This window comes from Sturnira hondurensis, unplaced genomic scaffold, assembly GCF_014824575.4.
Source record: "Sturnira hondurensis isolate 20B ecotype Veracruz unplaced genomic scaffold, ASM1482457v3 Scaffold0024805, whole genome shotgun sequence".
In the NCBI taxonomy this organism is placed as follows: Eukaryota; Metazoa; Chordata; class Mammalia; order Chiroptera; family Phyllostomidae; genus Sturnira; species Sturnira hondurensis.
The window spans coordinates 2,949,793-3,021,881 of NW_028097436.1; positions in this window are offsets into that span (position 1 = coordinate 2,949,793).

A 72,089-nucleotide genomic window follows, 5' to 3' on the forward strand; every position below is an offset into this window, starting at 1 on the left:
ATGTAGCTAGGTGCTCTTGCACTAGTAAGAGTCCCTTTGTCCATATGTATTTTATATGCTCCCTTATTTCAAAAGGGATCTAAGCTTAGAGCAATACACAAAACAACACACAATTGCATCAATTAGCTTGATTGTGATAATAATTTCACAATGTATACATATATCAAAAATCACATTTTACACATTACATATATACAAATTTTTATTTGTCAATCAAATTTTTATTTGTCAATCAGGCAGGAAAAAGATTAGCATAAGTTATAAAATAAGGACCAAAAAGGGAAAACAGAAATGTGGACACAGCCAAGAGCAAGGCTACAATCTGTACAACATAATTACCTACTAATATGCCACATACTTAGCTTCAATTTTGCTAGTAGCAAATGAGTAAACATAACATAGATAACACATTACCAGTAACAACGATAAAGACCATGGTGTGTCAAATGCTTATTATGTGACATGAACTATACTTTCTTTGCATGAATAAAATGCTCACTCCTCCCAATAATACTGAGATATGTATTATTTTATAGTTGTGTTTCACATAACAAAATGGAGTAGGCAAGAGATTGACTTACTTGCCCAAAGACATATCTGGACATCAGCACAGCTGGGATGTGTACCCACCTCTGACTCCACTGAACACAATGGCAATTTTTACAATGAACAGAAAAAAAAGTAAAAAAAAATGGTTTTTGAGTCAGACAAATTTAACTTAGAATCTCAGTTGTGTCATTTATTAATAATTGACATGAAAAATTATTGACTCTTCTCATTCTTAGTTTCTTCAAATATAAATATTTACTTATCACTTCCTATGACAGAGTACAAGAAAAGGGAAACATTCAGCATAATAGATGCCATATAAGGGTGTCTACAAATCCCAAAATATGAACTAGTTCGTATGCCCTCCAAAGATCCCTATGAAGTATATAGGGGAAGTGTTTCTAGTCAAGTTCATGGACACAGTCGGGTGATAGGTCAAGTGACTTGTAGAGCTGCCATAACCTAAGGTAGTGCAGGCCTTTGTTTAAATCTCAATTCTTTTGGTTTCCAATCCAGTAATCTATCTGGTCTGCCTATGCTTATCAGACACAGTAAGTTCCTGTACCTGCAAGTTCAATGGAAGTGTTTTGAAAAAAAAGTTGTATTTGTTCACCTTGGAAGAATCTTACAATATATAATTTTATATTCAAGAATTTACTTTTATCTTTTTGATGCACTCATGGTGACACTGTACTGTGGTTACTCACCCACAAAGTGGCTTGGCACTTACAGATCTCCATCTCATCAAAAGTTAGTCACACCCTGGATGCATTTCTTGAAACCCTATAGTGAGACCACCCTCTTGGGAGTCAGACAGTCATTCATCAATGTCAGGAACAAAATTCCATGTGGATTCTTGTCTTCAAAACACTGAATTCCCATCTGGCAATTTTCTAATGAACAAAGGAAAGTTTTATGTTTAATGAAGCAATTCCCCTTGATACATGTTTCTTGACAGCTGTACATTGGGGCCATTGTAGTTGTAGCTGCATTACTACTCTTTCAAAAAGGACAAAACTCTAAAGCAAATATGTATTCAAATGCTCAAATGTATAAAACAGAAATGCTCTTTTTTCTCTTGCTGATTCCACAGAATGGGAGTGACTTTCAATCTAATATAATAGTTAAAGTGAAGCATAGTTATCGAATTTGTTTTTATGCTTTGCGTTTTTATAAGCTACTGCACTCATGCTGAAAACAAAGCTAAATCAATGAAAGCCAAATGTATCTTTCATTAGGAAAAGCGCCACAAAAAAAGACAATTCAGAATCTGTTGAGGTAATGCTATAAAAATTCTGAATATGCGCAATTATTTCTTTCCAGATAATTTGTGTATGTCTAATTCACATCACAAAAAAATAAGAGTTAACATGTGATGTAAGAAAACAGTAGAACAAAATCTTTGGACACATCCAAGGATAGGAAAAAAAACATTACATATTTAGCTTCTGTAATCATCGGGAAGAAAGTAGAATGCTTCCTCAAGCTACTCACAAAAGCATGGAAAAGAGACAGACAAAGACATTTTTTAAGCAAGATTTAATCACTGTCCAAAGATATGTATCCTTTTATTTTATTTTTTCCAATTATATCAGTTAAGAATGACATTGGCGGCAAATAACAGAAAAGCTTAATCAGGCTCAAAGAAATACATCCCATAAAAAAACCAGCGGAGGTTTTCCAGGAAGCATTCAACAGTGTCATCAGGGACAACCTTTTCGTTTTATTATTCTTATTCATCATGACAAAATGCATTGTTTTTTTCTTTTCCTTTTTTATTTTACCCGAAGGACCTACAAGTTGAGTCTGAATCTATCTCTCCCTTTTAAAAAGATGTCCTTGATTCCTACTCTTCCAATCAATCTTTTTAAAAATTTTTGTGCAAGTATACTTGTCTCCATTTTCCTGCCACCATTTTCCCTTGCCCCATCCTCTATCCTTCCTCCCTTTGGCTTTGTTCATGGGTCCTTTATACATGTTCCTTGATGACTCTTTCCCTTCTTCCCCTGTTATCCTCCTCCCACCTCCCCTGAACAATTTATAACAGCCAAACGCTGGAAGCAACCTAAGTGCCCATCAGTAAATGAGTACATAAAAAAACTGTGGTACATTTACACAATGGAATACTTACATGGCAAACAGAAAGAAGGAACTCCTACCATTCAATCTTATAACAGTGTATTTTCTCTCAGAGGACCTGAAAGAAAGACATACATGAAGGTAGTTTATTCAGGAATGTGACGCCAGGAAACAGGTGTAAAGAATGAGGTGAGTGAGCAGGAAAGGAGGAAAGTGATAAATATCCATCCTTCAACTGGTTGTCACCATAGGTGACTTACAAAAGAACTTCTAAGGAGCCTTCTAAATGCCTCTCAAAATTGCACACCTGGCAAAAAAAAGAGGAAGCTTCCACCCATTGATGCCCATCACCAGTTGGTCACAGGTAGCTCTATGATTGTTAACATCTGCCATGTCAGGTTTGGACCTCCCACATTGCAGGATCTGAGTAGTCTCACAGCAGGAAATAAAAGCTGTGTGGCCCTGTGACCCTGGATGGCAGCACAAGCTGTTAGGTTGTGCCTACATGGTCAATAGCTGTGCAGCATCAGGGGCCACAAAGTAGCTGGGATAAAAGAAAGAGCTGAGGGGAGATGGAACGGTACTCATGACTGGGTGCCACACAGGCCTCACTGGCCAGAACCTTCAAGCTTCTGTTGTAGTAGGACATGAAGGAACATGAGCATTTGGGATCAGAGCCACTGTGTCCCTAAAGGGTGCTGTTGGAAAGAGAAAGGAAGAATTGATATTGGGTAAGCCACCAGCAAAATAAACGTTACTTCCTTACTGATTGTAAGGAGGCTTTCTGAAAAATTAGTGTCACTTAAAGGCAAAATGTGCCATACTGAATACGTTTTGTCTTAAACTGGTATCCTTCAAGTAAATGAGCTAGAAGATTGTTCATTACTACTACTACTGGCACAATTATTCTTTAAGCAATAGAATGCTGAGAATGAGGTGAGAGTGGCCACCACTTCTCTTAAAATGGATTGCTCTTGATGTAACAGCCAGAAGGAAGCAAAACATGCTGGCAATGAATGGAAGCCTAAGTGGTGCCGGAAAAGGAAGCAAGGCCTGGGATTGCCCCAAGTAAGCATCAGCATTCCAGCAAGAGCAGTGTGCCCATCTGGGAACCAGGGACAGAAACTGGAGGGAACACGGGGATTGCAGGATCTAAGTAGTCTCACAGGACTACTATTGCTCCCAGGACTTTCATTTTTAGCCCTGGACTCAGCAGGAAGGCCTTCCCTCCACTTGGTGAGTGACAAGAGCCAAGGAACACCAACATAACTAGCCACGTAGGAAGTTAGATGAAGGAGGTATTAGTGATCTGGAATTCAATGACACACTTTCAATGACACACTTTCAGCATTAGATTGTTACTATTTTTCTTTTCAGAAAACATGGCAGCTACACACAGGGCAACCAAGAAATACCTACCATAGCTAAAACTTAATAGTGTGCTGGTACTGTTATATAGTGCCCTAACAGGAACACTTTTCATTTGTTTACCAGTCATATTGGCTTCAGCTATATTTTTAATAAAGTTCTTTTGAAAAATAATTTGTAATATGCCTTTTCATGTGCTATAAAAATCAAAGATGGGCATGTCTTCTTGAGGTATCTCGTTTTATAATTTTCATTGTGCAAACTCATCCTGAAAACCCAGGAACTAGAGATTTTCACATTTTCATACTTACATTTGGAAGTTCTTATATTGATTATCTGCATGAGCTCCTCCATTGATTTTATATCTTTAAAAGCTAGATTCACAATTCTCCAGGGTCCTGAACCTTTGTGTTAGAATGCTCATACATTAAAGATAAGCTTCATCTGAGCTTAGGAAAAAATTTATAAGGAAGCAATTTGTTCTTAAAAACCACTTTTGCGTGTTTCTGCACTAATTTTTTAAAAACTGTGTTTAACACCCAGTAGTTTTTGTTGAATTTTAAAAATGTCTTTATGAATTTGAAATTTTAACTCATTTCTATTTTTCTAAACTTGCTGTCAACTGTTAATTATAAAATAGACATAATTGATAAGTTAGGTTTATTTGGCATAATCATGACATTATTTGTATAACTTACATGTAAAGTAAACGTGCTTTCTGAAAACTTAAGCATAGTATTTTATTTCTTATTAAAAGAAATTTAGAAGAAAAGTGCAATCTTGCTATTTTATAAATATTTTGGGAATTTTATGAGCAGAATATTAGATGAACTCTCACCTGAATAATCTCTAAATTCAAGTGAAACTTAGCCATCAAGTATCAAAAATTGAGTGCGTTCTTTTATTTACCAGCTCATTATTTTGGGGAAATAATTAGGACTAAACCTCAAACATCACCCTTGTAACTGAATAAGGTGCTTATTAAAACAGCATGGTATTTGTTACGGTGCTTCTTCCTCTTGCTATCAACTCCCCACTGGCCCTAAGTAGTTTTATCTTAAGGGTCCCACCTGGTGAACATGCAGATAAGAAAAAGTGTTCAATATTGCCAAATACAAAAAGACTCAGGTACAAACTCACACACAAGGGCAAGTCTCAGCTTCCACCCAAACCTTGATCCAGCACAGCCCTAGGACGCCTATTTGCTAAAGGAAGTTTCTAGTGATGACAGGCTAAGAAAACCAAGGCTGATAACTTAGAGGTCACAATGCCAGAAAAAACTCCAGCACAGCCCCCTGACTGAGCCAATGTTCACTGGGCAGAAAAAACCCTGAGACAAAAACCTCCAGCACATGGTCCAGCTTTAATCCATAGACTATGTTCAAATGGCATGCATATGCTTCAGAATTACAGTCTAACAAGGTTTAGCTAGCTCTGAAAATGAGCACAGACCACAATAACTAACACAACCCTTTCTAATAAAAAATTCATTTCTATAGCTGTAATATTACAATTTATAACAAAATGTGTGTTGATATTTGTTCTGTACCATCACATAGCTCCTAAAACTCTTGGGATTTTTTAAGCCATAGGAGAATCTTTTGTTATAATATTTGGTCTTTGTCCTCAAATAATTCCAGGTCCTGAAATAGCTCCAGACTGATAAAAGTGAAAGAAATGTCTTATTATTCATAACAAAAACCTTTCAGCCTTGCCTGAGTTTATATTAATGAGATAACTTGTGTAAAGCCCCTAACAATGGGGTTTGGTTGCCATGGGAACAACCATGGAATTAGAGGATTGAAACTTTAAGCCCCTATCCCTGATCTTCAAACCTTTGGGTAAGGGAGAGAAGCTGGATATCGAACTAATTACCAATGGCCAATGATTTAATCAATCATGTGTACATAATTAAGATTCCATAAAAACTCAGAAGGAGAAGGTTTAAAGGGCTTCTGAGTTGGAGAACACAGAGTTGCTGGGAGGATGACATGCCCGCAGAGGGCATGAAAGCTCCCTGCATAACTGAGTGAAATGCTGAGTCTCTCTGACTCCACCTTGTTCAAGCCTTCATTCCTATGGACTTCAGGCTAATAGCTTTCTGCTTAGTCTTTCATATAGACATGCTAATCATCAGAGGAATTCTGCTTGTGGCTTGATGAGGTAAAGGAAGTAAGTGTGTGTTATTGATGAGGCACAATCTTCCTCAAACCCCTGCCAGCAACCAGATGTCTGTAGTGGCCAATTAGCTCTTTCCCCTCCCATTTCACCTTCTCTTGACATAAAATAAGCCTAAAATCTGTACTTTCTTAAAATGAATTTGAGGTAACACTAGGGCTCCCATCTTCTGGGTTGGTACCTTCTCGAACAATAAACCTTTTCTTACTCCAAACTCTGAAAGTTTGAGTTTTGGCATTTCTAAGCATTGGGTGCACAGACTTCAGACCATGTGCATCTCTTCCATTGGCCTGCTCCTGAGTTATACCCTTTTATAATAACCTGGAAAGATGGCTTGAGTGGAGCCACATTAAAATAGAACCAGAGAACTGTTTCTGAGGAACTGCTCTGCATATTTTGTTTTCTTTATCTTCCAGATTGAACCAAGCTATAGACATTCCAAAAAGTCAGTAAGAAAGAGAATACGTTGTTTGTGAGTACTGATGAAATTAGACTTTTCCAGTGAAGAATTACTTACTAACCAGTCTATGAAGTACAAATCTAACCTTTCCTCATCTAGCACCAATGAATATTTCTTTAATACAATTTATCTCATATTCCTCCCTTTCTCCCATAAAAATGCTGAACCCCTCTATTATGTGCTGGAACATGACATGAGCTGCTGCCTGAATTTGTATTTTCCAAATTACAATTTTTTATAACAAATAAACACTTTTTTATTTGATCATTGCCTTCTAGATTTTTAGGTTGACGCTAGTAAGTATACTCTTTTCCTGAGTTTTGTGACATGCTCTAGAAAATTAATCAGAGAAAAGGGTCATGCAGATCTCTGCTTTATGGTATTAAAAAATGATAGAAAGAAACAACAGGCCCAAAGTGGAATCCCTTGTACAAACCAAGAGTTAATTACAGTTGCTTGTCCCAGGAATGTGACCTCAGTCAATCTGTAATTACCTGATCAGCATCAGTGAGGTAATTGGCCTGACAGACACCTGCTCTTCTCCAAAGGAAGGTGATCATGCCTGAAACACCCCACTCTTTGCAAGGAAACTTCCATTTTTATGCCCTTTTCTACCTATAAAAGCCTTCCCTTTTGTATAACTCCTCAGAGATCCTGTCTAATTTCTCAGTGAGCTGCTGCCTATTTCATAGATCACTGAATAAAGCTAATTGTATTTTTCAAATTTACGCAGATGAATATTTTTTAAAAAAATAGCCAGTCAGTCAGAAGTAAGTGTAACAGCTGGGCTTTGGATGGGCATCTAAGCATGGGGGGTGGGGCAGTCCTATGGAAGTCCTAGAGGATCCCCTAACCCTGTGGGATCTGATGATACATGTGCCCAGGTAGATCGTGTCACAACTGAGTTGAATTGTAGGAAGCCCAGGTGGTGTTGCAGAATATCATAGTGGGGGGGGGGGGAGGCGCGGTGGGGTGGGGGACGCACATATTCGGTAACCAGAATTATCAGAAATGAAATATGTAGAGTACAGAGAGAGTAGAAGAGAAACACGAAAGATTTTCCTTTAAAATAGCAAATGACAAAAAAATAAAATAAAGTTATTCAAAGTCCGCAAGCAAAACATCTTGAAAAAATCTATGAAGGACAATTATTCTTCCTTTTGAATGGTGTTCAAAAAAAAATTCTCACCTTCTTGATTAGTGTAAGACTAAGGAAGACAAAGGAATGTGTTAGAAAGAACAAAATTGAAAAGTCAAATTGACTTGAATTCAAACCAGATTATTTAATTTATTATTCCTAATTCATCTATACCTTGCAGATAGCAGTGAGAAAAGTAAACCTAAATAAATAAATCACAAAACAGAGTCAGATGCTATCTTCACAGAACTTATGACCTAGCAAGTAAAGCCAACAATTATACAAGCAAATCTGCCAAAATGAGCTCAGCATCAGAACCACTCAGGATAGCAGAAGCAACCCCTGAAGCAACAAATGTAGCCCAGAATGCCAGCAAAGGTTTTCTAGTGGCCTAAAATGGAGGGGAAGTCCGTCAATAAGAGTAATATTATGCACAGTGTCTCAGTTACAGAAAAACCAATAGAGCTCTCTAATAGTATGGCTCGTGCGTGAAACTGGGCAACAGTAGCATCCAGTCAATAAAAGCTGCATAAACCATAGAAATTTGAGACTTCCGCCAAGATGGAGGCATAGGTGGAAACACTGTGCCTTCTCCCACAACCAAGTTTGAATAAAACAAAGGTTTGGAGAAACAAAGACACAACCAAAGGACAGAAAATTGAATTATACGAAGTCCGACTACATCTAACCATTCAACGGGGACGGTAAGAGGGGCGGAGCCAGCAGCGAGCAGGGTCGGGCAGGACAGGGCCCCCGACCCAGGCGCGTAGGCAGACAAGAACCAGTTGGGGTGCGGGGCAGACCGAGGGCGCATATTCGCGCACAGTGAGACAGACCACGCAGGCCCCAGGGGGCGAGGGCTGACGGCAGTGGCACACTTGCGAGCAGCGGGACGAAACGCGTGGGCCAGGTGACGGCAGCAACTGCGACACCTGTGAAGGCCCTGGCGGCAGGTGGCGGACAGGACGCCATAGTCCCTCTTTGACCCCGCCCCCACATACAGCGTCACAACCCAGTGACTTAGTTGCCCTGTTCTAGTGAACATTTTAGGGCTCTGATCCTGCTATGGAACAGGCACGAACAACCCGAAAGATGGCACAAGAAGAACTCAAAGTCCAAGAGCCAATAACTCTCAGCGACCAAGAAACTGCCAGCCTCTCAGAAGCACAATTCAGGACACTATTTATCAGGATGCTCACAGAACTGGTAGATTATAGTCACAAATTAGAGGAACAAAGTCACAAATTAGAGGAATATATGAAGGCTAAACTAATTGAAATGAAGGGAGATGTCCAGGAAACCAATAGTGATGGAAAGGAAACTGGGACTCAAATCAATGGAATGGACCAGAAGGAAGAACAAAACATCCCACCAGAAAGGAATGAAGAAATGAGAATTCAAAAAAATGAGGAGAGGCTTAGGAACCTCCAGGACATCTTTAAACGTTCCAACATCCGGATTATAGGGGTACCAGAAGGGGGAAAGAAACAGCCACGAGTGGAAAACTTATTTGAACAAATAATAAAGGAGAACTTCCCCAGTCTGGCAAAGGAAATAGACTTCCAGGAAATCCAGGAAGCTCAGAGAGTGCCAAAGAAGTTGGACCCAAGAAGGAACACACCAAGGCACATCATAATTACATTAGCCAAGACTAAAATGAAGGAGAGAATCCTAGAAGCAGCAAGGGATAAGGGGACAGTCACCTACAAAGGAGTACCCATCAGACTGTCAGCGGATTTCTCAAAAGAGACCTTACAGGCAAGAAGGGGCTGGAAAGAAGTATTCCAAGTCATGAAATCCAAAGACCTACAGCCAAGATTGCTTTATCCAGCAAAGCTTTCATTTAGAATGGAAGGACAGATAAAGTGCTTCTCAGATAAGGTCAAGTTCAAGGAGTTCATCATCACCAAGCCCTTATTATATGAAATGCTAAAGGGACTTATATAAGAAAAAGAAGATGAAAAATATGAACAGTGAAAGGACAGCAAACACACAGCTATTAACAACCACACCTAAAACAAAAGCAAACCAAGAGGACAGCTAGATCAGGAGTGGAACCATAGAAATGAAGAACACATGGAGGGTTAGAAACAGGGGGGTGGGAGGGGGAGAAGGGGGGAGAAGGCACAGAAAATAGCATAGACGGTAGGTAGAAAATAGATAGGGGGAGGGCGAGAATAGTGGGGGAAATATAGAATCCAAAGAACTTGAGACACGTGGTTATAAACTAAGGGGGGCAGAATGGTGGGGGAGGGAGGGTGTGGGTGGAAGGGATTGAAGGGGGGGAATAGAACAACTATAATGGTATAATCAATAAAATATATTTTTTAAAAAAAGCTGCATAAACCATGTCTGGACATCTTCAAAATGGCAACAGGAAGTCACTAAAAACATTATACAATGAAGTGGCATAATCCCATGTATTTTTACAGAAAGTTTACTTTTGATAACAAGTAGAGGAATAGATTTTTTTTTTTAAATCTGGCAGCAGGAGTCAGGTAGCTTTTCTCACCCAGGATCCAGAATTCTCTATTACGGGCTCGACCTATGCTCTTCAGACACACAAAATAAACTCTGTTTATTATTTATTTCTGGGTATTTTGTGTCTTTCTTATTCCAACATCTAATAAGGTCCTGAAGACAAAGACTTTTAATAGTTTTCCTACACTCATGATGCTTATATCAACGCCTTGAAAATATCAAGCTTTTCATAAATACGTGTTGGCTAATTCACAGTACTGTCCCCATTCTAACCAGTAGCGGGCAAAATAAGACATTTTCCACATCAGGCAAGTCAACATGTTTACCTTTCTCACCAGCAAGAAATACTGGAGTTAGAAATAAAAGCTATCTTGTTCTTAGTAATAGTTAAAGGGAAAACAAGTAGATTAATTAAAGATCCTAATTATTTCTGTAAATGTGTTTCTAACACTACTTTTTGCTATTCTTTGATAAATCTTGTCACAAGAAACAGTAATATTTCTGGAGTATGAGGCTTTCAGAATACATTCAAGGGCAAAGTGTTTTTTCCTCTTCCTTGGAAGCACTGTGCTGGATCCCATCACTAGAGGAGGTGAACACTCTACCTCAGGCTCCTGCAGTGCCCAGCCCCATTACCTGCCGAGCTGTCATAATATCAGTATTACCAAACATTCTTGGGCATGAATTATAATCCTAGGAGAGAAGAGGCAACTGAAGAACATTCTGAGAATGGACAGAGTATAGTTTTCTTTGATAATACACTTTATAACTTTTTGCTTTTTACAAGTGTATTTAGTAAACACTCAAACATAATTAAACAATGAACAAGCATACATTCAAGTATAGGTAAAACATAGATCATCTTATAAGTGTAAGCTGATTTCATTGACTTTTTAAAAATGTGCTTCATTGGATTTAAATGGACCACTGACCACTTAAACAGTATCAGTAAAGATAGCTCAGACAGTAATTAATGATGTGGTCTTAATTAAATCACTTCAACCTCTGAATCTAAGATTCCTTTAGTCTACAGTAAGGATCCTCTAAAATTATCTTGAATCTCTTGAAATTCTAACACTGATTCGGTGACTTAAAAAATGAAATGCAGGATTCTGACACCCTGTGTATATCTCAATTATAACTGTAACTCCATTGTGATCAAATGGGTACTTTCATAGCTCATTTCTTCCACTAAAAGGAGCTCCAGAATTAGCAATACTGAGTTCCATCATCCCTGCAGCCCAAGGTAGCATGCTCAGCTCTCAGTGTCTATGAACCAGTGCCTTATTGAGCAGAGTACCTGTGCTACTCCACCCTACTTACATCTCAGCTCATCCCAGGTTGAACCCCAGAAAAATAAAATTCATTGAATGCCTGAACATCTTCTCTCACCTTCCATTTATACATCTCTCTGTTCTCGGGGAAACTACCTAGAACCAGAAAAAGGAAAGTGTGACTTTGCAAAGAGAAATGGTGGATGAGGAAGACTGTCTTCACACCTGCCCACAGTTTTTTTGTTAATCATTGTTCTTTGTTCTTCGCCTGAGACACTTTTTAACTCACATTCTAAATTATAAGATAACATATTCATAGAACATTAAACAATACTTAAACCAGCATAAGGCTTCACCTAAGATAAAGCTTAAAATAATTTAAAAAGCTTATGAGTCTGCTGTAAATTCTTCTAACAGCCATTAAAGGAAACCAGTATTTGAAAAACAGTAGATCTTATTGAAAAGTTTTATTGCATCTGTCACCCTTTGGGGATATTCTACTTGAAATAAGTTACAAAGTAATACTAGATTTTTAGTACAATACTCCATAGTTTTAACAAAGATTTTCAGCTGTTTTCTCAAGTTCAAGCAAGACTCCACATCTCAGAAATAAGAGTATACCATGAACTTTGCCTGGCCTTCCTCCATGTTCAAGAATATTAATTACATCTTGAGTAAGAGTTTAACTAGTACATTCATACTTCTATTACGATGTCAATGTGATGATTTCAACTAATTAGAAGAAATAATTTTCACCCAGAAAGAAATTTTTCCTGAAATGCTAGAAAACAAGTACATATAATTAGTGCAGACTAGGAATGAGACAGTTTGCCTGAAAATTCCAAATGTTCACCCCTTATAGTGTTGCTTTTACTAAAAAGCCACTGCCTTATAGTGTTGCTTTACTAAAAAATGTGACATTTTGTTTTGTTTGTATTTAATTCATGGATCACTTTACTAATGAACACACTAATGCTGAACTTAATGCAAGCACATAAAAACTAATCCTTAGTAGTGGTCTATAAGAATATGTACCCACTGTAACAATAAATTGATAAATATTAAATATTCTCAATAATGCCAATATAAAAGTTTCTCTTTGTGGTGGTGATAGTACTTAAAATTGTCTGCTTTTGCAGGATCTTTTAAAAGGATACAAAATCAAAGGATTTATTTTGGATCTTTTTAAAATACATTTTATTGATTATACCATTATAGTTGTTTTATTCCCCCCCTTCAATCCCTTCCACCCGCACACTCCCTCCCCCCCATTCTGCCCCCCTTAGTTTATAACCACGTGTCACAAGTTCTTTAGATTCTATATTTCCCCCACTATTCTCGCCCTCCCCCTATTTTCTACCTACCATCTATGCTATTTTCTGTGCCTTCTCCTCCCTTCTCCTCCTCCCACCCCCCTGTTGCTAACCCTCCATGTGTTCTTTATTTCTATGGTTCCACTCCTGATCTAGCTGTCCTCTTGGTTTGCTTTTGTTTTAGGTGTGGTTGTTAATAACTGTGAGTTTGCTGTCCTTTCATTGTTAATATTTTTCATCTTCTTTTTCTTATATAAGTCCCTTTAGCATTTCATATAATAAGGGCTTGGTGATGATGAACTCCTTGAACTTGACCTTATCTGAGAAGCACTTTATCTGTCCTTCCATTCTAAATGAAAGTTTTGCTGGATAAAGCAATCTTGGCTGTAGGTCTTTGGATTTCATGACTTGGAATACTTCTTTCCAGCCCCTTCTTGCCTGTAAGGTCTCTTTTGAGAAATCCGCTGACAGTCTGATGGGTACTCCTTTGTAGGTGACTGTCCCCTTATCCCTTGCTGCTTCTAGGATTCTCTCCTTCATTTTAGTCTTGGCTAATGTAATTATGATGTGCCTTGGTGTGTTCCTTCTTGGGTCCAACTTCTTTGGCACTCTCTGAGCTTCCTGGATTTCCTGGAAGTCTATTTCCTTTGCCAGACTGGGGAAGTTCTCCTTTATTATTTGTTCAAATAAGTTTTCCACTCGTGGCTGTTTCTTTCCCCCTTCTGGTACCCCTATAATTCGGATGTTGGAACGTTTCAAGTTGTCCTGGAGGTTCCTAAGCCTCTCCTCATTTTTTTGAATTCTCATTTCTTCATTCCTCTCTGGTTGGATGTTTTGTTCTTCCTTCTTGTCTATTCCATTGATTTGAGTCTCAGTTTCCTTTCCATCACTATTGGTTTCCTGTGCATCTCCCTTCATTTCAATTAGTTTAGCCTTCATATGTTCCTCTAATTTGTGACTATAATCAACCAGTTCTGTGACCATCCTGATAAACAGTGTCTTGAACTGTGCTTCTGAGAGGCTGGCAATTTCTCGGTCACTTAGAGTTATCAGCTCTGGGACTTTTGAGTTCTTCTTGTGCCATCTTTTGGGCTGTTCGTGCCTGTTACATATCAGGATCGGAGCCCTAGGTGTTCACCAGAGCTGGGCAACTCAGTTGCTGGGTTGTGACATTGTATGTGGGGGCGGGGTCAAAGAGGAACAATGGTGTCCCATCTGCCACCTCCTGCCACCTCAGCCACAGGTGCCACAGCTGCCACCATCACCGGGCCCACGTGTTTCGGCCCACTGCACTTGAGTGTGCCACCGCTGTCAGCCCTCGCCCCCTGGGGCCTGCGTGGTCCGTCTCACTGTGTGCGAATGTGGGACCGAGGTCTGTCTGCCCCACACCCTGACTGGGTCCGGGCCACTTGCACACCTAGATCGGGGGATCTGTCCTGCCCAACCCTGCCCCACTGCTGGCTTCACCCCTCTTAACATCCCCGTTGAATGGTTCCTCATTGTCGGACTTCCATATAATTCAATTTTCTGGTCTTTGGCTGTGTCTTTGTTCTCCAAACCTTTGTTGTATTCAAACTTGGTTGTAGGAGAAGGCACAGTGTTTCCACCTATGCCTCCATCTTGGCGGAAGTCTCTCCAAAGGATTTATTTTGAAATTATAGAGAAAAGAAAGAAGAGAGAAAAGAAGATAAAAGTAAAATTTTGTTCTCTTAACTTTTGTACATTTGTTCTATTTCCTAAATTTTTAAAAAATATTTTTGAACACTAAATGCCTCTGACAGATTCACTATTAGCAACAAATTCCAAATAGTCATTTAGCAAAAATTAAATACTGTTTTATTATACTTTCAAATCAGATCACTTACAATGCATATCTTCACACATACTTTCCAAGATTGCTCAATTTGAAGCATAAGCCTCCATGATCACTGATAGTTTATTTTCCTCTAAAGTTGGTATATGTGGTAGAATTAATTTTATGAACAACAAACAACTGGATAAGAGACAGGAGAAGAACAGTACTAACTTCCAAATATTACTTTGTCTTTTTTTATCCCCACCTATTTTCTGCAAAGTTTGTATCTCTCCTAAGCATTTACAAAGTAAATATAGATTGTAAACAAAACTAACTTCTAAATTTAAAACCAGCTTATTATTTTGTTTTTCTTAAATAAATTTGTGGCCAAAATCAAGTCTAGTAAAACTGGTAATCATATCATAGATCTATTGCATCTTATAGAAGATCAGTAAGTACTTATAATCATATCATAGATCTATTGCATCTTATAGAAGATCAGTAAGTACTCTCTATTTTACTGCATTACTACGTACCTGGTTTTCCTACCCATCACTCATCTATTTGTATAAAACCATAATTTAGTCAAAATGACACTTAAAGTTTTACTGGCACAAATGCTTGGCAAGTGATTTTAGTCATTTGCTAAGTTGCTGCTATTTGAATAGCTATTTTCTCATGTGAGTTTATCATATGCTTAATTAGAATAATGTTTCCTTATTAGATTCTATATGTGAGTGAGATCTTATGGTATTTGTCTTTCTCTGATTGGCTTATTTCTCTTAGCATAATATTCTCTGGGGGTGGGGGAGGAGACTGGAAGAGATTAACCAAAGAACATACCGTATTTTTCAGACCATAAAAGGCACCTAGGTTTCAAAGGAGGAAAATAGGGAAAAATTTTTTTGAAGCAAAAAATGTGATAAAATATTTAATAACATAAATAGCATAGTATTTCACCAATGTAAATGTAAGCAGAACTCAACTGTAGCATTAACAACCATTATTCCTCCCAAATCTGGGGTGGGGAAAGTGTGTTTTACAGTAAAAAAAAAAAAAATGCAGTATTTGCCTGTATGCAAAGCTCTTAGAAATGCAGTGAAGGCCAGCAGGAGGAGGGGGTTTGATGGACAGGGTGGGGGGTGGGGCATCTGTAATAGTGTCAACAATTTAAAAAAATTAAAGAATAATGTTTTACAGGTTAGAAAAAGAGTTAAGAAAATCTGACAAATCACTATTTAAGTCTCAGGAAAACTTGTAATCATGCAGAAATTTTACCTCTTTAGTATGATTATTTCTCCTTTATTACCTTTTGGTTTAAAATGGCCTCATCCAGCACCCTGACTCATCCTCCTCCTTCTCCCTTGCACAACCACTCCCTTAACCATTAGGCTCTCAGGACAATGAGGTTCTCATAGGTATCAAATAATCTTAGAAACAAAGCCTCCAGTCTGTTGACCACAAAGACAGAGTTTCCATCAAATAGAGAACATCTAGGTCTCAGTTGTATTTCAGCTGCTCGTCCAGAAAAGTGGTAAAGCCAGATGGAATGACACTATCTCTGACGTCAGAACGAGATGAACTAATCAGCTATCCCCTACCCTAGCTCAGATCAGTCGATAGAGACCATAAAACCCTGATCACAACCCTGTTAATAACTCTAACTCCTAGTCATCATGATTAATGATTTTCCCCTATGTCACCCATCCTCTGAAAGTCACAGGGGAGCCATCTTTTTTAGCATTAATTAGCTCACCTGTCTCCAGGCATTGGCCTCTTCCTAAATATAAACCGTTACGTCCTTTGCTGCGAGCTCCTGTTGGTGTCTTGTTGGGCTTTGATGCACACAGGAAAACAAACCCCTTTAGTTTTACAACAATTTTCTCCCTGAAAGTGGGGCTTCCCTTTTGCCTGTGGATTTGTGGACCCCTAGAGCAGAGCTTGCCACAAGGCCCCCATATGACGGAGCACTCCCGACCTGCAGTGCTTATTTACAGTGTAAGAAAGAAGGAATTGAAAAGACCTAGATTTAGAATTGCTATAGTTTTAGAAACTGAAGATGTATCATGGCAAGATCTAATAGGGCTTAGAGGAAACTGAACAGAAATAGGGAGGGGTTCTTGAAAAACCTTAGGGTTTTTTTGTTTACATAATCTATTCTCTTTCCTGGATTCAGGGAAGCTTGGCAGGAACCAAGAGACAATCTTGTTTGTCAATTTTGTTTGTCTAGTTTCCTTTCCTCAGACTCGGGTAAACTAAGTGGAAGCAAAGGGGGAGAATTCTTGAAGTTTGGGTGACCCGACTCAAACTACTTTCTTGTCTGTTGTGTCTGACTTATTGATGGTTGAACTTTAAAAAGATATAAGAATTGCTCATTTGTCAAATATTGAAACTGTTTGTTTCCTGTTCTTTTTTATTTTTTGGAAACTGTCTAATACTAGGACTTATTTAACATTATCGAAGCTGCTTACTTTTGGTATAGGCCTTATTAATGTGATTAATTCCTCCTTTGTATCCTTATGTAACTCCCTGGGTGTATGTTATAGAATTGGGAAACATCTAGCTATGGAACCATGAAAAGAAAATAATGAATTTTCCTGTTCAGAGAGGCTTGATCGTGATACAATGTATGCCTTAGACTCCGAGGAACACTAGCCAGAGGACAGATCTCTATGTTACATTACCATCTTAGAACTTGCACTATTTTGTAAAAGAGAAGAGAAATGCAAAGAGATCCCCTATGTACAGGCCTTCGCATCACTGTATCGGAATCGACTTCTTCATAGTGAATGTAAAATTCCTTTACAAAGACGAGGAAACCATCTTAGCCTATTTGGTCAGGAACCCTCTTAGAGGAAACAAATGATGATTATGTGATGCAGCTAAATTCAGCAGCAGCTCCTGCTGTTTGTCTGCTGCCCCACCGCCATATAAGAATGGCAAAGCAGCTGTGCAGGCTCCAGTTTCTTCTGTAGGGGATCCAAAAACTATCAGTATAGGAATGGCCTCCCTGTCTCATACTCAAAGGGGTACTCAATTTGGTCAGGGAACTGCCCCAATCCAGGCAAGGCAATACCTTTAAGACAGATGTCACTGGGATGACTAGACTGCAACAGCCAACCAGCAGGAATGGTATGTATATATACCTTCTCCACCTCAGACCTCATTAACTGGAGAAATACTGTGCTGGCATGTCAAAGGACCCCATGAGCATAGAAAGCCTCTTTGGCTCCATCTTTATGTCTCATAGACTAGCCTGGATAGACTTTTAACAAATGCTAAATACTTTCCCTGCTGCTGAAGAACAGCAGGTTGTTTTTAGAAAAAGCTAGAGAAGAGACTAATTGCCTTCGCAATGAAAACCCTCAAAATCAGATTAAGGCTGAAGCCTTTGTAGCTTCCCATATTGACCCTGCTGGAATGTTAATCACCGGATTTACCAAAACTTGAACATGATAGAGGATGTATTCTGGTTGGGTTAAGGAAGGGAGTACTTTAGCAAACAAACAAACAAACAAAAAATCAGTAAAGTTTAGATGCTCAAACAATGAGCTGAGGAAAATCCTTCAAAATCCTTGGAGTGGATTTTGTGAGACTTGCCTCAGTACACTCATCTAGATCCCCGCACTCCCAAAATCTTGAGGTTGTTAACATGAGCTTTAGCACTCAGAGTGTATCACACATTCAGAATAAACTCCAGAAGGCTGAAGGAGCTTATGAGATGTCATCTTCAAAACTATTGAAATTGCTTTCAAGGTCTTTGATTTTTAAGACCAGGCTTTCAAGAAGAAGAAGAAAAAAAGAAGATATAAAGCTGCATGCTCAGATGCTGGCTACACTTCTGAAACCAGGAGACAAATAAGGTAAGACCCTCTCCCCCAACCTAAAAGTTCCAACTTTTAGGAGAGTGCCCAAAACTGGGCCCCAATCAATGCACCTATTTCAAACAGGAAGGAGAAAAAGAACTGGAAAAAGAACTGCCCAATTCTGAGTCAGAGGCCAAGAGACTTGGAATCCAAACAAAATGTGCTGTAAATGCCCCAGACTATAGACAGGGCCCAGAAATGACGAGACCCAGGGGTTTCATTACAAATCAGTGGTTTCTTCAGCACCATCAGTATGGAACCCTGAGTCACCCTAGCACTAGGAAATCAGTTAATTGACTTTTTAACTGACAAAGGAGCCACTTACTCTATAGTTAATACCAGGTTGACAAAATTGTCACAGGAAAGGGTGATAATAACAGTAGTCTCACAAAAGTCCTAACAAAAGCCATTCTTCCAACCTTTGAAATGCGTAATGGAAAAACCTACTTGAGACATAGCTTCCTGTATGTGCCTTAGTACCCCACTCTGCTCCAGGGACAAGATTTACTGACCACATTAAATCCAAAGATAGTTTTTTGTCCCAGGCCAAATAGATACTAAAGTTCCTTTAGAAAAGGCCTATGTCCTACAGACAGCTCTATTAAGCTCTGGGAAGGAGACCATCCCTATGAAAATCCAAGATATCATCATTTTTTATTGTATTTTTGAATTACCACTTAATTCCCTTATACCCTCCTCTCTCCCTTGCAATCATCGTGTTGTCCATGTCCATGAGTCCTTTTTCTTTTTTGCTCAATCCCCCTACCCCGTAACAAGCCCCTCCAGAGCTGTCAACCTGCTCTCCATCTATGAGTCTGTCCCCATTTTGCTTGTTGGTTCAGTTTGTTCATCAGATTCCACATGAGTGAAAGCATATGGTATATATCTTTTCTGACTAGTTTATTTTACTTAGCAAAAAAGAAGAAATTTTACCCTTTGTGACAACATGGATGGACCTAGAAAACCATATACGAATTATCATTAAGTCAATAACTTCAGAAGAATGAGTCCAAGGCAGGTCATCACAAGCCAAGACATTTGTGAATCTGTCTATGAAAGAAGACCATTATCCCTCATTTAAAACAATACAGAAAGAAACACAAAAATTTCAGCCCTTAATAATAGCATTCCTAGAATACCAGTTCATTTTTCCCTTCCACTCTCCATACAATACTTCATTCTTCTCGTATATAAGCCAGGCACTAATGAGTACCTATTTGTTTAGGACTTGTGGGCCATAAACCAAATAGCAGGAGACATACATTTTATGGTCCTCAATCCTACAGTCTGCTAATCACTTTATCTGGGGAATTTTGCTGGTTGACTGCATTGGACTTAAAAATGATTTCTGCTGTATCATGGTACAGGCTGTACCATGTATCCTTGGGTCCTGAATCACAGGAACATTTTGCCTTTAAATGGTAGGACCCAACTTTCAGTATTAAACAACAGTTTGCTGGGTGGTACTTCTTCAGGGGTTTAACCATCCTTCCCACTATATCTGGGGAAATTTTAGCCAGGGACTTAAGAGAGCTCCAACTGGCCTGAGGAAAATTATTCCAGTATGTTTATGATATTTGTATTGCCAGCCAAAATGAAGAGGCCTCTGACAAGAACGCCATATTACCTTTGAACTTTCTACCTGAGATGTCATATAAAGTCCCCCCCCCCTGCCAAATAAGGCTCAAATATCCTGGCGCAATATAAAGTACATGGAATTTGAGATCTTGAGAAGCCTACCACCAGAGAAGCCTACTACAGACAGGAGTGAAGCTATCCTTTGGGTAGCTAAAGCCACCAATGGAGGCAGTGAAGGGAGTCCCTAGGAATGGCTGTTTTGGGGGGATATGGATCCCCAACTTTGGACTAATTGCAAAACCACTTTATGAAGCCTTAAAGGGAATAGACCAAGAGCCTCTAGAATGGAATGGACACTGCCAGAAGACCTTCTTAGCTGTTAAAGGAAAGCTCATGACTGCTCCTGCTCTGGATCTCCCCACTCTAAGAAAGCCACTTGACTTATTTGTACATAAAGGATGAGGTATGGGACTGGGAGTCCTAACACAAGATCTAGGAAGTGTCAAAATACTGGTGGCTTATATCTCTCTTCTTTTAAAAGATTTTATTTATTTACTTTTAGAGAGAGGAAGGGAGGGAGAGAGGGAGAGAAACATCGATGTATGGTTGCCTCTCCCATTCCCCCTATTTGGGACCTGACCTGCAACCCAGACATGTGCCCTAGACTGAGAGTAGAACTGGTGACACTTTAGGTCACAAGCAGACACTCAATCCACTGTGCCACAGCAGGGAGGGCAATAGGAGCACATAACTATGTAAAGCAAATTTTCATAAACAAAAACGGGCAGATTGCCAGTAACATTGTCATAGTAGAAGATTTTTAACACCTCATTGACATCAACGGATAGATCTTTCAGAGAGAAAATCAACAAAAAAATCAGCAGCCTTAAGCAACACAATAGAGCAGATGGATTTAATTGGTATCTCCATAGCAATTCATCCCAATGCAGAAGTATACATATTCTTTTCAAGTGTGCATGGAACATTTTCAAAGATAGACCACATGTGAAGATACAAAACAAGTCCCAATAAATTTAAGATAATATTAATAATATCAACCAACTTTTCTGACAATCATGGTATAAAACTAGAAATTGGTCACAAGAAAATGACTGAAAAACACACAAAAATATGAAGGTTAAATAACGTGTTACTAAATAACGAATGGGCTAACAATGATACCAAGGAAGACATCAAAAGATACCTTGAAACAAATGAAAATGAGAACACAACAACCCAAAGATTATGGGGCACAATAAAAGCATTTCTAAAGGGAAGATTCATAGCATTACAGGCCTGTCTCAAGAAACAAGAAAAATCTCAAATAAACAACCACAGCTTTACACTTAAATGAATGTGAAAACGAAAAACAAACAAACCACAAATGACTAGAAGGAAGAAAATAATAAAGACCAGAACAGAAGTAAATGAAATAGAGTCTAAAAAAATACAAAAATCAATTAAACCATGTGCTTGTTCTTAAAAGATAAAAATGACTGACAAATTTTTAACCACACTCATCAAGAAAAAAGAGAAAGGAACCAAATAAACAAAATTTAAAATAAAAGAAGAAAAGTAGCAACTGACACCAAAAAATACAAAGAATTATTTTAAAATATTATTAATAACCATATGCCAACCTAGACAAAATGGATACATTTCTAGAAACATACAATCTTCCAAAATTGAATCAGAAAGAATCATAGAATTGGAATAGACAAATGACAACTAGTGAAATTAAAGTAGTAATTTAAAAAAAAACCCAACCAACAAAAGCCCTGGACTGGATGGCTTCACAGGTGAATTTTACCAAACACTTTGAGAAATAACACCTATTCTTCTCAAACTATTCTGAAGAATTCAAGAGGAGGGAAGACTCCCATGCTCATTATCTTACAACCAAAACCAGATAAGCACATGACAAAGAAAGGAAATTATAGGTAAATATTCCTGATGAATACACATTCTAAAATTCTCGACAAAATATTATCAAACCAGATGCAGCAATACATTAAAAAGATCATACATATAATCAAGTAGAATTTATTTTAGTAATGCAAGGTTGTTAATGTATTAGCAAATCAATAAATGTAATACATCACATAAACAAAATGAGGGATAAACACTGCATGATTATATCAATAGATGCAGAAAAAGCATTTGATAAAATCCCACACACATTTATGATAAAAAGTTTTAGCAAATGGGGAATAGAGGGAACATACCTCACCATAATAAAGGCCATATATGACAAACCTACAAGTCAATGTCACAGGCAAAGGGCAAAAACTACAAATGTTTCTCTAAGGCTGGGAACAAGACAGGTATGTTTACTTCCATCACTCTTATTCAACATACTACCAGAAGTCCTAGCCACAGCAATCAGGAAAGAGAAAAAATAAAATACATCTAAATTAGAAAGAGAGAATTAAAGCTCTCATTATCTGCAGATGACATGAGACTGTATATAGAGAATCCTAAAGATTCTACCAAAAAAACACTAGACCTGATAAATGAATTCCTTAAAGTAGCAGGGTACAAAATAAACATCCAGAAACCAGCTGCATTTTTATACACCAATAACAAACTATGAGAAAGGGAAACTTAGAAAAAATCTCAGTCACAATTGCTTTCAAAAGAATAAAATAGCTAGGAAGAAATGTATTTTTATATTTTATTTATATAATACATGTATTTACACATAAGAAATTTAACAAAATTATCTTGTTTCCATTTTAGGAGACTTTTGTATAAATCATCAACTGACTGCTTGGGTCAGTGTGTTCAAAGAGAAAGATTTATGAGTCTCTGTAAAAGCTTTTAACCATCTTGGCTGAGAATGATAAAGTTAGGTCTTTCTTCCTTTCCTTTGTGCTTTTTGTTTGTTTTCTTTGCTCTTAAATTACTTTTATTATTTGTTTATTGTTGTTCAATTATAGTTGTCTCAATTCTTCCTTCCTTGCTCATCCCTGCCTCAGCCACCTCCAACCATCTCAGTCAATCTACAACCTGTTGTCCATTACCATATGCCCTTTATACATGTTCCTTGACTAGACACTTCCCCTTCTTTTTCCCATTCTCCTTCTCCCCCTTATTCTCTGTTCACTGCCAGTTTGTTCCTTATTTCCATGTCTCTGGTTGTATTTTGCTAGCCTGTTTGGTTGGTTGATTAGGTTCCATTTATAGGTGAGGTCATGTGGTATTTCTCTTTCACTGCCTGGCTTATTTCGCTTAGCATAATACTCTCCAGTTCCATCCATGCTCTCAGAAAAGATAGCAGCTCCTTCTTTCTTTCTGATGAATAGTATTCCGATGTGTTGATATACCACAGTTTTTTAACTCAGTCATCTACTGATGGGCGCTTAGGCTGTTTCCAGCACTTAGCTATTGTAAATAATGCTGCTATAAACATTAGGGTGCCTAGATTCTTTTGAATTGGTGTTTCAGGATTCTTAGGGTGTAATTTTACCAATTGATCACAGGGTAAAAAGGCAGCTCTATTTTTAATTTTTTGAGGAAATGCCATACTGTTTTCCACAGTGGCTATACCAGTCTGCATTTCCACCAACAGGACACCAAGGTTCCCTTTCCCCCATCCCTGCCAGCACTTGTTTGCTGATTTATTAATAACAACCATTCTCACCAGTGTGAAGTGGAATCTCATTATGGTTTTAATTTGCATCTCTCTGGTAGCTAGTGCTGTTGAGCATCCTTTCATATGCCTATGTGCCTTTTGTATGTCCTCCTTGGAGAAGTGTCTGTTCAGGTCCTTTGCCCATGTTTTGATTGGATTGTTTGTCTCCCTGATGTTGAGTTATATAAGTTCTTTATATACTTTGGAGATCAAACCCTTGTCTGAAGTATCATTGGCAAATACGTTTTCACACACAGTTGGTTCTCCTTTTATTTTTCTAATGCTTTCTTTGGCTTTGCAGAAGCTTTTTAATTTGATGCAGCTCCATTTGTTTATTCCTTTCTTTATATCCCTTGTCCTAGTAGATGTATTGGCAAATACATAGCTAGGTGGAATATCTGACATTTTACTCTAAGATTTTTATGGTGTCACACTTATATTTAAGTCTTTCTTCCTTCTTGAGTTTGTTTTAGTGTATGATGTAAGTTGGTGGTCCAGTTTCATTCTTTTGTATATACCTGTTCAGATCTACCAGGACCATTTGTTGAAGAGGCTATTTTTACTCCATTTTATACTCCTGCCTCCTTTGGAAAATATTAATTGACCATAGAGACATGGGTTTATTTCGAGGATCTCTATTCCATTAATCCATGTGTCTGTACTTATGCCGATACCAAACTTTTTTTGATTACAGCGGCCTTGTAATATAATTTGACATCAGGTATTGTGATCCTTTCTACTTTGCTCTTCTTTCTCAAGATTACTGAGGCCATTCTGGGTCTTTTTTTTTTAATTTATTTATTTATCTTTAGAGGAGAGAGGGAGAGAAACATCAATGTATGGTTGCCTTTTGTGCATCTCCTGCTGGTAGTTAGCCTGCAAGGAACCAGCCTGCAACCCAGGCATGTGCCCTGAGTGGGAATCGAGCCATGATCGTCTGGTTCGCAGGACCATGCTCAATCCACTGAGCTACACCAGCCAGGGCCCATTCTGGGTCTTTTATGATTCATATAAATTTTAAAAATATTTGTCCTGTATCTTTGAAATATGTTGTTGGTATTTGATAGGGACTACATTGAATTTATAGGTTGCTTTGGGTAATATGGGCATTTTAATGGAATTAATTCTTCCAATCCATTAACACAGTATATGCTTCCATTTATTTGTGTATTCCTGAATTTCTTTCTTCAGTGTTCTGTGGTTTTCTGAGTAGAAATATTTTACTTTCTTGGTTTATTCCTAAATACTTTATTTTTCTTAAAGATTTTATTTATTTATTTTTAGAGAGGTGGGGAAGGGAGGAAGAAAGAGAGAGAGTGAAACATCAATGTGTATGGTTGCCTCTAGAACAAGCCATAATGGGGATACAGCCTGAAACCCAGGCATGTCCCTGACTGGGAATCAAACCACTGATGCTTTGGTTTGCAGGTCTGTGCTCAATCCACTGAGCTACACCAGCCAGGACCAGATACTTTATTTTTCTCATTGCTATAGTAAATGTTTTTTTTCTAGTTTCAATTTTTGATATTTCATTGTTCGTATACAAACATGCCTTTGATTTCTGAATATTGACTTTGTATCCTGCTCTTCTGCCAAATTCATGTATTAGGTTAAGTAGTTTTTTTATTTAACCTATGGGGTTTTCTATGTACATTATCATGTCATCTGTGAACAATGACAGTTTTACTTCCTCCTTTCCAATTTGGATATCTTTTATTTCTTTTTCTTGTCTGATCACTGTGGCTAGAACTTCCAATACTATGTTAAATAGAAATGGTGAAAGTGGACACCTTTGTTTTGTTCCTTGTCTTAAGGGGAAAGCTTTTAGTTTTTGCCCATTGAGTATAATGTTAGCTGTAGGTTTCTCACATGTGGCCTTTATTATGTTGAGGTATGCTCCCTCTACTCCTACTTTGTCAAGTATTTTTATAGTAAATAGGTGATGTACTTTATCAGATGTTTTTTCAGCACCTATTGATATGATCATGTGATTTTTGTCTTTTATTTTGTTTATGTGGTGCATTAGGTTTATTGATTTGTTGATATTGTGTTGGGAACCACTCTGCCTGATTTCAGGAATTGTAACTGCCCCCCATGGTTAAGGCCGAGTGAGCGACCTTCAGACTTCGAGCCACTAAGGAAACAAAGCCTATCTGGCAGCAGCAATGGTTCTGCTTCATCCCCTGCCCCCAATGTTTGGTCAGCTAGTCAGAGACAAGTAAGATCCCTCAGAGGGGGGGCAACCTAAGCCAGACACAATCACTTGGGAGGCCCTCTAGGAAGGACTCAGGGACTGCAGCAAAGGAGTGGTGGACCCTGGCCTGCCCCCGGCTACTCTGTCATAGCCTGAGTTCCCATATCCTCTGGGAGAAGTGCTTCCTGGCTCTAATCCACTTAAGCCTAAAAACTTACGACTGGAGAGGTGACACAGCCCTTTGCCAGCTAGAGAGGGTTCCAGGGTAATCAGGCATAAGAAAAAATTCCTGAAGTCCTGTGTAGCCTGCCTTGCTAAGAATGCTTTCATTCATATGATAAGGGTCCATTCATACGAGCAGGAAATGAGTATGTCTCCCAAAATTTTTGCAACCCCCTTACCTGACAGACACTGACTCAGATTAAGCCCTCAGATTTCTTTGAAATGTTATCGATCTTTTGATCCTTGCCACCTGACATTGATTGATGAGCTTTACCTGTATTCCTGCGTATTACAACCTAATAAAAGCCATTGAAGAAAAGGTTCTTGGTCCTTCTCCTCTGAGAGATTGACCACCTGTCCTCCTGAAGTAGATCATGTCTTGGTAGTTTCATTTTCATCCGTGGCAGACAAGGGGACTTGCTGGCAAAGTTGTCCCCACAATATTATACCATCCTTGCATTCCTGGGATACAAAAGACCTATACTCAGATAATTATAAGAAACTAAAGAAAGAAATTGAAGAAAATACAAATAACTGAAAACATATCTATTCACAGATATGAAGAATTAACATCATTAAAATATCCATTCTATCCAAAGCAATCTACACATTCAATACAATTCATAGTAAGATACCAATAGTTTATTTCCCAGAACTAGAAAAAATATTCAAATCATTTATATAGAAACACAAAACATTTTTGAGCAGCAACAGTAATCTTGAGAAAGAAGAACAAAGTTGGAGGTATCACCCTGCCTGGTATCAAACTATACTACAAAGCCATAGTAATCAAAACTGCGTGGTACTTGCATTAAAGCAGACATATAGATCAATGGAACAAAATAGAGAGCCCAGAAATGAACCCACATCTTTGTAGTCAATTAACATTTGACAAAGGTGACAAAAATATACAGTGGGATATGACAATCTATTTAACAAATGGTGTTGGAATTATTGGATGGAAACATGCAAAAAATGAAATTAGACCACATTCTTAACCATACAAAGAATAAACTAAAAATGAATTAAAAATTTAAATATTAAAGTCAAAACCATAAAATTCCTAGAGGAAAATATAAGCAGAAACTTTTTGTAGCAATATTTATTCTGATATATCTCCTTAGTCAAGGGAAACAAACAAACAAATAAAAACAAATGGGACTACATCAAACTAACAAGATTTTGCACAGCAAAGGAAACCATCAACAAAATGAAAACACAACCACTGAATAGAACATATTTTCCAATATATCTTATATGAGTTAATATCCAACATTTATATACAATTTATAAAACTCAACACCCCCCAAAAAATCCAGTTAAAAAGTAGACCAAAGACCTGAATAGATACTTCTCCAGAGAGGACATACAGATGATCCGTAGACATATAAATAAGTACTCAAGGTCACTAATCATGAGAAAAATGCAAATTAAAACCACAATGAGATATCACTTTACACCTGTCAGAATGACTATCATCAATAAATCAACAAACAACAAGTATTAGCTAGGAAGTGGAGAAAAGGGAAGCTTTATGCACTATTGTGGGAATGCAGGCAGGTCAGCCACTGTGGAAAGCAGTATGGAGTTACCTAAAAAAATTAAAATCTGAACATCCCTATGACACAGTGATCCCACTTCTGGGACTATATCCAAAGAAACTTGAAACACTAATTCAAAAGAATATATGTGCCCCCATATTTATTGCAGTGTTATTTACAATAGCCAAGATTTGGAAGCAGTACAATTGTCCATTGATTGATGAGTGGATAAAAGATCTGTGGTACATTACACAATGGAATACTATGCAGCTGTAAAAAAGAAGGAAACCTTACCCTTTGTGATAGCTTGGCTGGACATAGAGAACATTATGCCAAGTGAATTAAGCCAGTCAGAGAAGGATAAATACCACATGATTATACTCATACATGGAATCTAATGAACAAAATGAACTAACAAGCAAAATAGGGGCAGATTCACAAATAGAAAGCCAGCTGATAACTGTTGAGATGGGGGTGCTGGTAGGGTTGGAGACATTGAGCAAAAATAAAAGAGAGAAAAAACTCATGGACGCATACAACAGTTTGATGATTTGGGGGACAGGGGTGGTGGGAGTGTTGGGTGAGGTAGAGGAAGGTATAGGGGATAAATAATGACAACCGGATATTTGACTTGGGGTGGTGAACATGCAAATACAATGTACAAATGACCTGTTGTAGAATTGTACACCTGAAACCTGTATAATTTTGTTAACCAGTGTAACTACAATAAATTCAGTAAAAAGGAAGAAAAAGTCAACACAATCACAGATCACATGAAATCTGAATTGAAAAAACAACTCCAGGAGCTAATAAGCAATTACAACAAGGATGTAGTATACAAAGTTAATATACAAAAGTCATTAACTTTTCCATATACGAACAATAAAAAAGTAGAATATAAAATTTAAAACATAGTATCAATTATGACCAAAATTAAATTTTTAGGTGTATGTATAACAAATATATGTAAGATCTATATAGAAAAAATCTACCAGATTTTGATAAAGTAAATCAAAGAAATAAACAAAGAGATATGCCATGCTGATGAATAAGAAGACTCAAAATTGTCAGATATCAGTTGTTTTCATAGTGTCAACATAGTGTCTATTAAAATCTCAGAGTTCTTTTGGGCATATCGACAAATTGGTTCTAAAGTTTATATAGAGAGGCAGTAAATCCAGAATAACTAACCCAATATTAAAAAAGAAAATTAAAGTTTAGACTACTGACACTACCAACTTCGAAACTTACTATAAAGTTACAGTAGTAAAGAAAGTGTGGCAAGAAACAGACAAAGAAAACCACTGCACACAGTAGAGAGCTCAGAAACAGACCCACGAATTTATAGTCAACTGATCTTCGACAATGGAGTAAAGCCAATATAATAGAGAAAATATAGTCTGTTCAACAAATGGTATGGAACAACTGGATATCCACATTAAAAAATATAGCTACAAAACTTATACACTTTACAAATATCAACTCCAAATGGATCATAGATTTAGATGTAAAATATAAAACTATAAAACTGTTAAAATGTAACAGAAGAAAATCTAGATGTCTTTGAATGTGGTGATAACTTTCTGATAAACATAAAAGCATGATCCATGAAAAAAATTAATAATCTAGGTTTCTTAAAATTAAAACCTTCTGCTCTACAAAACATAATGTCAGAAGAATGTGAAGGCTGATCATAGACTGGGAGAAAATATTCACAAAAGCTGTATCTGATAGAGGATTCTTATCTGAAATATATAAAGAACATTTCAAATTCAACAATAAGAAAAGAAACAATCCAATTAAAAACTGACTTGAACAAACACCCCACTAGAGAAGATATAAAGATGGCAAATAAGCATAATAAAAGATGCTCAACATCTTATGTCATTTGGAAATAACAGATTAAAACAATAAGATAACATTCACACCTATTAGAATGGCTCAAGTCCATAATAAAATACCATATTCTGGGGAAGATATGGAACAACAGAACATTCATTACTACTGAGAATGTAAAAAAATTATAGCCACTTTAGAATGTAATTTGGCAGTTTCTTATAAAAATAAACATATTACTGATCCAGTAATTGGGCTCCTCAGTATTTAATAAAATGAGTTGAAAATTTATTCTATGCTGTAACCTACAACTACATATTTATAAAAACTTTATTCATAATAAGCAAAGCTTGGAAGCAACCAAAATGTCCTAAAACAGATGAATCAATAAATAAACTGGTATATCCAGACAATGAAATATTTTAAAAGGAATGTGATATTAAGCCATGAAAACACATGGAAGAAACTTACATGCACACAATGAGGTGAATGAGGTCAATCTACAATAGCTACATACAGAATGATGCAGAATGATTCCAACTATACAATTCTGGAAAAGGCAAAATGATGGGTGCAGTAAAAGGATCAGTAGTTAGAAGAAGGGAAGGATGAAAAGGTGCAACACAGAGGCTTCTTAGGGCAGTAAAAGAACTGATGTCAGATACATGCCACTACAGATTTCCTAAAAGCTATAGAAATGCACAAAACCAAGAGTGAACCTAATGTAAACTGTGGATGGTGGGTGATAATGATGTGCCAATGTAGTCCATCAATTGTATCAAATATACCACTTTGGTATATTTGATACAATTGGAGGATATTGATAATAGGAAGGTTGATAGTGGGGGAAGTTACTGATTGTCTACTATGTAACATTGCTTGTCTATGTGCTTCAGATACAAAGATGACTAAGATAAAATCTCTGACCCTGAAACTAATGGTCTAATAAAAGAAGACAGTAAACAATCGTGATAGTTTATGTATAAATAAATACTGACACGAGATGCCAGTGTGTTTCAATAATTGATTGTTCTCTGTTTACTACACTGATATATGTTGTAGCTCTTTTAGGTCTGTTTGTTTTCTAATAGCTCTAATGAGAGTCTAAGTTTTGTTTGTATGTTTTGTTTGGGGAATGGTGCCTGTCATATAATAGGTGCTCAGTAATTATCTCCGGCATGAGCACTCCCTGGGAAAATTGCTTTATAATTGATTGTGAGGGTAAATCTAAGGACAAGCTGAAAAGGAAACTCCTGTATTGGCCTGCCTGGCACTGTAAAACATACTTCATTAGTATTCTAGCTGATACAGATAAGTAACTTTTTTCTTCCTGTTCCTTTTTTACCATCCCCAAAGGAACCCTATAGAGCAAACTAAGACTGTCATTCCACCTTATGCCCAAGGGGCTGGCCTGGAATTGATAAAACTTATCAATTGTAACTCAAAAAACTTATTAAAATGTAACTCAAGTGCACTCAACTCGGTAGACTTCATTTTTTAAAAAAATAGAACAAGAGTAAAAGATTTGCACATTATATTTTTTATAAAAATCAAGTTTACTGGTGATTTATTTTCAGAAAAAGAGCAGATGTAAAAAAGGAAGGAAAAATGTGGGTAGATTATATTGACCCCATGAAGAATATACTTGCCATCTTGGTTAATTGAACACACATTCATAATCAGAGTTTGTATTAGCAGCTATTGTTTATAGAGGCCTTCCATACAAGTTGAATTTCAGTGAAAATGCTAAGGCTCCTGCACTGTGGGATGCTAAGGCTCCTGCACTAGGCTCCTGCCATCTGAGTTGAGCCTTACGAGAGAGCTCCTAGGATGAAAATTTGACCAATAGGACTGAGGATTTCCCAGTTTTCCCTTTTGAGTTTTGTATTATTGTGATGTCTCTATGTTTAAGTATGGCCATAAATATATGTTATATTTATGACAAACTTCTACTACTGAGTGGTATTTCCAAAAATGGATTTGTAACTTCAAAATAATTTAATAAGAAATCCTATTCACTTGCCTTAAACACACTAGAGAAATAAAAGCAATTAACTCAATTGCTTATCAAGTGATCTATAATTAATTTTTTCGTGAATAGAAGCCAGCTTAAGGAGGCTGGTTAAATTAAAGCAAGCATGTCTTCAGAGATCAGGGCTAATAGTTTTGAGGCCTTGTGAAACCTTCATGGAGTGATCTAAAGTCAATCTAAAAATAAAGGGATAACAAGAGAATAAATGGAATAAACATTTCTAGGCAAACTTTTCAGTAAATAGTTTTTCAAACACTTTGGTTACTCAAAAACTTAAAGTCTACTAAATTAAGTAATGAATTAGATCAAATTTTAAAGAAGAGCTGACACTGAAAAAGCACATGTGGTTGTCAACTGCTCTGCTAGCTTTAAAAAGTGGCAGACAAGATGAGAAAAGAAAGCAGGGCAGGAAGTTTTCAGATGTTAGTGTGTCATTTGCAAGTGGAGAAGAGCACAGAGGCCTCAGATTAAGGTGCACACACTTGTGCTGAAGCCTTCTTAGAACGTTATGACAAAAATGATTGTGTGTGGAAAATAGGAGATGTGTGCTTGTTAGAGAAAGAATAAGAAATGGAAATACATTATGTTGAAGGAAAAGGGAATAATTTTTTCCTAGAGTAAAATGATTGTTCCAGAATATAAAAGAATAAACAATAAAAGCTGAAAGGTTTGTGAAAGTTGTATAAGGTTTGTTTATGTTACAGAAGGTTCATGGAGAAGGAATATTGAGAAATAAAGTTTATGTGTGGTCAAACTAACCAAGATTGAAACAAACTTATTTAAGAATATATTAAAACCGAATTGGAATTAAGGCTTCTTTGTTAAATAGACAGAAGTTTCCCCATACTACTGGTGTGTCCTTGGTTAGAAAAGAAATTATAAAGGCAAAGTAAAAATTTGATGTTTTTAAAAATTACTAACTATGCTCTGTATCAGCAAGTCTTTGAGTAAACCAAACCTTCCTAGCAATAAGCTAAATTTTTCTTCTAAATATTTAAATTTCTCTTTATGAAGTATTTGTTACCATGATTAAATGAATAACTAAAATAGAGGAATCTATATATGCAAAATGGGTAAATAAAACTACTTAGGCCTATTTGGACTTGTGGAGAGTGAATTTTAATCCAACTGCCATTTTATCAAAGATAAAAATATACTAGTAACAGTTTCTATTCTCATTAGGATTAGATAGAAGCATTCTCATACCAAAGAACTACATCCACAGCAGTTACTAAAATACTTCTAGAAACGAGTTTTCTGCTTGGAAAATAAATGAAGAGCTTTGCAGTAATATGGGGACCCATTTTACAAGACAAATTCTACACCAGGTATGCAAAATTTGGCAGATATTGCAGCACCTCTCCTGCACTTATCATCCCTGGTCCTCTGGTTTGATAGAGCACACCGACGAGGTAATCAAAATTCAATTGGCAAAATGTGTTCAATTTTTTTAAATCTACTTTAGCCTAAAGCCCTCCCCTTGGTATTGCTTAACCTAAGATTCACTTCCTTTTGTAAACTATAATTAATTTTTTATTATATTGTAAACATCAATTGTTCCTTTTTAAAATTGTTACTGAAAGACTTGTGAAGCTAGATCAGGGAATGTACATAACTGCTTTATTCAGGAGACCTTCTGACTTGAGGCAAAGAACTTATAAGAGCTCTTGAAGTCACTTTAAAACTCATAGTGATTTCTACGGCAAGTTACCAGAGCAAACAATATCCTAGATGAAAAGCAGATGTCAGTTGAAGTAGACAGTCTTTTCCAATGTTTAGGACTATACCAATAAAGTCAACCTCCATTATGCATACATAATCTTTATACTTATAACTGTCACAGTAATAATTTTATTCCTTCTGTATTAGTGATCTTAATTCTTTTGCAACTATTCAATCATATTTTAGATTGTATGTTTCACTTATTCCATATTATTAACCTTTGCCTACACAGTATTTCCTGATTTTTGCTATCTTAATCCTTGTAAATCATAAACCTTGGCATAGGGATGTCAAATACAATGTTTTCAAACTTTAGCCTCCTCACAGAACCTGTCCGTAGTGCCGGACTTTCTATCTGATGCCTGCCTCTACCTTCAGTAAAACCGATGATTACATAGTTACTGCTGTTAGCAGTTTCTCAACCATCCTAACTTTACTGTTGATTTTTATAAAATTCCCCTCTGTGAAGTCACTAGAGCAGGAAACAATCTTATTCATTACATTCATCCCCCTCTAGCACTGAAGTTGACTCCAATAATGTGAACCTCCACCTAGGGGAAAATAGTTATTAAGGAAAGGTTGTAGTCTCACATTCCCCTTGCATTGTACAAGAAGCTGTTTTGGACCTGTGCTTTTTCTTGTTTGTGACCAGTCAATGAAGCCACATGTATATATCTTGGTAGAATAAACTGCTGCTACTTTTATGAAAATTATATCAGTTTAAATGTGAATAATTCTTTTTATTGTCTTAGAGAAATGTTAATATTAATATTTTATCAGGGATTCAAGTGGAAAGAGACCTGAATTTTAATTGAGGTGACATAGAAAAAGTGGTAAGATAAAACTGATGGTTAAAAACTGTTACATATGATCTTTAAATATTTTAGAATGTATATTGTCCTTTTCTCAAATAACTTAAGCTATATCTTTTCACTTCACTGAAAATGTATTGAATAAAGGGCTAAAGGTATTGAATAAAGTTCAGTATTTTGAAGATTACTTCCTTTTGTGAAAAAAATTATCTTCCACATCATGCCAATGTTTAAAAAAATTGAAATTCATTTTAAATTATGTTAGAAAGAATAGTCTAACTTTTTAAATACCTACTAGTGTAGATGACTATTGGGAACCGCTCTGCCTGGTTTCAGGAGTTGTAACTACCCCCCATGGCTAAGGCTGAGTGAGCAACCTCCAGAATGCCAGCCACAGGAGACAAAGCTTGTCTTTGGTAGCAAATGCTGCCTCTGCTTCCTCCCCCTGCCCCCAATTCATGGTCGCATAGTCCATGACAGGTACAACTCCTCAGAGGAGGGGCAACCTAAGCCAGACATGATCACTTGGGAGGCCATCATGGAAGGACTCGGGGGGCTGCAACAAAGAGGGAGTGATGGACCCTCATCCTCCCGGCTATTTTAACATAGCCAGAGTCCCCATGTCCTCTGGGAGAAGTGCTTCCTGGCTCTAATCCACTTAAGCCTGAAAACCTAGGAGGGGAAGGTGGTGCAGCTCCTTGCCTTGCTAGAGCAGTATCCGGGGTAATCAGGCATAAGAAAGAATTCCTAAAAGTCCTGTGAAACCTGCTTTGCTAAGAGTGCTTTCATTCATATGTTAAGGGTCCGAGCAGGAAATGAGTATGTCTCCCAAAGTTTCTGCAACCCACTTTTCTGACAGACACTGACTCAGACTAAGCCCTCAGATTTCTTTGAAATGTTATCTACTATTTGATCCTTACCACCTGTATTCCTGTGTATTACAACCCAATAAAAGCCATTGAGGAAAGGGTTCCTGGCCTTTCTCCTCTGAGACATTGGCCACCTCTCCTCCCCAGGCAGATCATATCTTGGTAGTTTCACTTTCATCCATGGTGGACAGGGGGGACTTTCGGGCAAAGTGGCCCCCACAGATGGCATTTAACATAATTTTCAGTGTTAATTAATCTGTAAAATTTTGTTATTGGAGTTAAAGTATGCCATGTGATCAATTGGTGCTTCTTTTGAGAAAGAAAAATCTTTTTCCAGATATCATCCACCAATGGTATTTCTGCCCAAAACATTTTAGTAAATGGCTGTAAAGATTATATTAAAAGAATGATACCAAATCCTATTTGCTAAGAAATTTTTATTAGATAAAAAAATATCAAACTGTTATCTGATAATTAGGGAACAATCTGACTTCACTGGCAGCTGGTCTTAATTTCTCATTGTGGATCCAGGAACGTTTCAACCAGAGATATGGCTTTATAGTAGATAAGCTTATTGTATAAAACCACCAATATTAGAAAAGTCAATTCATTAGATCCTTTACAGCACCTACCTAAGCCTAAGCACTGTGACAAAATTATATTGTATTAATGAGAATGAGAAAAAATGGTAAAAAAATTGAACTGTTCCCTTTTAACCTCTGAAAGTGTGATCATGTATTGAAAGAAAAGGACTGTTTTAAATCTCTTCTAATAAGATAACATTTAGGTGAAACCAAGTTAACATTGAGATAAATGTTTAGAAATTCAGATATATTGAGTTTTTAGCTTTATAAATCTGAGTGGCTTCCCTAATTGGTATAATTTGCTACATATTAGTATTATATTCATAGAGATTTTTTTCTTTTAACCATTATAAACTTCACAAGCAGTCAGTTGCATAGTGAGTGGATTATTATGCCACTCTGTAAATCTAAGTAAAATTCCGCTACTTTCTGTGTATGTAAGTAGTACTTTTTCTAAATTCCATATATAGGGCAAATAAACCCAGTTGTATAATTTCAAATATCATAAATAGAAAGCATGTAAGACTGATTTTAGCTCCTGGTTTCCCTTTATCCTATCCCTTTCAACTCTTCTCAGATTTAGCTAAAGCTCAATCGTTCCAAGATGATGGCAGGTAGAATATTCAGATTAAAATAAGAACAACTGCTTTCCTAAGATTGTGGGTTCATAGGCTGGATGTGGCACTGCTCAGTTAGATATAATAATATAAAATCTAATCATACCCATTTACAGAATAACTTTCTCAGCCTCCAGTCATCAGAGCTCAATAAAAAACTTTGGATTCCCTAGCTCGAGCAGTCCTTGACAACACAAGTACTTTACATTGTCTGGCTTTAGCCCAAGGGAGGATTTGTGTCATAGCCATATCTCCTACTGTACCCAGATAAGTATCTCTTCCCAGGTAGAACAAGAAATAACCAAACTTCTTAACATTAACAATCCCTTAAGTGACATTCCATTTTTGCTTCTGGTGCCATTGGCTGGTTAGAATTAAATTTTCTATTTTTAGTTAGCTCTCAATTGGTACAGGGTTATTTTAAGGTCTGAGTTGCAAATTGTTCTACTCATTGTTGTTCTCATTTGGTTTGTGTAATTCATTGTTAAGTTATTAATATTTTGTATAACCAAATGCTCAAAACCCTTGACAAAAACTCAAGAAATGGCCCTGGCTGGTGTGGGTCAGTGGATTGAGTGCTGGCCTGTGAACCCAAGGACTGATGGTTCTGTTCCCAGTAAGGGCACACACCTGAGTTGTGGGCCAGGTCCCCAGTGGGGGGCACACAAAAGGCAACCACACATTGATGTTTCTCTCTCTCTTTCTCCCTTCCTTCCACCGTCTCTAAAAATAAATAAATAAAATCTTTAAAAAAACCTCAAGCAATGGTTGCACAAAGGAAATAATCCATCAAGCCACTGCATCTCCATCTCCTCCATGTTAGTAATTAATGATGGTTGGAACCTTTACTCCCCAGTGCCAAGTACCTTTTCATCAATTGCCCCTGACTCTTTCTGATGTTACAATGCCTTTGTTGTACTTTTTCCTGATTGTTTGACTACCCCAAAACTACTTTGAGTTTGGCAGGTGCCTGAGAGACCTCTCTCAGAAAAACACAAAAAAAGCTCTAGTTTCTCTATTGGATACCACTCTGTCACAGGAGTCCTACCAAGGGACTAGATGGAATGGAACTGCAGCTGGTAGCTAAGCCACTGAAGCACTGACATGGGACAAAATGACCTGATCAATCATCAGTGCTGTCAAAGGGTTTTTACTAAACAGGGGAAATGTTGACTCCAAGAACAACATACCTGCCAAAATATACTTTCAATGGTTAATTGGGCCCAAACTCATAATTAGAGTCTAGCAACCATTGCTTACAGAAGTCTCTCATGCACACTACATTTTAGTGAAAAGCCATAGACTGAGATACCAACCTTCCTGCACTGTGCTCCTGCTGTCAGAGTCAACCTTCAAAAGAGAGTTTTTACGATAAAAATTAGACCACTAAGACTGGTGTTCCTTCTCCAGTTGGAGCTGTGTAGCTGTATCTTCATTTGCATCTTCACTCATCAGTCAGAGTGGCTCCATTCCAACCAATCAAGATGATTTGTTGGACCATTTAAACTGTAAGGATTTGGAGTTCTCCTTTGCATGAGAATGAACCAATCGTGAACTGAGAGTGGGAACTCTTCTCTATGTAAGCCAGCTTCACTTCTGCCTCGGTGGAGAATATGTTCAGTTTCCATCCAAGACTGCGTTTCCCCACGTGGATATGCAACACTGGCTGGAGCTGCAACACCAGAGCTGAGTTGCAACAGAAAACCTGCAGGGCCTTCTCACCTGGACTGCCTCGCCTAAGCTGCCTCACCCAAGCTACCTCATAGCCATGCCATTTCATAATCAAGCTGCCTCACAACTGAGCTGTTTTCATTGAATAAATGTACCCCATATTGGGTACTCCTGTTGGCATTGAATTGGCAGTGATGACCTCCACTTGACAAGTACAAATAAAAGAGAAAAAAGAACCAAAATAAAAGATACAGGAAGATTTACTCAGTTCATGGTAAATTTTTAAGAAGTGTACTTGAGAAAGAACCTTTTGTGTTATGTTAATAAACATCTTGAATACTTATTTTGTGGTTAACACTAAACATCCGTGACTAAGTATATGTTTCAACTTCGGAAATAATGTTCTCACCTTTCACTACGTGAAACTTCATTATCATTATATTATGAAGCTTTCTTTGGTTAGGAAAATGGTAACTTTCTAAGTTTCTTATTTGCGAAGTTAAATCTCTGAGAAATTTTTTGGGGTGTTTTTCAGGGAAAAGTTCAGATAAACAAGTGGAGAGTTTAGAATATTTTTAAAGTTATTTACTAAGAATTAAGAAAAACTAGACTAAAAATAGAGTACATATCTGAAAATATTTTTTCAAAACCCTAAATTTCCTTCATGTATGCCCTGAATAAATTGTTTTATTTAAGTCCCACTTCATCATGCAAAATGATGGAAATAATTTGGTTGTGATACCTAGGTCCTAGAAAATAGAAACTCTAAAGAGATTGGTGTATAATTTTTAACCATTTAGAAATTTAGAGCTCCTCAGCATAACACATAGTATTTGTATAATAATGAACATTTTGATAGGAGACAGATGAAAGACCCAGACAATATAGGCATTTTGTGTAGGAATTTCAAACAAGCATTCCTCTAAATACAAGGCAAAAATGACAAACAAGACCATCTGGTATTTTCTTTGTTTGCACCTAATAAATTAAACATAGACAGTATTTGCTCTACTTTTAAAACCTCTAAGAAAAATTAAAAGACAGTATTAAGTCAAGCATGAAATCACTGAGACTCAAAATTATATTACTTGGCAAAAAGAACTGCAGACACATAGAAACATGAAAGGTGAATATTGTAAATGTCTTGGAAATCTCAAGTACAAACCACTGAATTAGAATAATCATAATCAAGTCTCTTCCTAGCCTGAAAAGAGACACCTGAGGTAGACCAATGATAAAAGTTGTATAACTCTGTTTCTGGTAAGGTTTTGAGGCTCTCCCCTCAAAAGTGCTCTCCTTCTCCCTAAATGCCTATCCTCAAACTCTAATCCTAACAAATCCCCAAGTTTAATTGTAAATAATATTAATGGTGGTGTATCTTTGAGATGAACATAATTTCTTAACTAAGCCAGACAATAAAGCAAGAAACAGATTTCTGAGAAGAGTAATATACATTTGTATAGCACTGAACATAGCATTGTATATATTTGAGTAGCGTCAAATACAAAATTATACATGCATCTGTAGAGCATTGAACATGCATTGACTCAGGTGATGTATATAATTGTGCTCTGAGGAATATAAGGGCAGTTGTAAAGAGTGAATGTGGAACTTCTGGCCAAAATGGAGGTATAGGTGGAAACACTGTGCCACCTCGCACAACCAAGTTTAAAGACAACAAAGATTTAGTAACAAAAATGCAACCCAAACAGACGTAAAATTGAACTGTACAGAAGTCCGATAACAACGAACCATTCATCCAGACTGGTAAGAGGAGTGGAGTCAGCAGCTGGCGGAGAGGGGTCAAGCAGGAAAAAGTGGCCAGACTGATTCACATGCACAGGTGGTGGTTTGCAGATCCCAGGTGTGGGGAGGCAATGGGCAGACTCAGTGAGGGTGCAAGGTGGCTGACTGACCATGGTCACACATTTGAGCATAGATAAACCAGGTGAAAAAATGGACAGTGAGATGAACTGTGCAACCCAAGTCCCCAGTGCCAGGAAATAAAGCCTAAAAGCACCAATTGGAAAAACTCTCAGGGTGCTGGGAGAGGCTCTCAGGCTCACAGAGAGTTTGTTGGAGAGACCCACAGGGTCCTGAAGGGTGCACAAGCCCACACACCCGGGAATCAGCACCAAAGGGCCCAATTTGCTTGCAGAAAGCAGCAGAGGGGACCAAAATTTGAGAGAGCGAAGAACAAACGCCACTGCCCCTCTCTGACCCTGCCACCACATACAGCATCACAACCCAGCGACTAGGTTGTGCCCCCCACCCCCCAACCCCGTAAACATCTAAGGCTCCTCCCCTCATACATAACAGGCTCGAACAGACCAAAACGTTATGACTCAAGAAGAAGAACAGCTCAAAGTCCCAGAGCCAATACTTCTAAGCGACCAAGAAACAGCCAACCTATCAGATGCACAGTTCAAAATACTGTTGATCAGGATACTCACAGAACTGGTTGATTTTAGTCACATATTAGATGAACAAATGAAGGCTAAACTAAGTGGAATGAAGGAAAATGCACAGGGGACCAATAGTGATGTGAAGGCAACTGGGACTCAAATCAAGGGAGTGGACCAGAAGGCAAAAAAAAATGACCAAACAGAAAAGAATGAAGAAGCAAGAATTCAAAAAGAATGAGGAGAGGCTCAGGAACCCCCAGGACATCTTTAAATGTTCCAACATCCGAATTATAGGGGTACTAGAAGTAGAAGGGGCAGAGCAACAAATTGAAAACTTATTTGAACAAATAATAAAGAACTTCCCCAGTCTGGCAAAGGAAATAGACTTCCAGGAAATCCAGGAAGCTCAGAGAGTCCCAAAGAAGTTGGACCCAAGAAGGAACACACCAAGGCACATCATAATTACATTAGCCAAGATTAAAATGAAGGAGAGAATCCTAGAAGCAGCAAGAGATAAGGGGACAGTCACCTACAAAGGAGTTCCCATCAGACTGTCAGCTGATTTCTAAAAAGAGACCTTGCAGGCAAGAAGGGGCTGGAAAGAAGTATTCCAAGTCATGAAATCCAAAGACCTACATCCAATATTGCTCTATCCAGAAAAGCTTTCATTTAGAATGGAAGGGCAGATAAAATGCTTCTCAGATAAGGTCAAGTTCAAGGAGTTCATCATCACCAAGCCCTTATTATATGAAATGCTAAAGGGACTTATCTAAGAAGAAGAAGATAAAAAATAGGAACAGTGAAAGGACAGCAAACTCACAGTTATTAACAACCACACCTAAAACAAAAGCAAACTAAGAGGACAGCTAGGTCAGGAGTGGAACCATAGAAATGGAGATCACATGGAGGGTTAGCAACAGGGGAGTGGGAGGAGGAGAAGGGGGGAGAAGGTACAGAGAATAAGTAGCATAGATGGTAGGTAGAAAATAGACAGGGGCAAGACTAGCATGGGAAATATAGAATCTAAAGAACTTGTGACACATGGACATAAACTAAAGTGGGGGGATGGTGGGGGTGGGGTGTGCAGGGTGGAGGGGAATGAAGGGGGAAATGGGACAACTGTAATGGCATAATCAATAAAATATATTTTTAAAATAGTGAATGCTATGATCATTATGTTCCTTCATCAATTAATTTGTTCAACAAATAGTCATTACTTGTAATTAAACTATAATTAAAACTTTTTAAAAATGAGGGGAAGGGTTTTCAGGAACTACTATAAAGGACATATGGACAAAACCAAGGGGAAGAATGGAAGCAAGGGGGGGAGGTGAGTTTGGCTGGAGTGAGGAGGAATGACGGGGTGAAAATGCAGACAACTGTAACTGAACAACAATAAAATAATCAAAAAACATTTTACAAACAAGAAATTTTTAAAGTAAATTAAATACTGATCAAAGGAAACAATTTAAAATATTTTGTGTTAAGGTTTATAATTCCCAATATTTTAATACTTAAAATTAATTTCTATATATATGAGCAATTTGTCTTTTGATACAAAAACAATCTAAAATTTACTTGAAAGGTAATACAAATCAGGTTGAAACTTTCAAACTTATTTTTATGTGTACTTTCAATTATTCTTTCACTGTCTTGGACTTGGTACTGACCACTATGCTAATCATTTCCTCCTCAACATATCCAGTCTTGACCTCTGATCAGTATACTAGTTTGAAATTTCCAGCTGCTTAAAGGATACCCTCTAATTCAGAATCAAAGCCATTATCTCCTTACCACACTTCTTTTATTTAAAAAATAGCAAATAAAAAAAATCTCCTTTTCTAACAATGAAATCAGCCTGTTTACTCTCTACTCATAGCAGTTTCAGCTATGACAAAAACATCTGAATTTATTCCATTTTGATTTGTTCTCTTTTATTTAATATGTGACAGCCTCATGTGCTTAAAAATGAGAACTATATGATATGAGACTATATTTCATGCAGGCAAGAACCACAACTATCTTCCTCAACTTCAGTTCTATAGTTCTGTCACTTAATAACAAACAGTCTTGCTACATAGAGGCATTAATGAAAATTTCTACAATAAAGGAAGAAATGAACAAACTGCTTGAGGTGCAGCCAGTGCTAAATGTTTCTTTCTCCCCTTCTTTTTTTTTAAAGATTTTATTTATTTATTTTTAGGGAGAGGGGAAGGGATGTAGAAAGAGAGGAAAAGAAACATTAATGTGTGGTTGCCTCTCCAGCACCCCCTACCAAGGACTCAGCCCACAACCCAAGCATGTGCCCTAGACTGGGAATCACACTGGTGACCCTTTGTGTTACAAGTCGGTGCTGAATCCACTGAGCTACACCAGCCGAGGCTGTTTCTCCCTTTCTTATCCTGATGAATAATAGTCTTCCTCTCCAACAGGTGGAAGACTCTGTGGTCTATGCTGCCCCTCTTACCCATACATTCTGCCTCTGGAATGTTTCTCTTCACTGTCTCCTGCTCCATTTCCCAGATAGTGCACTTATCTTTCTTCCAATGCAGATATTGGACCCACAGATGCTTCTTCCTGACCAGCTCCTCTCATCAGCTCCTATTTATCCTCGTCACTCTTGTTAAGTGTGCCATGGTTAGATGTGATTAACATCCTCACTTAATACCTACTCCCTCTCATAGCTGACATGGCATTTCAGGCCTTGGCCCCCACACTCCATCTCTCAGTCTCACTCCTTCCTAACCTCTAAGCTCTGAAGATGGAATATTTAACAGACACACAAAGGCAGTTATGGCCTTCATGCCAACTGGACCCCTTAGGGCCTTCAGAAGTACTTTGCTATACCCTCTTACCTCATTCTCTCTGCAATATAGTGAACCTTTAAAACAATCTCATGTTGACCTCCTTCCTAAAATCTACAATATGTGTCCCTGTTAAAAATGTTTAGGGTCTTAGGGTTATTTTTAGGGCTAAAAAAATCAGAAATTATGTAATGTGATTCCTGATACCCTAACCCTCCCAGCCATCACCTCTAGCAAGGCTGAGCTCACCTCAGATCTCTGGCCAGAGCAATCCATCTTCTGTTTTCTGAAATTTGTTGTTACTCTTCCCACCATGTGACTCTTGCATATACTATCCCTCTGCAGAGAGCTTAATTGGTTCCCACCTAGTTAATTCCTCTTTATTCTTTATTCTGACCTAAAATGTCACTTTCTCACATAAAACTTCCCAGGTTTTTCCAGAGTAAAACAGGTCCCCCCTATAACATCTCTATAACTCTTTGCAATTTTGTGCTGTTTATTGTTTGGTACTCCTAAATAATAAGGTACATGGACTAAGAACAAAACTGTCTTGACCTCTTGCATGCCCAGCAGTCAACTCTTTTGGTCTCCACACAACTTTAGGTATATAAATCTGACAACTCAAAATAAATGGACAACTTCCTCATAAATCACAACCTACCAAACCTCAGCCAACATAAACTAGACAAATTGAATAGTCACATGACCATTAAACATTATATTTTCAGTGTAGACATTCCCCCAAATAACTCTCCAGGCCCATATGGTTTCACTGGAGATTTTTAACAGTTTTTTTTTTTTTTAATTTTAGGGAGAGGGGGAGAAAGAGACACACAGAGAGAGGGAAACATTGATTTGTTGTTCCACAAATTAATGCATTCATTGGTTGATTCTTGTATGTACCCTGACCAGGGATAAAACATCCAACCTTGGCATATGGAGATGATGTGTTAATCAGCTGTGTTACCCAGCCAGTGTCTCCAACATTTTAAGAAGAATTAATGCCAACGTACACAGTATCATCAAGAAATATAAGACTACAGAACACTTCCCAGCTCATTTTATGAGGCACATATTATCTTAATAACAAAACTGAATAAAGACAGTACACACAAAAGCAAACTACAGACCAATATCTCATAAAATTAGACACAAAAATGCTTCACAAAACAAATTCAGCCTAAAGAAAATTATGTACCATGACAAACTGGGTTAATTTCAGGTGCATGTACTAGGCTGGCTCAACATTTTTAAAAAATCAATAAATATTATCACTCATATCAACACACTAAAATTATATAACCATATTATTTGACTCAGAAAAGCACTTAAAATTCAACATCTCTTCATGATTTAAAAAAACCTCTTAGTAGACTACAAATACAGGGAAGCTTTGTCAACCTAATAAAGATCATTTACAAAAAGTTCTATGGTTAATATTGTGCTTAATGATTAAAGATTGAATAATTTCTCTTAGTACCAGAAACAAGACAAGATGTCTGTGTTCACCAGTCATATTCAACATAGCACCAGAAGTTCTAGCCAGTGCAATAGGACAAGAAAAATATAAATAATAGGTATATCAATTAGAAAGAAAAAAATGAAACTCTAACTCTTTTAAGTGACATAATTGTCTACATTGAAAATCCCGAGAAATCTTCACAAACAAAAAAATAATCAAACATCTAAAAGTAATATAGTTTGGTGAGATTATAGGATTACAATGAAGTTATGAAATTTAAAATGAAAAACATTATCAGTTACAACCACTTTAAATATAATGAAATAATTTGGCATAAATCTAACAAAATATGGATAGTATCTATATCCTGAAACTTATAAAATGCTTATTCAAGCTGATTGAAGAAATCAGTGAGTATCTAAATAAATAGATATATATAATATGCTTATGTATTGAATTATAAAACATGATGTCACCTCTCCCCAAATTGACATATACATTTAATGTAATTCATATGAAAATTTAGTAAGATTTTTCTTGTAGACATAACCGTGTTTATTCTAAGTATCACAAGGAAAGGCACTAAAATTAAATAACATTTTTGAAACAAGAATAAAGGTAGACTTCTGGACAAGATGGTGGCATAGGTAAATACGGCTTGCCTCCTTGTACAATCACATCAAAATTACAAGAAAACTATACAATAATCATCACTCAGGAACATCAGAAATCAAGTTGAATGAAGCCTGACAACTATGGAATAAAGACACCACATACATCCAGACTGCTTGAGGGGTGCAGACACAGAATGGGGCTGGTCCCACATCCACATGTGGTGGATGAAAATTCAGGAGGGATATCTTGGAAGTGAAGGATTCACTAATTGAAACAAATAACAATTTACAAGGAAACAACAGTAGAGTGGATGAAGCTGAGAATTAAATCAATGATTTGAAACACAAGGAAGCAAAAACAAACAATCAGAAGAAGAAGAAAAAAAAGAATAATAAAAACAGGATAGTTTAAGCAGCCTGTGGTACAACTTCAAGAGTTCCAAATTTTGCATGATATGGGTGACAGGAGGAGAAGGAAAAGAGCAAGAAATTATAAACTTATTTGTAAAAAAGAAAGAAAATACCCCTAATTTGGTGAAAGAAATTGACACACAAGTTAAGGAGGCACGGAGAGTCCCAAACAAAGTGGATGCAAAGAGGCCCACTCCAAGACACATCATAATTAAAATGTCAGAGGTTAAAGATAAAGAGAGAATCTTAAAATCAGCAAGAGAAACGACGTTAGTTACCTACAGGGGAGTTCCCATGAGATGATCAGTTTATTTCTCAAAAGTAACTTTGCAGGCGAGAAAAGACTGGCGAGAAATATTCAAAGTCATGAAAAGCAAGGTCCTACAACCAAAATAGCTCTACCCAGCAAAGATATCATTTAGAATTGCAGGGCAGATAAAGAGCTTTCAAGGCGAGAAAAAAACTAAAGAGTTCATCATCACCAAACTATAATTTTATGAAATGTTAAAGAAACTTATTTAAGAAAAAAGATGAAAAAGAAGATCAAATGAACAATAAAATGACAATAGATACAAATCTATCAGCAAATGAATCTAAAACAAAAACTAAGCAAACAAGAACAGAGACAGAATCATGACTCTGGAGAGTGGTTTGATGGTCCAGATGGGAAGGAGGTATGGATGAATGGGTAAAGAGTTGAAGGATTAGAAGTACAAATAGGTAATTACAGAATAGCCATAGGAATGTAAAGTACAATATAGAAAATGGAGTAGCCAAAGAACTTATATGCATGACCCACAGACATGAACAAAGTTGTGGGGATTGCCTGAGAGAGTTGGGGGTACTGGGTGGATTGGGGCAGAGAGGGAAAAATCAAAACTGTAATAGCCTAATTAATAACATATAACATAAAAAAGGATTAGAATGGGAAGAATCAATTTAGGAGATGTTAAGGAATCCTATATAGTCACAATATCAAAGTGCTGTGGAATTGGAGGAAGGATAAACATATAATCCAATGAAACAGAATAACCCAAAATAGATCCACACAAATATATACAAATGATTTTTTATTTTAGAATAATTAGAATAAAAATTGGAATAACGCCAAATTTTGGTGAAGATGTTAATGAACTGGATCGCTCATAATGCTGGCGGGAATATGAAATGTTACAGCAACTGTAGAAAAGAATGTGGCATTTTTTTCTTTTTACAAAATCAGACATGTTCTTACCAGATGACCCAACATATGCTCTATTTGAAAACTATACTAGAGAATGTAAAAATTATGTCCACAAAAATACCTGTACATAAATGCACACAGCTTCTTGACTCATACCCAAAATACCCCAAAGTGGGAACAAACAAATGTCTTTCAGCAGGTGAATGGTTAAAACAATCTGTGGTACATCCATACCATAAAATACTATTCAGCAATAAACAAAATTTATTTAAACTAATTTAAAATGTTGTGTATGGCAGGATTCTCTCTATAAATCATTATTAAAATAACATTATTAAAGAGATATAAAACAAATTTGTGGTTGCAACTGTTGGTCTGACAGTGAGCCACCACAGTGTGCTACATTACCACCCCTTGGAAAACAAAAATAAGGCTCCTAACCGCCAATCTGTTGAACTGAATGAAATGTAGGCAGAAAGTCTGCAATTTACAATGGTTTAAGTTTTTTTTTAGCTTTATGGTTATGGGAAAATTATATTCATTCCTTTGAAACTGTACTTTGAATAGTGAATTTTTATCTTTTTCTTGGCTGACAATATGGAGTTTGGTACTCTTTCATGATGCTGGGCATTTTAAAACAGGCTTTGTGTTAGATGATTTTGTCAAATTGCAGGTAATGTAAGTGTTCAGAGCATGTTTTATGCAGTCTAGGCTGAGCTATAATGTTCAGTAAGTTAAATGTTTTAAATTATTATCAATTTAGGATATTTTTAAACTCATGATGGGTTTATCCAAATGCAACCCAATTATAAGTCAAAGATCACCTATAAACACAGCCCGGCCTAAATAAAAAAGGCATTTACTATTTCTGATGCAGGAGCAGAAGCATTTTTTAATCAAACACCATGTGACATCATATTAATAAGTTTTCACAAAAGTAAATGACAACTTTTCAGCAACTAAACCCAAAAAACTGGATTTCGCTATCTATCTGATAAAGTATTTAAATAGTTGTTACGAAGAATTTCAATGAGCTACAAGAAAATGCGGAAAGGCAATACAATGATCCTGCACTAAAATTAATGAAGAGAAGTTATGTGTTACCAAAATGAGATGATGAATGCTTAGAAAATACAGATCATATAGAAGAGAGAATTAGCAAGCTTGAGGACAGAAATATAGAAATAACTGGAGTGAAAGAAGAGAGAGAACTTAAAAATTGTAGAGGTTTTTAAAAAGTGAAGAAACCTATAAGAATTATCTGACTTCATTAAAAGGGCCAACATAAAAATAATGGGTATCTCAGGAGAAGTGAGCAGAGAGCATACTGAAGAAATAACAGCTGAGAACTTCCCAAACCTGGGATAAAAACTGGATGTACAAGCCCATGAAACTATAGAACAGTTTATTATATCAACACAAACAGAATTCTCCAATTTACATCATATTAAAACTGCCTACAGTCAATGATAGGGAGTTTTAAATGCAGCCAGGGGGAAAAAGACAGTAAGCTACAAAGGTAACTCCATTAAGCTACCAGAATATTTCTCAGCAGAAGCTCTATAGGTCAGGGGAAAGTAGAATAACATAAAAAAATAAAAACTGCCATTCAAAAATACTTTATCTGGAAAAATTATCCCTTAGATATAGACACTAAGTAAAGCAGACAAACAGAGCTGCATGCGTTCACCACCGCCCGACCTGCCTTATAACAAATGTTGAAAGCAATGCTTCAATTTGAAACAAAAGACAGAAGTAAACAAAACTCTAATTAAGATGATCAGAAGCAGTCAGAATTAGAATAGTGTAACAATAGTATATTAAACCCTAACCATATTATAAAGGTTAAAGTAAAAACACTAAAAATAACTATAGCTACTACAACTTGGTAATAAGAGTTGCCAAGGGGAAGAAAGGGGAAAGAGTAAAAGGATGAAATGCTTATAGGTAAGTGAAGATAAGTTACTACTAGCAAGGAAAATGACTATTTTATCTATGATATAGTTCACAGAAACTTCATAGTAACCACAAAGTAAAGCTCTAGAACATAAACATCAAACATTAAAAAAGAGACTGAGTAATTCATTATGGAAAACAACCAGCTTACAAAGGTAAACAGAAAGAGAAGAAATAAGAAACGATGGAGAAGTAAAACAATCAGACAGCAAAAGGTAAAATGGCAATATCAAATACTTACATATCAATGATCACCCTAAATGTAAATAGATTGACCTCACTAATCAAAAGGCCTACAGTGAGAAGAAGGATGAAAAAAACAAGATCCAATAACAGGCTGCCTGCAGGAGATTCATTTAGGCTCAAAGGACACACAAAGGTTCAAAGTAAAAGAATGGAAGGTGATTATTTCAAGTAAACAGAAAAGAAAAGAAAGAGGGGTAGCTTTACTTATATAAGACTAAAAAGACCTCAAGCCAAAAAGAGTAACAAAAACAAAAAAATCATCATGTAATAATAGAAATATCAATACATCAAGAAGATATAACAATCATAAATGTATATTCTCTCAACACATGAGCACCAAAATATTAAGCATACAATATAGATACAAGTTTTATATTAATACACATTAAATATTACAACACAGGTCTTAAGGGAGAAATAGGTAAATAATTGTGGAAAATTCAGTACCTCGGTATCATCAATGAATAGATAATGCAGAAAGAAATTCAAGAAGGAAGCACTGAGATTGAACCGTACTTTAGAACAAATGAACTTAACATATACATAGAATTTTCCATTCAGCAGCAGCAGAATACACATTGTTCTCAAGTGCCCACAGAACATTCTCCAGGTTAGATCATATGATAGGGCACAAAATGAACCTCAGCAAATTTTGGGAGACTGAAATCATACCAACGATCTTCTCTGACCATAATGATATAAAAGCTAGAAATCTACAACAGAAGAAAAGTGAAATCAGCAAATGTATGGAAACTAAACAACACACTTCTTAATAGTCACTGGATTAAAATAGAAATCAAAAGAAAAATTAAAAGTTATTTTGAAACTATTGAAAATGAAATCACAACATATCAAATATTATGAAATGCACAAAAAGAATTTCTGAGAGAATTTATTGCGATAAATATATGTTAAGAATTTAGAATGATCTTAAAAAAGCAATCTACATTTACACCTCAAGGAACTAGAAAAAAGAAGAAAAAATTAGGCCTAAAATTAGTCAAAGGAAGGAAATGATAAGGTTCAGAGAGAAAAATCAATGAACTAAAAAAGATAAAAACAGTGAAAGAATAAATGAACCTAGGAGCTGGTTCTTCAAAAAGACAAACAAAATTAACAAACCTTTAGCTAGACTAAGAAAAGAGAAAACTCAAATAAATAAAAGGGGAAATGAAAGTGGAGACATTAAAAATGATACAACATAAATAAATAGGATCATAAGAGACTACTATGAGCAATTATATGCCAACAAATTACATACCCATGAAAAATTGATGTTTCTAAAAACATACTCTAACAAGACTGAATCAGGAAGAAATAAAAAATGAACAGACCAAATAATGACTAAAAAGATTGAATAAGTACTCAAAAAACTTCCAATACAGAAAAATCCAGAAACAAATGGCTTCATTGAAAAATTCTACCAAACATTTAAAGAAGAATCAACACCAATCCCCCTCAAATTCTTTCCAAATATTGAGGAGGAGGGAATAATTTCAAACTCATTCTACAAGGCCAGCATTACTTTGACAGCAAAACCAGGAGACACCACAAGAAAAGAAACTATAGAATAACACCCCTGATGCATATAGATGCAAAAATTCTCATTAAAATATTGCAAATCAAATTTAAGAATACATTAAAATAATTAGCCCTAGGTGGTGTGGTTCAGTGGACTGAGTGCCAACCTGCAAACTAAAGGTTTGCTAGCTCAATTCCTGGCCAGGGCACATGCCTTGGTTGCAGGCCAAGTCCCCAGTAGTCCCCTGCACAACAGGCAAGTGCACATTGATGTTTCTTTCCTTCTCTTTCTCCCTTCCTTCAGCTCTCTAAAAATAAATAAAACCTTTTAAAAATAACATTAAATTAAATTTTAAAAAAATAGTTATATACTGTAACCAAGTGGGATATATCCTGGGTTGCAAGGATGGCTCAACATACACAAATCAACAAACGCAATGCATCACATCAATAAAATCAAATATAAAATCACCTAATCATCTTAATAGACACAGAAAAGACATTTGACAAAATATAACATTGTTTCATGATTAAAAGCCCTTAACAGACTGGGTATAGTAGGTATATACCTCAACGTAATAAAGGCCATATGCAACAAACCCACAGCTAACATTATACACAATGGAGAGAAATGAAAAGTGTTTCCTCTAAGATCAGGAACAAGGAAAAGATGATCATTCTCATCACTCCTATTAAATATAATACTAGAAGTCCTAACTAAAGCAGTAAAGGCAAGACAAAGTAATAAAAGGCACCCAAATCACAAAAGAGATAAAACTGTTGTTTTTCACTGATAATGTAATCCTATATTTAGAAAATCCCAAACAATTAGTGAAAAAAACTATTGGAATTAATCAATCATTTCAGTAAAGTGTCAGGAATCAAAATCAACATACAGAAAGCAACTGCATTCCTGTATACTAATAATGAAGCATCTGAAAAAATACAGAAAATTCTTTCATTGACAATAGCATCAAAAACAATAAAATACATAGGGATAAATTTAACCTGGGAAGTGAAAGATCTCTACAATGAAGACTATAAAACTTTGCTAAAAGAAATTGAAGAAGACACAAACAAATGGAAAGACATTCTTTTAGTTCATGGAATATATGAACCAAACCTTTTTGATCTATTCCTGGGCTAGTAGTATGGTTCTTGAATATGTCTCATGAATATGAACCAAAAAAATTGATATTATTGATATGGCCATACTTCCCAAAGACATGTACAGAGTCAGCTCAATTACCATCAAAATACCAAAGGCATTCTTCACAGATATAGTGAGAAAAAAAACCCTAAAATTGATGTGAAATTGAGAAAACAGAAAAAGACCCTCAATAGACAATGAAATCCTGCAAAAAATTAATGAAAGTAGAAATATTATTATTTCAGATTTCAGTGTATACTACCAAGCTATAGTAAAAAAATAGTATGGTATTGTCACAAAAATAAGCATATCACTCAATGGAACAAAATAGAGTCCTCAGAATCTAACCCTGGCATATCTGGTCAATTAAAATTTAGAAGAAATCCAAGAATACCCAATGAGTAAAGGCTAGTTTGTTCAACAAAAAAACTCCTAGAAAAAAAAGGAAATCTCATAAATACTGACCTTATTAACAATTTTAATGGCAGGATGTAAAAGCACAAAAATAGAAAAAAATCAATAAATGGGACTACATCAAACTTAAAAACTTCTGCACAACAATTGAAATAATTAACAAAATTAAAATGCACCCTACATACTTGAAGAAAATTTTGCAAACTATATATTAAAGAGTTAATATGGAATATATATATATATATATAAATCAGTCAAATCAATAACAAAAAATCAGATTTTTAAATAGTCAAAAATAACCTAGAGATTTTTCCAAAAAGGACATCAAAATGGCCCAGACACAGAAAGGATGCTCAACATCACTACTCATCATAAAAATGCAAATCAAAATCACAAGAAATATTACCTCACACCTGTTAGAATGTCTAATATCAAGAATATAAGAAACAACAGGTGCTGTCAAAGATACGTTGAAAAAAAGATATGGTGAAAAGGAAACATTTATACATTATTGGTGGGAATTTAAATTGGACCTACCACTATGAAAAACAATTTAGAGCTTCCTTAAAAATTAAAAATTGATCTATCATACAATCCAGCAATTTCACTGTTAGGTGGAAAAGAAATAAAAACATGATTTTGAGGAGATAATACGCACTTCCATGTTTATCTCAGCATTACTCACAATAGCCAAAATAAGGAAACAATTCAAATGCCCATTGAGGGATGAATGAAAGAAAGATTTGGGACACATACACAGTGAATATTATTCACCCATTCCTCCCCCTTTTTGAAGCAAAATGCATAGACCTTGAGCATACTATCCTAAGATCAATCAGAAAGACAAGTACTTTATGATATCACTTACATGTGGAATACAAAAAATTTAAAGGCAAAAAAACCCACCAGAGTAAAATGGCAGTTATCAAGGGAAAGGGCAGGGAGATAAATGTGCTGTTTAAGGGTACAAACTTATAATGAGTGGTATATAAGCTATAGAAATCTAATGGACAGTATAATGAACATAGACAGTACTATTGTACCATAATTATGAAATATAATAAATATTGCTACATTTGGCAATCGTATTAAGATATATAAATGTATCAAAGTAACATACTACATACCTCAAACTTACATAATTTTATACATCAAATATATTCCACAGTAATTTTTAAATAAGCACCAAGGTGCTTAATTTTTAAATAAGCACCAAGGTGCTCTAATTTTTAAATAGAACCAAGGTGATAACTTCCATTTTTGATATGTATTAGTTTTGTTGTTTGCTTGTTTTTTTTTTTCTTGGCCAGTTAGGAGTGTGCCTAGAATAAATGCTGAGGCCTTTATTTTCCCAATGTGTTGTGAAGAAAAAAAGCAGGAAAAAAAATTACATTTACTGGTTTGATAGGATAGAATCAATTTTTAAATGATATTTATAATGTAACAAGACTGTTGGAAAATCTACTTATTTCTCATTTTGTCTTCTATTGCATACTTGGAGAAAATATCAAATGCCTGTAGATTAATCTTAATATAAAACTGGTACTAGACAACATTCTAATATTATAGAAGGGGATTTTAAAGGGCCTTCCATTAGTAATTCAACATGACATCAATACGAACCCTTCAGCTTTTAAAAAACCTCAAATGTTATTCAAAGCACAATAGTACAGAACAACTAACTATGAAAAAGAAAGTCAGTCTAACAAAGAACAACAACAAAAAACCTGATTCTCTTGGTCCAGCCTCTGTAGTTAAACTTCTGGCTTCCAGAATTGTAAGAGAATAAATTTATGTTGTAATTAAGCCGTGAAGTTTGTGGAATTTGGTTACAGTAGCAATAGAAAACTAAATTAATAAAATAAAATAACAACTTATAAAAAGCTTACTACATGCCAGGCATTGTCTTAACTCCTTACATGTATTTTATATATTAACTCCTCAAAACAACCCCCTTGCCACAACATGGATAAACGTTGAAGACATTATTTTAAGTAAAGTAATCTAGTTACAAAAGGTCAAATGGTATATGATTGTACTTATATAAGGTACCTATATAGAATAGTCAAATTTACAGAGACATAAATTAGAATGGTTCTTGCCAGGGGCTAAGAAAAGAGAATGGAAAGTTACTGCTCAATGTGTATAAAGGTTCAACCTGGTAGAAAGAAAAGGTCTGGAGATGGATGGTGGTTATGGCTGCACTACAATGTAACTGTAGTTAAGGTCACAGAACTGCACACAACAAAATGGCAAATTTTGGGTTATGTGTAGTTTTATAATTGTTTTAAACCTATCACATAGTTCAATATGTGGACCTAGAAAACAAGGCACTGTAGCAGCAAGAAGCCAGGTGTGAAGTGAGAAGACAGCTCCTGTGTCCACCCAGGCCCTCACCAGTCACCCTAATCATGTAGCCCTTTGGGCTTATGATTCTGCACCAAGAAAATGAGAGGGGTGGGCTAAAGCTGATGATTTTCCACAATAAACTTACTCATCTAGCTGCATCAGAAGTAATCATCTGTATCAAGAAGATAAATGTGATCCCAAAAGCAGAGTTACATTTGAATGCGCAAAACTGAAAGCCACGGACCCAAAGCCTGGCTGTAATGTTCCACAAAACATCTCAGACACAACAGACTCAAGTGCATCCTTTTTTTTGACTTTATAGAAAATCATACTAACTTTGACTAATTAATACACTTTGACGCTTAAACTATGTATTTTCTTTTTCTAAATGTATTTTATTGATTATGGTATTACAGTTGTCCCATTCCCCCCTTTATTCCCTTCTGTCCTGCACAACCCCTCCCACCCATGTTCCCTTCCTTTAGTTCATGTCCATGGGTCATACATATAAGTTCTTTGGCTTCTACATTTCCTATGCTATTCTTAAACTTCCCCTGTCTATTTTCTACCTATCATTTATGCTACTTATTCTCTGTACCTTTTCCCCTCTCTCCCCCTCCCAATTCCCTGTTGATAACCCTCCATGTGATCTTCATTTCTATGGGTCTGCTCCTGATCTAGCTGTCCTCTTGGTTTGCTTTTGTTTTAGGTGTGGTTGTTAATAACTGTGAGTTTGCTGTCCTTTCACTGTTCATATTTTTTATCTTCTTTTTCTTAGATATGTCCCTTTAACATTTCATATAATAAGGGCTTGGTGATGATGAACTCCTTTAACTTGACCTTATCTGAGAAGCATTTTATCTGCCCTTCCATTCTGAATAAAAGTTTTGCTGAATAGAGCAATCTTGGATGTAGATCCTTCCTTGCTTTTCATGACTTGGAATACTTCTTTCCAGACACTTCTTGCCTGGAAGGTCTCTTTTGAGAAATCAGCTGACAGTCTGATGGGCACTCCTTTGTAGGTGACTGTGCCCTTATCTCTTGCTGCTTCTAGGATTCTCTCCTTCATTTTAATCTTGGCTAATGTAATTATGATGTGCTTTGGTGTGTTCCTTCTTGGGTCCAACTTCTTTGGGACTCTCTGAGCTTCCTGGATTTTCTGGAAGTCTACTTCCTTTGCCAGATTGGGGAAGTTCTCCTTTATTATTTGTTCAAATAGGTTTTCAATTTGTTGCTTTTTCCCTTCTACTTCTGGTACCCCTATAATTCAGATGTTGGAACATTTAAAGATATCCTGAAGGTTCCTAAGCCTCTCCTCATTTTTTTTTTGAATTCTTGTTTCTTCATTCTTTTCTGTTTGGTCATTTTTTTCTTTTTTTCTTGTCCACTTCATTGTTTTGAGTCTCAGTTTCCTTCACATCACTATTGGTTCCCTGTACGTTTTCCTCTATTTCAGTAAGCATAGCCTTCATTTTTCATCTAATTTTCAACCAAATTCAACCAATTCTGTGAGCATCCTGATTACCAGTGTTTTGAAGTGTGCATCTGATAGGTTGGCTATCTTTTCATTGCTTAGTTGTATTTTTTTCAAAGCTTTGATCTGTTCTTTCATTTATTTTTGTCTCAGTGCGCCTGTTATGTAGTAAGGGGTGGAGCCTTAGGTGTTCACCAGTGGAGGATAACTCATGTCACTGCACTGTGATGCTGTGTGTGGGGGAGGGGCTGAGAGGGAACAATAGCACTTACTCCGCTCTCTGCAGGATTTCAGTCACTTCTCCCGCTACCCACAATCAAATTGGGCCCTCTGGTGCTGATTCCCAGCTGGGTGGGCCTGTGTACTTTCTAGGACCTTGTGAGTCTCTCCAACAAACTCTCCTGTGAGGCTGTGAGTTATTCTCGCTGCTGTTTCAACCCCCACTGTATTCTCTAGCAGGTGTTTGAGGCTTTATTTCCCCAAGCTGGAGCATGGGGTTGCACAGTCTATTTTGCTCCCTATTTGTTTCTCCTGGTTTATCCGGCATGTGAATGTGGAACCGCCTGCTCCAACAGCTGCCACCTTGCCACGAGTTCTCTCCACTGGGCTGCCCGGCCCCACCCCTCCTACTAGTCTGGATGAATGTCTCTTCTTTAACTCCTTGGTTGTCAGACTTCCATACAGTTTGATTTTCTGTCAGTTCTGGTTATTTTTTTGTTTTTAAATTGTTGTTGTCCTTTTTCTGATTGTGTGAGGAGACACAGTGTGTCTACCTATGCCTCCATCTTGGCCTGAAGTCCCCCTGTATTTTCATTACAAAGCCACCATTTATTTTAATTTTTGTTGGCTCTTTTAATAACAAGCCATAAAGATTAATACTGAAAATTTATTTAAAAAACACATTCACCAATCTCAGGAAATATACAGTTTATTATGTGTATGTTGAATACAAGGTTAAAAATCTACAGCAAAAAAACAAAAACAAAATTACTTTTAAGCATAAATGTGGAGAATAGGGGTTTTACTATAGAAATGTATTTCAATTTCTTAAAATTAAATTGCCAGTAAAGAAAAATATATAAAGAATGCCCAGGTGCCACACCTTGTGGGAAATTGGTAAAGTCAGGGTGTTTGCCCTTAGTTTGCATTGATGCAGGGTCAGGGCTGTGGGGGTGCTGTCAGCATGTATAATGACCCTATAAAGCATGGGGCACAGATGTGAGATCTGCAGAAGTACAGATGGGAAAGCAGTGGCTTCTGGCTGATGGGGAACTGGAAAGGCTGCTCTGAGAGGCAGCGAGTTCATCTAGGCTTTAAAAGTCAAGTCATTTTGATAAGTACAATCAAGGGAAGTAGCACCAGCAGTATCCATTCATTTGGCAAACGTTTATTAAGCATTTAGCCTGCACAAGTTACTGGATGGCACAAGAGAACACAACTTTCTTGTTGGTTTTTTTTGAGGCATAACTTTTTTGCTATTGTATTTTTCCATTGCAATTTACCCCCTTAAACCCTCCTCCACTGCCACCTGACCCCTCAGCCCTGTGCTATTGTCCATGTCCATGAATCGTTTTATTTCTCGCTCCATCCCTCTTCCCACCCCTCCCTCCCTCTAAAGCGGTCAGCGTGCTTTCTATCTATAAATCTGTCTTTATTTTTCCTGTTACTTCAGTTTGTTCATTAGGGTTCACATATGAGTGAAATCATATGGTATTTGTGTTTGTCTGACTGGCTTACTTCACTTAGCATAATAATCACCAGGTCCATTCATCCTATTGCAAAGGGTAAAAAAAAGTCTCCTTTTTTAAGTCCATTGTGTAAATGTCCCATAGTTGTTTTATCCACTCATCTGCTGATGGACACTTGGGCTGCTTCCAAATCTTGGCTATTGCAAATAACTGCAGCGAACATAGGAGTGCTTATTTTCTTAGTGTTTTGGGTTTCTTTGGATAAATTCCCAGAAGTAGAATCACTGTGTCATAAGACAGTTTCATTTTTAATTTTTTGAGGTAACTCCATGCTGCTAGACCATCTTACACCACACACAAGAATAAATTCAAAACGAATTAAAGACAAAATTTAGACTCAAATCCATAAAAATCCTTGAGGAAAATATAAGCAATACAATCTTAAAGATTTCTCACAGCAGTATTTTTTCTGCTGTATCTCGTCAGGCAAGGGAAACAAAAGAAAAATAAGCAAATGAGACTACATCAAACTAAAAATTTTTGCACAGGAAAGAAAACCATCAACAAAATACAAAGACAACCCACTGAATGGGAGAACATATTTGCTGATACATCTGATAAGGGGTTAATATCAAAAATTTATAAAGAATTTGATGGGGGAACTCAGGAGTTGGTACATTTTCTTTTAAATAATAGCTAACTAGCTTAGTAATTAAAGCATATAAAAAGCTATTATTTCAGGAGCTGAAGGCATGACCCACCCTGACTCCAGGAGATGACAGGAAATTTCACCTCGGGCCCCAGGAGAACTGCATGCAGACAAGATGGTACAGCCATTGTGCTCCAAGGAAAGACATCCACTGCCCAGGACACAGATAAAAGAATCACCAGTCAACAGATGAGAGAATGCTAGGCTTTTTGTTTGTTTGTTTGGTTAACCGTTCCCTGAATTCCAAACTCCTTACCTACACTTTTTTTCTCCTTATAAAAAAAAACCGGTTTGAAATTAATGTAAGACGGTCTGTGAGGGTATATAACACACTGACTTCTCAGATTGCCAGCCATCTGAATAAAGCACCCATAAAGATTCAATCCCTATGTCTGCTTATTGGTTCTGGTAGTGACAGGCAGGACCAACATTGACTTTTCTGGTTTCAAACTTATAAAACTCAACACTAAAAAAACAAACAATCCAAATTAAAAATGGGCAAAGGATCTGAATACACACTTCTCCCAAAAAGACGTACAGATGGCCAATAGTCATATGAAAATTTGCTCAACATAACTAATCATCAGATAAATGCAAATTAAAACCACAATGACATGTCACCTAACACCTATCAGAATGGCTGCCATCAACAAATCAACAAATAACATGTCCAGGCAAGGATATGGAGAAAGGGGATCCCTTTTGCACTGTTTGGTGGGAATGCAGATTGGTGAACACAGCTTTGAACAATGGAGACTCATTCTCTCAGGCCAGCCTTTTACACTTGCAGAATCTGTTCAAGAGGGTAGGTGGACTCATATATTCACTATATGTCTAAATAGTGAAATGGCATATATTCTATCATCCTTTCTTCACAAGTATACTTTCACAGTGATTTTTGAATATAATTATTGCCTATGTTGAAGCATCTTCATGATGGGCCATTGGTGGTGGAAGAATAATAAAATGAAGACTATTTGTTATAAGTATTTACATATTCTATGACGTTAATCTTTTTCCTTTAAGTCAACAAAATCACTGTATGTTTACAATCAAGATTTTTCCAAGTAATTTTGCTCTATTGAGAATAATGCCAAATTAGACCATTATTCTAAGTCACTAAACTTCTCAGAGTTTTTTCAGTTCAGAGAAATTTTATTCTGCTGAGGCATCAGAACTGTCAATAAAATTCTTAAGGTGTTTTTTGAACTCAGAAAAAAACAATGTATTTCACAAATAAAATTATAAAGGAGGGTTGAATTTGAAAAAAATGTTATGATAGAAAATACTACAAGATATTTTTTTAATTTCCTCACATAAATTACTATCACATGAATTACACATTTCAACATCTCTTAAAGAAATAGCCAAATCTTTAAAATATTTTCACTATATTATTATTTTCATTTTGATTTTCTCATTCTAAGTAGTTTTTATTTATTTTATTATTTTTATGTTTACCTAACATATTTAGATATTCTAGCCTCAAATTTCAAAATTGATTCTTCTACAGTTAGAAACTATCCACTCTTTCAGTAAATACTGGATACTACTATATAAAAAAGAAACATCATTCTCTTTGGCTAAATATTGGACATTTGTATTTTTAGAACATTATGCCAATATTTTATATTGGCTATTACTTCTCTTTTTTAAATACTACTAATTTTTTGCTATTTCTTCAGAATTTTTTCAATTCTAGTAGTTGCATTATATGTACCTTTCTTTGCGATACTGATTTTTCTAATGTTTTTTTTCATAAGAAATCTAAGTGTTTCCACCATAAATTGTTTCATTCTAAATTGAAGATGAGGTTCAAAATAGGTTACCATAGTAACAACGTATTCCTTATTTTTTGTACTTAAAATAAAAGCTAGTTTCTATATATTCTTATTCAATAAATAAAAAATCGCATCATTAACCTGAATGTTTTCTAGAAGCAATCCTCCAGACAACAAAGATTGAAAGCCGTCCTCTTGGGTCAGATTTCAAAAGACAGTAAAGCTTCGTAAACCTTGTCTTTCTCACCCAATCTACTGGTTCTGGAAAGGTGTTTTCTTAATCATCTCACAGCTGGACAGAATCATATCAGCTGCTTCTGGGTTAGGAATTTGATGTGAATACTTTCTGTCATTTATTCTCATTTTGATCAGTAATTCAAACTTCACTTTGTAAAGATTATAATTTCACAGACTTTACCAGATTTAAGAAAATTGTGGATTTGATAAGTATAATTTTCTTTATAATTTTTATTATATTCTTCATCAATAAAAATCTAAACAATTTGCAGTGTCCAATTGGCTTGTTTTTATTGTTTTGATCAGTGATTAAATCTAAAAAAGGTGTAATGTACTATGCAAATTGTATATTGGCCATGTTTGACACAAGCTTACTCTCTTATTATTTGGGGATTTTAAAAAGTTCAGCAGATTTCTTATAAATTTTTTTATTTTTCTGTTGCTTATATTTCTTTTCTCATCTCTTTTTTATGTCTTCTTTTCTAGCCCTATCTTGATATGTACTAATTGTCAGTAATCTAAAGATATTTATAAAAAGCATAATTGTATCAAAAGACTATAAATTTTAAATATGTAGTCATTAAAATTCAAATTAAATATTGAAATAACTTGTGTGTATATTTTAACAAACATTATTTTTCTAAAACAATCTAAACAGAACAAGATGTCACCGCAGGAGATATCAGCCTTTGTATTCCCACACACACAAAAAAAAATATTAGACAGCTATTCATGACTTAAAAAAGCTTTCAGAGGGCTCAACAATTCAATTAAAAATGATAGCATCCTAGTGGAACAAAAAGAGAAAATAATTGTATGGAAAGTGTTGATGGGGAAATCATCTTAGTGTAGATGTTGGGAACAGGCTAGAAACAAAGAAGGTGGAGACTAATAATATCAGTCACACGGGAGATGCCGGTTAGTCCCTATAGCCTTTTCTGTGGAGGGCCCAGGCAGCCTCTGTTGTTGAGGAGCCTCAACTGCCCCCATGGCTGTCACAGACTCGCCACAGCTTCCACAGCAGAGGGCCCCATAGTGTTTGAATACCCAAAACCCTGGAGAGGGAGACATTGCTGTGTCCCACCTCCCAAAAGGAGCAGCTATTACACTGCTCCAGGACAACAGCTGCCAGCTCCCCACAACCTGGTCCACACCCTAGACTTCAGAGCCGTGACTCTCCACATGCACTCATGCTCCAGACTCCAGCTCATCTGAACTCCAGACAGTAGCTCCATGCCCATGTCCTAGGGACCAGATCCCGTTTCACTGAAGGCTGGCCAGCATCCCAGATGCCAGAGCTGCTTTCCAGCAGTGTATACCCACACTCCGGTCCCTAGCTGTGTGACTGCTTGGCATGCATCCACTTATCAAGCACCAGAGCAACTGACTCTAAGGGCTAGCCAGTGCCCTAAATGCTAGCTACGGTTAGTCTACAAGTGCCCGCACTGCAGATCTGGACTCAATGGCTACTCCTTGGGCACCCACTCACACATTAGACATCAGTGCCATTCCCACCATGAGAGCAACACCAAACAAATCACACATAAAAATGGATTTTCTGACTCGTAGCATCTGCCACTGTTGAAAAAGATATCAGGTGGTCCCAGCAGACTTTGCCATCAAAGATCCCCAAAGCCCTCGTCATAACTATGGACACCAGTAGCCTCAGTCTTTAAGATTCCTGCAGTCTTCACCAAATCAACTGTAGCTGATGGAGCTATATGGATACTACAGCACTGAGCCTTCCCAGGAGACAGAACTACCACACCGGACCCAGCCAGCATGCTCTCAGCCCTGCGTAGGTGAAGGTCTTTTTGTACCAGCACCAGTTTGTGAAATATGGGAGACATGACCATGCTACCAAATGCGCAGACACCAATGCCAGCCCTCCAAGAAACCCTCAAATTCAAATAAGCGTGACACACCAAATGAAAGTGCTAATTTTCCAGCAACTGACCCAAAGAAATGGAAATACATAAATTCCTGGACAAAAAATTCAAAGTAATTGTTTTAAGGAAGTCCAGGGAACTGTAAGAGAATATAGAAGAACTCAGCAAAATAAGGAAAAAATTGATAGACTGGCAAGTTCAATACACACACACACACACACACACACATATATATGACAATAGTGAGTCCTTACCTATATACATATATACATATATAATAAAAAGAGCTAATTACAAACTCTAGAGCTGAAAATACAAGGAGTGAAATGAAAAAAAATGCAATGGATAGCATCAGTAACACCCTTGGTCAATACTTTTTCCACAAAGCTAAACTTCAGAAATGATGGTAACATAAAGGTTTTCCAAAACAAAAGCTGAAGGAATTCATAAACTAGACCTGTCTCACAAAAAATGATATTAAGTGGTCTTTGGGCTGAAATAAAATGATTTTATTAGTAACATTAAAACATATGAAAGTATAAAACTCACTGATAAATGTTAGTATATAGTCAACTTCAGAATACTTTATTACTGTAATGGTGTAAATAAGTCACTTAATTTTAGTATGAAGGTTAAAAGGAAAATAGTATTAAAATAAGTATAACTACAATAATTTGTTAATGGAGACAAAATATAAAAAGATGTAAATCATGACATCAAAAGCATAAAATGTGGGGGAGAGTAAAAGGGTAGAGTGTAAGTAATCAAAATTGTTATAAGTGTAAATTAGATTGTTATAATCATAAGATATTTTATGTAAGAATCATGATAACCACAAAACAAAAAACCTATGGTCGATATGCAAAAGATAAAGGAATCAAAGAACAGCTCTTTAGAAAGAATCATCAAATCACAAAAAACAAAAGCAAGAGAAAAAGGAAAAAAGCACTACAAAAAAGACAACAATTAACAAGATGACAATAGTGAGTCCTTACCTATCATTAATTACCTCAAATATAAATAGATTAAATTATCTAATCAAAAGAAACAGATTGGCTGAATGGAGTTTTTTGAGAAGAGAGAGACCTACCTAACATGCTGCTGGTTGGAGGACACCCGTGGGCTCAGAGCAAAGGACTGGAGCCAGTTGTTCCTCACCAGTGAAAACCAAAGGGAAAAAGGGATAGCTCCACTTACATTGGAAAAATATAGACTTAGCATAAAAACTTTAACAATAGACAAAAAAGTCGTTATATGATAATAAAGGAGTCAACTCATCAATAGGACAGACAAATTACAAATATATATGGACCTAATATGGAGGCAATTAAATACATTAAGCAAATACATTAAGCAAATGTGAAGGAAGAAATAGATAACAATGCAATATCTTTCATTCATTCTACAAACATTTATTAATGTCACACTATGTTCCTGATAGTTCATATAGGAAGAAATACCAATTGTTTCTCAGAATTTGCATTTGAGACCCAGAAACAGATGAGGGCTCCTAGCCAATCTTACAGCCACTCTAGCGAAACTGGTTCGACAGTTACTATTTCTCCAAAAGCAGCTGTAGGGTCAGCAAACCTTGATGAGTTCAAAGTTCTCTACTGGCTTTGGGCTTCTGCTGCCTAAACTGACTCTCCTTCCAACTCAGGATTGCAGCTATGGATCTGAATTGCCCTTGACCTAACCTCCCACCCCAGGATTTGTTACTGAGCAGACTTTATCTTGGTTCAGGGTATGCAATATTCAGTGCTGACTTTACAGATATGAACTCCATTTTCTGGGTAATCTTAAACACCTGGGTGTAAACCTTAGCACCTTCTCTTCTCTAGCTGTTCAAGCACTACATTCTTTTAAGAATCTCAAGCTGTTCTGCTTCTTCAATGATGTCTCTTTTTTCTGGGTTATGCACACTTTGATGTTTAATAACAGAAATATTGTACTAAAGAGAACTTAAAACAATACACATTTATTCTATCAACAAGTTTTATGTGAATAGCTATTATCAAGGTGACAGAGGAAGAGAGAGTCTCTGCCTTCATGGAGCTAATACTCCAAAAGAGAAAAAAGAGTTTCCAAGAATACTGGCTTAGGTGGAGGGGCTCAGCACAGGGGCCCAGGTGTCCTACTTTTTGTCCTCAAAGTGTCTTTTCCTCTCATTGTTTGCTTGTTGCGGTATGTACTGGCTTTTCTCTCCACTGGTCCCTGAGTTCAGGAGGAAGCATTCTTGTAATCTCTCTTCTTGCCTCTTGATCAGGGTATAATGAGCCTTCACCAGGCTCTGAGATGCAAACCATTCATGTAATTTAAAATCAAGGTGGCCACCCCACATTTCTAATCCTGACAAAATACATCTCCACTGAGGCAAATACCTTCATAGCAAATGAAGTGGATAAAATGAAAATTTTAAAGTTAGAAGAAATACTTCAAGATGCCTTGAAAAAATGACCATGTCATACTGGTTCTCAATGGCAGACAAAACCACTTGGCTGGCTGCTCTCGGAGAGAGGGTGACTCTTCATAGACCAGATATAAAACTCTCTTCTTCTGCTTTCCTAGGGCGAGGAGGACGAGGAGAAGAGAGGGAAAACATAATACCCTCCAGAGCTAGACATGACTCTGGCTGGAGAGTCTGAACAGTTATGGAGGTGGGACGTGGAAGGGTTAATAAGGAGGTCAGCCAGAGAAGGATGTGGCAACAGGATACAAGCAGACAGGGTTGGTGTGAACATTGTAGGTGCTTTTGGGTTCTACCTCCTGTGGCAACACACCTTCTTTTTGCTGGATGGTAACTAGCTGGCACCTGCTTTTTTTCTGGTGAAGTCATGTGGTGTCAGAGAACCTAGTGGATTTTTCAGTGTTAGATTTTCTTTTTTTAGGAAGACTATTCTGAAAGCAAGGAGGGGATAGGGTAGGAGAGCCTGGAGTAGAGGTGGCCTCGGCCAATTCAGCCAAGCTCTGCAGGGCTGCTGCTGTGGGCATCAGCAAGTTGGGGCAGGAAAGGAAAGTGATGTCAGCCCTGAGGACTCCTGAAACTCTCTGTGGGAACTATCTCAGACCAGGAGCATGCAACCTTGTGATTGATCTTTACCTTCAGGCTGAGGCAGCCTGATGAACAGCTAAAAGGATAACTCTGGGGTTGGTGTGGAGGGTGAGCAGGATGGAGAAGGGCTGAAGAAGACAGTGAGACTGTGACACACTGGGGAAGCTGTCATGCAACAGGGAGGGCTGAGTTAACACCGTTAGAGTGGAGTGGATGGCTCTCATCATTGACCCAAGAGGATTGGGTAACCACAAGAGAGGCTGGAAGACTTGGAAGACTGAGGGGACACTGACCCCATGAACGAAGGTGACAGAGAGGTTAGACACTGCTTTCATCCACATTAATATGCCTGCTATGAGTCTAGGTAAGTTACATGCATAGCTGCTTTAACACTTACGACTCAACAACTATCTATAATTTCTAAGACAAGATGTAGGCTGCGATTGAAGAGGGCCTAAAATAGCTTAGAATACAGAGGATTGGAAATAGGATGATAAGTCAGTTGATATTTGCTCTTGCACATTTGAAAGCATCAGGAACAGATAGTATTTGATTATTCATTATGTGTCAAATACTGTGCTAAGCCCTTCACATATATTCTCTTATTTAATCCTAACAATGAGATAATAATTCTGTTGCCTTTTTCCTTTTCATAGTCAAGGTCACAGCTACTAAGGAACAAAGTTGGGATTCAAGCTTTCAGCTCTAAAGCTTGTGGTAGAAAGTGCATCACCCTCAAGCCGTCAGGTGTTTCTTCCTTTTTGGTCCTGGGCCCCAGAGGGAGGAGAGAGAACAGTGTGTGAATTAACTGATCAGCAGAACAGTCTTCCTGCATGATGTGGGGTGTCATTCGTCAGAAGGGCAGAGAAGCAGACTCACTGAGTAAACTAGACACCAAAAGGCTGAAAAGTGGCTCAAGTTCTTCCCCACTCACCTGCAGAATTTGTTCACAAGTTTCCACCACAGGAAACAACACAGTCTGCGTTTTGAACTGTGATTCCTTTTGGAGGTCAGACGTAACCAGTTACTCTGCTGTAGCTTTACAAGAGTAGCTGCTTTTATTTACCATTCATCCATTTGGCCTTCTGCTAAGATACAGAGTATTTTGAAACTTTCATAGTCAAAAATCATCCTATTAGCATATACGATTTAAGCCATTTTCGGTAGTAGTACATTTTTATTACTAGTCATGCTAGGTTGCTCCAAGGAACTGAATTTTTATGTGCAATACATGAAAAGGTCACTTGTAGGTATCTTTAGCAAGTCCTTGCCTTCTTTTATGAAATAACTCACTTAAAAAATAGCATTGTTCCTGGGATTAATATTCAGAAAAAATCTTAGGAAGCATGTAAATTGGTACATAATGAGATGGTTACTATGTAGAAGATGCTTTTTTGAAGCTCTAATTGGCTTTATTTGTAGGAGATAATTTTAAGAGTGTCAAATACTAATTGTGAGTTTAATATTAATACAGTACTTATGAATGTCTCCTTTAATCCATTATAGTATAATTTATAAGGAAGTTGTTTAAGATCTCTGCATTTTAAATTGTTTAATAATGATTGAAACAACAAGATTCTTTCATTGCATAATATTCAGAACTTGAAGTGAATTTTCAAACTGTGATCTGTGTTCTGTCTACCTGCTACTTTGTTTTGGCAAAACATCAGAATTGTTCTCCTCATCAATGGCAATAATGTCCAACCTCATAAGATTAGAAGGAGCTTAACTTCCAATGATACTCACTAGTTAACTAATACAAGTGCTTTTATTAGCTATTATTTTAAAAGACTCTTCTTTATTGCTTTTCAGAGAACAATCATCAATGTTACTGTCTTCTAAGTTATCCAGGGTGGGAAGATTAAAATATTAACAACTTTAGATTGATTTGACATTTAAAAGAACCATGGAAACCTTCTAGCTGAGTTCACAAAAGGGTTTTAAAAAGACAAATTAAAAGTCTTTTAAAAAAGACTTGGTATTTTTGTTAGAATGTCAGAATGGATTTTTATTTTTTGGTCTTGGATGATATTGGCAGAAATAAAGGAAAATAAATAAATAAATAATTACAACTTGAAGTAGAAAATGTATGCAACTAATTTCCCCATATTGTTTTATAATGTTTACATAAAGTGCAGTTAATATTATAATATGTTTTCACAACCAATAATAAGATACACAATGTTTTTTTTAGTCAGTGTGAAATTGCACTTCACATACAATTTACCCAAGCAAGAGATTTCAGAATCTATGGTTTTAGAGTGATTCATTTCCAAAATTAAATATGTGCAAAAAAATTACATAGCTTTTATGGGTTTTGTTCTCCCACCCACTATNATGTTTACATAAAGTACAGTTAATATTATAATATGTTTTCACAACCAATAATAAGATACACAATGTTTTTTTTAGTCAGTGTGAAATTGCACTTCACATACAATTTACCCAAGCAAGAGATTTCAGAATCTATGGTTTTAGCAAGACTCATTTCCAAAATTCATTTCATTCATTCAAAATTCATTCATTTCAAAATTCATTTCCAAAATTAAATATGTGCAAAAAAATTACATAGCTTTTATGGGTTTTGTTCTCCCACCCACTATGATGAGCATATTTATACAATAGCTAATTACTTACATTGCTCACTTACTAATTAGTAGCTATCCATCCACAAAGACCATTACAGGCTGATATAATACTAAAACAACAAACCTCGGCAATTTAACAGTGAAACCAAAGCTAAAGAAACTTTGTATCCTCATTAGGGAAGAAGATATATGGAAAAAAGGTAGAAAATCAATAGTTCTAAAAACTATTAACTTTATCATAAAATTTTTCAATGAAGAAAAATGCCAAAACCAACTTAACACACTGCTCCATTTGTTGTCATTCAAGTAGGTAGCACAGTCCTGTTTTCAAATCTGAGCATAATTTTCTGATTCTCTATAAGATTCTTCGCTGTTACCCTGACAATGATTCAGTCCTTGACGAAACTTTGGTCAGCTCCCTGAGCCCTGTTGTCGACTGGCCTCATCCTGGGGCCCTGACTTTCACCCCCTTAGTTGTAGCAAGAATCCTTCCAATTCAGTTTAGAGAAGATCCCTCATCCTTCATATGTAATCATTTTGTCCTGCCTTCTGCAAGAATTCTGTTAAGTCAGTTTAGCAAGAATTTTTCTTACCTGTGATGTCTCATTTTAGTAATTTTCCATCTCCTGACCTCACTTGTTCTGCTTATTCTCTATAGGTCCCCTGCTGTGTTCTTTAATATTCAGAGTTAAACCCAATCTCTCTCTCCTGTTGTGATAATCTTAATACCTATCACAGCAGTCCTGAATAAAGTCTCCCTTACCTTTTCAACAAGCATCAGAATAACTTTTCCTTTGCCTCTCTCTTTTTGTTTTGTTCTGGTTTTAATATTGTTTATTAGCTCAGTAAAAAATGCAGGCATAAATAGCTCATGACATACAGCCATTCCACGCCTTACAATTGGCAGCTTATGCTATTTTTTATAGTTTTACAATAATTCAAACCTTTACTATTTTGATGCTAAAGTAAAAGTAAAATAAATATAGGAGTAAATGCATCAATTACTTATTTCCTACATGGTGACCTACAGCTGTGTGCCATACATATTATGTATGATAACAGCATATAGAAATCTCTGTCAAATATCAAAGTATCATTGCTTCCTCTACAGCTGGAAAGCAAGCTCCCACTTTCCACCACGAACACAGTAGTGTGACTGTAGCAAGTCACTCAGCCTCTCTCAGCCGACTTCTGCATTACTAAAATGCTAAAATATTATTAGTTACCTCACAGGATTTTTGTGAGAATTAAAAGTGTTAATACATGTCAAATGCTTGGGACGGCTCATGGAAAACAATGATATTCAATAAACATACACTGCAGGAAAATAATCAGAAGGAGAAAACCCACGCATGTTATAGAGTAGTTTGTGCCAGATCAAAGATCAACCATTATGTAATATGATCAACCATTAAACAGGAGAAGAAGGTGATACAATTTATTTTTTAACTTTACACTGTTCTTGAGTTTCTGTTAATTGACTTTTTTAAATCACAAATTTAGTCAGTGCCAATCACACAGGCTTTATAAGGTCAGATCAGGTGTATTGAAATTATTCTTCAGTGTGTATTTGGGAAAATGCAAAAGGCACGAAAACGTAGAGCTAGAAATTAGAGCCATGAATGTTGACTGGCATGTCTTGATCACAAACTCAAGACATGAAACAAGCATGTCAATAAATTAAGAAGTAACTTAAACCAGTATGACTTTGTATTTCTTCATGAAAATTCCTCTCTACTGTGAATGCTCCCAAGATGGGGACTTTGGGAAGGCTGTCCTCTCATGTCTGCAGTGACAGATTCCAGAGACAGGCTTTGTTCCACAAGTCTACCCTTTGATCTCATGGAGTAGTCACATAACATTGTCCATTGAATATACTGATTCTCCTTTTTATTCCTCTACACACACTTTTCAAATTTCTTTTGTTGTTGACACTCCCCCTGCCTTTGCCTACCCTCACTCAGCCCCCATACTCCCTCCTCTGGCCTCTCCCACATTCTGTGTCTATGGGTTATTGCATATGTTCTTTAGCTAATCCATTCACCTTCTTTATCCAGTCTCCCCAACCCATCCCTGCTCTGACATTTGTCAGTCTATTGCATATGTCCATACCTCTGGTACTATTTTTTAATTCGTTTATTTTGTTCATTAGATTGCACATATTAATGAGGTCATGTGATTTTGTCTCTCTCTAACTGGCTTATTTCATTTAGCATGATAATCCCCAGGTCCATCCATGCTGTCACAAAGGGTATGAGTCCCTTCTTTTTTTTTTAATAGCCACATAGTATTCCACTAACTCTCTACACATTTTTTAATGACAATTCACTAATTGAGTGGTTACTATGAATTAAGCACTTTCTAGATACTTTATGTTCATTATTTGCTTCATACTCAAGGCTTTTCAAGTTAGGTATTGTTGTGACAGGGGAACTAACAGGATGCAAGAGATTGAGCAACTTTCCCTAGATCATAGGGCTGGCAAGTGGCAGAGTCAAAATTTAAACTCAAAATGTTAGACTTTAAAACCAAGCTCTTTTTCTCTGCTATGCAGCCTCCCACACTTCCATTTTTAAATAAAAGACAATGATAATTCTTAAAATAACTCTTATGTCTTCTTTTTGGCATTCCAATTGCTGCCAGAAGTATGTATTTATGATTCAGTTTTTGCAAGTATTCTTCTTTTCCAAAAGTATGCTCTTTTACTTTCTAAAGAACACAGTGAGTCTTGCCATTTACAGTTCTGAGATTCTAAAAAGCATGCAAAACCAATAGTCTAGAAAGAACTTGTGTGTTGTTGACTAGTTTCCTTTGTGTCTCTACTTTATTTCCACATCGTGGGTATCACCCAGACCTGATTCTGACATGATTTTCAAAAACTATAGTCATGAACAACTGAAAACAAAACAACTTTTTAATGAATTAATACTAATAAGAAAGGGAATAGAATGAAAATATAGTACTGTAGTCATACTAAAGATAAATGTTGCCACCGCCCGCGGCAGCAAGGTGGTCGCGAGGTGAGGCGATGGACTTAACTTAATTAAAATAATGGAGAGGTACAAGTGCTCCTGGCTGGCAAATGGCAAGTTTATTCAAGAAACTGCTGGCTTATATGCAGAACTACAGTGGCCCGAGAACAATGCTGTTTTACAAAAGTTTGTACANTTCTAAAAAGCATCCAAAACCAATAGTCTAGAAAGAACTTGTGTGTTGTTGACTAGTTTCCTTTGTGTCTCTACTTTATTTCCACATCGTGGGTATCACCCAGACCTGATTCTGACATGATTTTCAAAAACTATAGTCATGAACAACTGAAAACAAAACAACTTTTAAATGAATTAATACTAATAAGAAAGGGAATAGAATGAAAATATAGTACTGTAGTCAGACTAAAGATAAATGATAATTTTTTGTGTTTGTAGGTTTATAGTTTCTCGTTAGTACACAAGTTCTATGTAATAAAAATGTGCTCCCCAACACACACACACGCACACAATAAACCAAGTTCTAAAGGTCTTCTACACAAGGCTGTGAACAGGAAAGGCCACAGGACACAGCACAATCCAACAGGAGCTGGGCAAAGTTTCACAGCAGCTCTGTGAGTTTCTGGGGTGTGTGTAAGAAGAAACTGCCTGTCTAAAACAGCTCCTCACAAAGTCCCAGATGTAGGGAACACTGGAGAGTGAGAGCAAGGAAAGCGATCAAAGCAGGTCTGGTGGAGATGGCAAAGTGGAGCACAGTAACCAGAGCAGGAGTGAATCTGGGGCCACCGGTGTCTACTTTCTCATTGCCCAAGAAAGATTTGTGCCCAGGGAACTCAGATGGAGCTTGCAGGTATGAGGGACAAGCAGAGATGAACAGTGAGTTCTGATGGGATGGAGCTTCTAATTCTTGTCCATCCTGAATTCAGCCAGGATATTCTCTGAATATGTGTGCCCTTAAATTCCATTTTGCTTCTACTGATTTGATAAAGGTGTTGGTCAATCAAAGGAGAAATCTGCCGAATAACAGCCATCTCAACTCTTTTCAGCCGTAACAATTTTAGCAGTGCAACATGGGTCACATGTGATCACTCACATCAACACAAGGTAGGCAGTGACATGAATCACCTGTGCTCACTAACAGAGACACGGGTGTAGGAGACCATTCTCATGGCCTGGGCCCAGCTCCCACTCAGAGATACACAGGACCCACACCCACAGATAGGTTCTCCCATGGGGAATCAGGCCTGCATTGTACCCAGGCTGCTTTGAGACTTGCTTTTGCAAAAATTCCTTCATCCTGAATTGAAACAGAAAGTGCCTACTGTAACTTCCTAAAATCCATACTGAAACTTCCCA